The following is a 72,089-nucleotide window of genomic DNA, read 5'->3' as shown; positions in this document are numbered from 1 at the left end:
ACAAGTGTAGAAGAATTCCTTTGTCTCACCTAAACAGCAAGGCTAAATCTCAAGCACTTACCATGATTTCTCTGCATGTTTACTTGAGTAGATTTAAAGCTAAAAGCATTTTTCACTCAGATACCTAGTTAGAGCTTATTCCTGCTGTTACATATATCGGTCGGGCAGTGCCCCAACACCACAATTCTGTTTTTCCAGCAGTGTTGGTGAAGGGTGGCTTCCACACATATTCGGTTTTCTCTCATCCTCACTCTTCTGCTTAGACATCAATGCAGGTTGTGTATTGTGGAAGCCAAGGAAATTTTTTTTCATTTAGGATCAGCCTCGGAGAAAACTGAGACCTGCTTCTGCTTCTTTTCCCTGCTAGATTTCCTCTTGGTGCATTACCAATCCTCAAGAGTGAGTTCCTTTAACCAAGTATTTCAAAAAAATGAGCAGGTTTCCATAGGGCCATTACTTCTTTTATATTCTTGCTTTTTAACACCTCTCTTCCATCTCTTTATCTCCAGGTGTCTTATTTCTATGTCCTTTGGTTTGGGCTGATGGCTAATCAGCATTAGTGTAGAAATTGTTGCTTGATATTACTGATCTATATTCTTTCCATGGATATTTGATTTATCATTGGATTTTAGGGAAGATAGTTTCTTTAAAAAATCTCTGGTAAGTAACTTGTGGAGGACCCTGATTCTGTTGGTCTAGATCTATAATGCTTAATTTCTGAATAAGTGATACTTTCACAGAGCTCAAAATTCCAAAGGTTTGAGTGCCACCACTGTCCCGAAGACTTTCAAACTTTTCTTTGGGGGCACTCAGAACTGAGTGTGTGTGTGTGTGTGTGTGTGTGTGTCTTTCTGGACTTACTTTAGCCTGAAATGAGCAAAGGCAAGTACCCCCCATTTTACACAATCAATAGACGACTTTCACAATTTGATACCTTTTAAAAATATATGAACTGTAATGTTGTAGAATTTTACAAGAGGCAGTGACCTTCAGGACTGTCAGCAATGGAGGCAGAACAGTTGGAGGGACAGCAGGTGCTCGTGCTCAGTGGCTGAAGTCACACAACATCCACGGCCACCTCTGGTTAATCTTATAGAGTGGGTGCTGTCTGCAGGCTTTCAGGGCTGTGCCCCCTCCCCACCAAACATATATATTAGGAAAAGTGGTGAGCCTCAGTATGAGAAACAATAAAGAATTAGTAGGGGAAATTGAGTTTATTGTTTTTAAAAGAAAAATTAACATCCAGGTAGTTTAATTTCAGCTCCTAATAGACTGATGTGTTGACATTCACATGGATGCATAAACACCTGCAAGATCATGGGGCAGGACCGGAGACTCTGAAGCAGCAATCACCACACACAACTTCCACTGCTGTCCTTGACAGCCTTATAGAATTACTTGATTAAGAAAAGGCCATAGATGTTAAATATCATCATTTTGAGAAACCAGTTCTTTTGAAATCTTATATACTAATGTAACTGAATTGGATAAAGAAATGTTAAATGTGTAATAAAGTATCCAAAGAGGTAATGATTACTGAAAACACCACAAATTGAAGAGGACCACAGCATAATGTGCATATATATTTTAATGATCTGGAAGAATCAGCTCAGCAGTGTATTCGAGACATCTAGAGATGATGTCAAAAGTGGGTGTTCTTGGATAGCTTTTTGTGAATGTTAGAGTGAAGTCAGGGTCAGGTACACAAATTTAGTTTAAAAACAAAAGGTGAACCAGATTTCTTTTCAAAAATCTATTGTGTCTTGTTAGAAATCATCAAATCCAGTGTCAAGGGAAGGAAAAAAAAAAAACCTAGTGACCACGTGAGTGTTTCAGGAGCTGGTAGTAAAATGACAGTTGACAATTGTGTAAATTAGATATGATCTTGATGTCCAACTGACCCAAAGATTTTTAGTCCATGTGCCAATAATATATCAAGGAATAAATAGTGATATATGTTTTATCAGCTCTGTTATCCCCCCTTCAAGCCTGCATTTTGATTGGGAAACTAAGAACTTCTACTGCAGGGAGGGGGATTTTCAAAAATGGAGTGTCCCCCAACCGAGAAAATTAAGAAAATGTAGCCATACACTGTAGAGACACAGGGAGATCTGTTGAGCCAGATGACACTTGCTTTACTGTCAACTAGTGGAGGTGCAGCTTTTTGAAGACTTGGGTACCACGTTGCTGCCTTTCTCAAGGTATTGCCCACGGCTCTTGAGAAGCCTTGAAGTGAGGCCAAGGAATTAGCCTCCGAATGCCCTTTGCCATGGATGTTGTCTCTATTCGCCACTTTTAAGATTTAGCTTAGACAAGTTGCCGTGTCTTGCCAAGTGAGCTAAATACAGTAAGTACATCTTGAAGCACACGACTCTTTCCTCCTCACTGAAGCAGATGACCTCTGCATTGGAGCATCCTGAGATGTCATCAATTGTCATTTTTCATGTTCGGAATCAGTAAGGATGCTATGTCCACATGGATGAGGAGGGTAAGATTTCAGTCTCTAAAGTGGCAATGATGGGTTGACCTTTTCACTTAAAGGGTCTCACATCAACAAATGCGTGTCTGTTCTGGACCAAGAAGAAACAAGTGTTTGCAAAAGAATAGCTTGAAAGGTCAGTGGGACATGTCAGGCATCTCCTTCATGTCCTCAAGTTCGGGTATCCAACATGGTTTTCCTATCCTGAGTGATACCGACAATTTGCCGTGCTCTGTGCCACATGTATACCAAAGGCTTTCCTAAATAAAATATCTAGAAATGGTAACATTCTTGATATGTGTTAAACCGGGGGATGTGAAGGATTTAAAATTAGTCCCTAATGTGCATTGATTTTTTTAAAGACATCAATTTTATAGAAACTTTTGAAGAATTAAAGTGACAGAAAATTACAAAGCACCTTTTCCTTCTGGTAAGAAAGGGTTCTGTATTCCTTTATTGATGAATCTAACATAGAATCAGTACTAATATTGTTTGTATTGTACTTAGTGTTTACAGAGTGATTCACAGATATTCTCCTATTTCATCTGTGCAATGACCTCTGGAAGATAAGATTTCCTAGTTATGCTTTTTAATGTCTATTTTTAACTCTGTCTAAAAGCAGATTGATTGAGCCCCATTTGCTCAATTTAGAAGGCTGGACTGATATTGTGTCAGAACATTCCAGGAGGCAGAGGAAAGGAAGAGACTGGGGTTCTACACGATGGAAGCTGCTCCTGAAATGATTTGACCAGCAGTCTTATCCATTTTTCCCAAGGCTGGAAACAAAACATAACCCAAGACAAGGAAAACAGGGAGCCCATGTGACTCCATCCTTGGCACGTAGAGTCACTGCTGTCCTTCTGTGCCTTGGAGAGGAGGATGCTTTGGGTCTCTGTTCTACAAACTCTGTTTTGTTTATCTCCACAGTGTCTTGTTTTACTGGCATATGCTGTAACTTGATTTACATTTCATAGCATTAAAACAAAAATCAAGATCTCTTTATCATTTATTAACTATTTGGTAAAGAGTTTTTGGTGAATATTGAACTTTATTATTAGGTCTTACCATGGCAATGCACAACACCTAGTTCCCCAGATAACAGCAGTGGCTTAAACATGTTAAAATTGTATTTCCCTCTTACATAAAGAAGTCAAGCAATCGGTAGCCCAGGGCTGGTTTGCATGATGGCCCCTGGGTCAGAGAACAAGATGCCTGTTATCTTCAGCCCATCAACCTGATGGCCCAAAGTGGCTGCCTGAGGGTCAACCATCAGGTCCACATTCCAGGCAGCAGAGAGGAGGGAAGAAAGGTGCTTCAGTTCCCTTTTGGGATGGTTCTGTAAAGTCCCAGGTAGCTTTCCTGCTTTTATCTTGCTTTAGACAGAGGGCTGAGAGACAGCTTGCTATGAGGTAAGCTCAACTCAGGACCAGCCTTCTCCCTCGAGGGGAGGGGAGGGAGTGTGCGGGGAGGAACCGATCATCTTGCACATGGTGTAAGACACCACGATGAGCCGCCGGGGGCCTCTTCAGTCCGCCCATTGCTTTGGGCTGCACTGAGCGGTTGGTAACTGTTGAGATTTTCACGTAGAGGTGCGTGTATGCTTGAACAATTGCTCGGTTCATTTAAACTAGTGGCTACCAGAGCACGTTGGAGAACACATTTGTTCTCACCTTCTAGCCAGTGACCCTCCCGCCAGGTTGCTCTCCTGTTGTTCATTTCCACGTTATTTTCCAAGACTTCCAGAGGAAATGTAAGCAGCCTGATGCTCAAATGCTTTTCTGTGTGATTCCCCCCTTGTTCTTTGAAGGAACAACAAATTGCCTAGAGAAGAGTGGACAAAATTCCAACCCTCCATTTCTTTAAAGCTCTGAGATTTGGTGTTAGGAAATAGAAGAAAATTCCAGAAACACCATTAAGAAACATTATTTCTTTCAAATGTGATTTTTAACAGCAAAGGACAATAGAATTTATAGAACAACTTTTAAGACAATTGAATTGGCAGTAAGTTCACATAATGAAACTTCCAACAAGTCTTTATATTTCTCCTGGAAATTCCTTGGCTATTGGTGTAAATTATTAATAATTAATATCAGCTTTCTATTCTTTCTCTTCCTGTAGTTGTAGAGTTAACGTGAAAATAGCTTGTTGTGTCACTGAGAAAGCCTCCTGGTCAGCCTTCTAGTTAAACAGCTTGTGTGCGTTTCGGTGGCAGGTGTGCTAAATAGTAGTTTTCAGGCACTTGGGGGATGCCCATCACACCAGCACTGTGGGAGCCTATTTCTCACCCACGACCAGGTGAGACCCTCCTTTCCTCCACTGCCTCGCCCAGCCCCCAGCATTCTGGTTATTTCTCACCACCCAATTTCATCAGATTCAGCCCTGCACAAGCAGAGCAAGTCTTGGTTTCTCAAAGACCAGGATCTTAGTTCTAGGCTTTCTGTTAAAGGACAGTGTATAAAATCAGGCAAATTTATGTGTCTATTGAGGCCTCTGGATCTCTGCAATTAAAACAAGAAGTTGAGTTACAATACTATTCTTTTCCACTTCTGAATTTCTATAACTCCACACAATAGCTTTTTTATTAATTAGCTAAAAATTTTTCCAGAATATATTTTCCTAAGATTCACAAATATCTGTTACTTTATATTTAAAGATGCTATATTTAAAAAATGGAATAATTATTTACTTTTAAAAAGTAATTTAAGTCAAGAAATGTTTGATACTGAAAGTTTACTATGAGTCCAAGTATGTAAGCTTAATTTTTGTGGTACTGTCGTTAAAACACACAACGTGAGAGTTGTGGGTTAAGTTTTATCTGGGGCAAAATGAGGACCAGAGCCCAGGTGTCAGCATCTCAGAGAGCTCGGAGGAACTGCTCTGAATTTGAGGGGGAGTTCAGCATTATATGAGATTTCATTGAATGCTGACGTGCAGTCCAGTATACGTTAAGTCAGAGGCTGCTGCTATTCGAGGAACAGGTGTCTCTGTTAATGATTTTAGTGCTTTTCTAGATAGGAGGAGATGCAAGAATTTGGGCTCATAAAATTTCCTGAAAATGTCTAACTATCTGAAAGATTTTCTGCCCATTTTCCCAGAGCACAGAGCGCCCCATTCCTGATCTCCACCCTGAACTACTTTCAGAGGGTGTTCAAGGTCAGCAGCTGCAGCGGCTCATGACTTAATCAAATCAGAGGCAGATGACAAGTGCCAATTTTTAGTTGACAATATGTATATATTGTAGGAAAAATGTTACTTTCCAACCCTACCCCTGTTTTACTTTTAGTTAGAGGTCAACTGATAACTGTTAGATGACTTAAGTCAGATGAGGGGTGAAGGAGTCGTCTTGTGAGCCGGCCAGTGCTCTATGTCAGCCTCCTTGATCACATTCAATTTTCTTTCTGTTCAAACAGCATGCATCTGATTTGATGAAGTTTGGAGACTGTCCTGAGCACATGCGGTCTGGAAGTGGCCCTGTTCCTGTGGTCTTTGTTTATTCTGTGAATTATGGTGTGAATCTTTATGTGCCCAAGCTTCATCATAATTTCAAACTTTAAGGATTTAAATATGGGAGAAGGATGCCAAGTTCTGGGAATAGATTTTCAGGATAACAGCCAGGATTGGTAAAAAGTAGGGAGAATGGATACAGCCTTTAAAAAAGAAAAGTTATTTTACAATTTCTGGCAGATAAATTAAAGTCCTTGTTGGGATTCTATCAGGAATGTTTAATTGGGAGACCTACCTCCCATTTTCATGAAATAAAATAATTTTATTATTTGTTTAGTGCCTACTGTCTAACAAATAAGTATCCCCTTTGCATATATTTTTATCATTTAATCTCTACAAAGATTCCCTGGAGAACACACGTGTCACAGGTGAGGGAACCAAGATCATCCAGGGTAAGTGGCTGGAAGGCAGATGGGTTGGAGGGCTTACCCTCCTTCAGGCTGAGACAGAGACACCAAGGTTTATTGACAAGCGTGTAGCTGAAGTGGTTTATTTAATACTTTGCTTCCTTGATGAATTGGATCTCTTGAAATTGTTTATGTCTGTCTTATCTTCCCCTCTCTCATCTGCCTCAGGACTTCTCCTCGTAAGTAGTATGAATTCAGCCTGAGCTGATTCAGGAAAATCAGAAAATAAAAAATTAGCCCACACAAATGACTTCTTAGTCCTTGTAATTCAGTACTTCCTAAAATTCTCAGAAACGCAAGGAAGGTGTGTTACCTCGGGGACTGAGTGCATTTGAAGAGTGAGAAATGTTAAGTGTGATCTGGTAAAGGCGCAGGCTCTATAGACAAAGATCCGGATTTGGATCCTGGTTCCATCAAGTACTGGAAACATGACCACCTACAGCCTCAGTTTCTTCATGTGTTAAATGGGCTGATGGAGCTCACCTCCAAGTGGTCAGGTCAAAATGAGATGGTACGAGTGACTCTCAGGCAGAATGCTTGGCAAAGTGCTAGTTGCTCTTGCTGGTTTATAATGTCCTCTTAGGTAATTCCGTTGTCCATTGGCTTGAGAATACCTCCTCATTTGATTTAAGAAAAATAGCATGCCTTAAGAATTTTAAAAATAAGGAATGAAGATTTACTGAATAATGCTGGGTGTATTTTTATAGGTCATTTATTTAAAAAAAAAGTAGGAGTTCTCTAAAAAGAATTTATTCAGTGTGCCTAGAATATGATTCAGTTAAAAATGGTTTTCCTTTAAATACTTTTCAGAAATTTTCTGTGATATTTTTCTTGAAAAGTACTTGAAGATTTCTGAGGAGGTTTTACATTTAGAAAAGTTTATTCTTGTAACAATTGACACATTAAATAAATGATTCATATCCCTGGACAGCATAAAGCCCTGGCTTTTTTTTTTAATATATATAATTTTGGTGGTTAGTTCTATGACATTTTATTGGGTAGAACTATCTCCCATTTCCATTTTACAGGCAGAGAAGATGAGTCATACGATACTCACTATACAAGAGAAGCAGAGGCTGATTAATTTGGGCAGAAGTGTAAAAGGGTATGGAGAAAAAAATCGTTGACTCGCAAACTGGACGCATTCTGTGGTGCTGTGCAGCTGAAACGGATTTGATTTTGCTTCTGGGTTGTCCTAGGTTTTGGCACATGTGCCTGGAAATGTCTCTCGGGCAAAGATGCTTATTTAAGAAGGCTGTCATTGTAAATGTTCTTAAGGGTATTAAACAAATTCCACAGCAAATAAATGAACATGTTTGGAAGGTTTTCCACCCTAATGTAATTTCCAGAAAACAGACATGATTCACTTGCTAAACCAAACACACAGGTACAATAATGAGCCTGGCTCACATGACTGGACAGCACGGAGGGAGCCTCATCTATTGGCCTGGGTTATGCTGCAGTAACTGCACCTGAAATTTTAATTAGAATTTATTTACAGCGAGTGCTGCTTCCGCGTTTTTCTCCCCAAAGTAAGGAAGCGCCCTCAATGCCTGGCCATTAGTCTGCAGAGCCCCGCGGCTCACACACTCCCCTGCTCATCAGGAGGCTGATGGAGCCAGTTTGCTTAGACACACTTAGCTACACTCGCAGCGGGGATCATCAGTCTCTTCTGTGTGTTGATCTCCACGTGTAGGGGAGAAAATCGACTTTTGCTGCCGACAAACGCTAATTGACTACCAGTTGTTTCAGAGGGACTGTGATGTTGAAAACTGGTGTCCCATTCATTTTTATATGTTGGATGCTGACAAATTTCACGGCAACATCTTCACGGTAAGTACACCCACCAGGGAAGGTGTCGGAGTTTGAATCTGTGTGTTTTAGTATTCAGATCCTGGCACTGGTCAGTTTACAGTGTTCTCGCTGGGTTTGGGAGACTGTTTCTGGAGCGATTTCTTTGGCTTCCAATAAATTTGCAAAGCCGTCTCCTTCAGTCGATTTCTGATGAGTTGAGTTGGGAGGGGCATGTGAAATTGGGGCGGGCAGAGAGGTGCAATGAAAACTAGCCACCATCTGGTTACCTTTCATTTTTTGTGGGCCAAAAATGCTTGTCTTCTTTTCTTTTCTCCTCCATTCATCCCTTCAGGTCAGGGAGTCGTCTTCAAGAATTTCTTCCTAAAATGTAAAGTAATGATGAAGGCAGTGTGTTTCTGTGGTTGATTTCATTTGATTTGCTTTCATTGTTAAAGATTTTCTGGTGAGGTTCTTATGAGCTCTTAAAAGCTGGAAGAGCAGCAATACCAAGGAGAGAAAGTCAGAGAAATGAGTCAGCGGCCCCTGTGAGGTCTGGGGGATGAGGGCAGGAGGTGGGGCGGAGGCAGCACCGTGGCCTCACCTGCAGCCCTGAGGGCAACGTGCGCATGTAAAGCCAGCGTCTCTTGTCACCATGTGTTCTAACAGGACTCCCACTAAAGGAATGAGAGGAGATTTGGGGAGGCCTTAACTTTTACCCTCTTGCCAAACATCTTTAATGCTGACTGTATTTATTCAAGATGACACAGAGATCACCTGCAGAGTGTGAGGAAGCGGTGCTTGCTTCCTGTCTTGCCCGCCCCAGGCTCACTCATCAGACACCTGATTCTTGCAGGCACTGCAGTGCCCGTGGGGGGAGCTCTGCTCCTCGGGGAGCTGGGCACGGCAGTGCGCACATTGAAGCCGGCCGCACCATCGCTGATCCCACTCCAAATGGTGAGATGAGCCCTTTGTGTAAGTAGTAGTGGTGGGATCCAGAGTCTTCCTGTGTTTGAGTTTTGCAGTAAAGCCAACTTGGAGGAAAGAAAGAAAATGCCTACTGTTCCATGACTGTGTCCTAAGGGTTTAAAGCTCACTGTGGAGCACACGTGAGATCTCATTCAGTAAATACTCTGGGGTCTTGATTCTGACTTGTCTTGAATTTGGCATTCTCATGTTATTTCTCTTAAAATATGTCTAAGCAATCATTTTTGTTTGATGGTTATGTGTGCATAAGGGTCCTGAAGAAACTGTTGTGGATGGAAGTGTGGGTACTAGAAGGGCTGGTGGCCCTGGGGGCTGCCCGAGCTCCACACCATTTGTTACCAGCAGTCTTTCAGATTGCATCTTATTCCAGAGCTCATCGGGGCTCCCATCTCTCACTACGTGTCTTGAGAGAATATTTGTTCAGAGGGGAGGGGATGGGGTGCTTCCAAGTTTGGGTTCTGGGGTTCCCTGTCTAAAGGTGGCACTGGAACAAATCATTTATTCATGGAGTAATGAAGCCCCCCAGTCTCGTGGCTAATTGGGACTCCCTGTCCTTCTTCATTTTAGGAGCTGGAGGGCTTGTGTTAGGCCCCCAAACCTGTTTTTTGGTGAGCTTTCAGTCCTATAACTCCACCTGGGTTGTCCCGTTTCAGTCACATGACTTTGATTTTTGCAGGTAGGTGTGAATCCTGGATAGTGCCTGGGACTTCCTGGTTTCCCCTACAGTAGGGACACTGAAGAAAGTTCACCCCATATGGTGTGTTCGGGGGCCTCGAGGACAAGTAGGGACCCACAGACAGATGTCTGGATGGGTGGCGATCAGGCCCAAGTCTTGGAAGAACAGAGATTCCATTACTGTTTTAACAGTGAAATTGAAGGAGTAATTCTGGAAGGTCTGATGCAACTGAGATTAAAATTATTATATGGTTTTTATTATTAGCAGGAGTGGTTTTTAATCCTTAGACCCAGTCCCCCCTATTGACAATAAATATTTTGTAACCTTTCTTTTCTGGTGCCCGGAAGTGAACGTCATAGAAAATGTAACCTAACTATAAATATGATAAACAAATAGACAGGTAGATGGAAAGATGTTTTGCCTAAATTCTTATATTATGGGGTATTTTATATTCTATGCTAATTAGTGACCACTCAGGACAAAAGGCACATACAAAGGGAGTCACTTCTAATAAACTATTTTTCCAACCCTTACCTAACTGGGAAACAAGTGGCTTCAGAATGTTAGAGCACCTCCCAAGTCCCTGGGGAAATCTCCTTGTCAGAGTTACACTTGCTTATGGTGTCCTGTGCCAAGTGCAAGCAGATGCGGTTCGGAAGCTGCCCGGAGGCTGACTCCGGGGATTCCTTCTCCGTCGCAGCTGTGAGGGAGCCTTGTCTTTCCTGACCACAACCAAAGAGGCGATTTTGAATCTCTTAAAACTGCCATACCAGTGTATATCACAACCCTCACAAGATACGTTGAATAAAGTAGAAAACTTTAAGTGTCTCCTTTAGGATAGAAATAGGGTATAAAAGAAATAAATTAAAAAATTCTAGTGCCCGAATAAGTGCTACATTACACTGGCTGCATTATAAGGTTAGAAAACTTCATTACCGCTTTACATATCACATCTTGTATTTAGATTTTATTTATCTTTTTTTCCCTAAAGAAAAAACTATCATTTGATGAGTTCTTGTGTCAGAGGTGATGAGCAGAGAGCAAGTGTAAAACCGGGAATCGTGGTGCTGGTTAGTCTAAGACCATCTCCGTCACTGCGCAGATCATCTTTACTCATTTTACTGCACTTTTTGGAATCATCTTCTCACTTGGAAAAACTCCCGTGTCAGTTGGATTTGCTAGTAAAACAATTATTTTTCTTACCTAGAACATCAGTGATGTTTTCAAGATGATAAAAAAAATTTGCCCATGGCATTTAAACAGTTGCTTGTTCTCGTAACTCATGGCTCACGGTCTCGTATTTGTCACAATTGGAACTGTGTTTTCTTTGTGCAAATTCTCATTGCTTTGGTGACGCAGGGACACTTGTCCTTACTGGATGGAGTATGATAGTAGTTTTTTGCATTCTCTCCCTAAATCTGGAGTCCTGTGTTATGTTTCCTGTTAACTTAAAAAATAGGAATATTGTTATTTACCTAAATATCTAACCTCACACCAGTGGTGCATATCAAATTGGTCCAAATAAGAATTCCAATATTAAATGAAACAGTAATTTCACAACCCACTTTTCCAAAAATTTGGATTGATGGTTCAATTATACCAGGGACATTAGCTGTTTTAATTGAATCAATCATTGCTTTCTTCAATAAAATTTTCCATTCCATCTGCTCTTTTGGTTTATTGTTCTTCAGTGTTTCATTTGCTTTCTTTCCCAAAAATATATGATTTTGGCTTTTGTCATTGAAAACCCTTACTGGTTTTGCTACCTCATGCTGGAGAGGAAGGCTTGTGACTGTTTTATAGTCACTGGTTTCATGGTTGTATGAGTGCTTAATGCCACGTTGCAGGGGTGTGGAGACCTAATGAATTGTGTACATAAAAGGCTTAGTCTACACTGAGTGCAGGGTTAGTGTTCACAGCCCATGTCATCAGTATCATAATTAATCCATTACAATCATCCCCTATTAATCAGTGTTTTCCTTCTAACGTCTCCAGGAGAGGAAATGTAGTAGTCTAAATGCAAATCTTTGCCAAACTTTCAGTCAATTCAAAACCTTTAAAGCTTTGCTGTCAATAGGACTGTGTGCCTTCTATCCCTAATTCTGCTCCTCCTGACCCAGGACTCGGTCTCCACAGCTGATGATCCATGAGACACTGGATTCTTGGTCCCATGGCTCTGTGTGTTCTGGGACTTCTGGGGACTTCAGCACTGTTTTAGGGGCTTTGGGTCCCACCTCTTCATAGCATTGCTGAGATGAGATCTGTGGGTTCACCCTCATTCTTGACTGTATGGTGCATTTTTTCTAGAACCAACACACGCCACCGTGGCAGCACTACTTTGAACACGTGCTGGGGCAGCGTGTGCTTGTCAGTTCTTGGGTTTAAATTTTCTGTTCTAATTTCTATAATGGGGTATATTGACAGATACACTCCATGTAAACAGAAGCTCTGTGGGGTTTTCAGCAACTTCTAAGAACATAAATATTCCTGAAGCAGCTAATCTTCCTCCCAACAAGTGAGGAGCAAGCCGGCAAGTCCTGGGGGCCTGTGGCGGCCAAGCTGTGCAGCCCAGGCTGCTCACCGAGGAACAAGGAGAAAATCTTAAAAACCTACTTCCATGCTGTCTTTCACAGAATCTCAGAAATGAACGTTTTAATATCTAAAGAGGGGTGTTTTTTTAAAATAAATTTTTTATTTTTTTCCTTTTTCAGTTTTATCAGGTAGAATTTTTACAGTTCAACTTCACATACACATGTTGCATTTAAATACATGTATAGAGCATACTGCATTTTTTAGTTTACATATATGTACTAATTATTGTTTCATAAGAACAGATTAGAGCTTTAGATTTTTAAAATTAGTTACCAGAGGAATAAGGACATCTACAAAAGAATAAACAGAATATGGTAATCCAATCACAAAGGATGGTCAGATGTGCTTGCATATATTCAAGAAATCAAAACAATATTTAGTTCATTTGTGGTCTTATTATTATTGCTATTAATTTTAGATTCCCCATAAATGAAGTCATATGGCATTTTTCTTTCTCTTTCCACCCCACTTCACTTAGAATGACAGTCTTCAGGTCCATCCATGTTGCTGCAAATGGCATCTTTTATGGCTTAGTAGTATTCCATTGTATATATGTATCACCTCATCTTTATCCAGTCATGTGCTGATGGACATTTGTGTTGTTTACATGTTCCTTGTTCTATGTCCCTTCTGGCAACAATTACGGATTTTAAATATTTTCCACCTTAAATCCTTCCTGAAGGAGATGTGGTAACTGGAATCAAAAACAGTTACAGCACAGGGTTGTTTGTGATGGCCTTGGGGGCTTGGTAGAAAGGTTGGCAGAAAGGATTTCAGATTCTGATCAAATGAGTCCTCCTCTTGTAGCCCTGCTGACCGCCTCTCTCACGGCCTGCCCTACAAGTCTGACCAGTCCCTTCTGTGAATCCTACTGTATTGTGCACAAATTTTGTCCAATTGGTGTCATCCAGTAGGGACCTTAAGTGAGGCACCCAAGCTCCTGTGTTGGTTTCTTCCATCAGCCCTTACTTCCTTGGGAGCCAGGACTGCCTCATTGCCCCAAGGATCCCTAATGCCTAGTGAGATGCATGATAAAGCTGGTACTTAATGAGCACATCGGTCAAATGGAAAAACCTGATCAAAAAAAGGCCCTCATTTTTCAGACATGCCTACTTGAGCACATAGGGTAAAATGACATGTCTTCTTGGATTTGCTGTCAAATACTTCAACAAAGGACAAATAAAAGAACAAAGGTCTGAATAAAGGAAATATGGAAAAGTTTGTGAATTCCTTAATCTGGGTGATTGGCTTATTGTACTATACTTACTCATGTATACTTAAGTTAGTTTATAATTTTACTGTCATTAGCTGAATAGCAAGTATTAATGCGTATTAATTGAAATCCTTAGAACTGAACAAACTTACCCCACACAAAATCCTTAATATCCTAGTAGTTTGTCTTTCAGAAATCTTTTCCCACAAAGACAGGAAAAAAGGGAAAGGCAGATCCGTGCAGTATTTCCACGTTGTCAAAAGACCAAATGCCGATACAAAAGAAGAGATTGTAAAAAAGATAAAGAGGCTGAAATCAATGTCCGGAAAACCTAGCTAACAATCCTAAATGGCCCAACTTAACTAACCTCAGCACTGCCGCATCAAGAATGGGGCAAATAGCACCTAGTGGATTTTTTTTTTATAAATAAATAATAATCCAGTTCCTACCACAGGCAATTATGATAAGACTGAGTATAATTTCTAACACCAACTAGTGTACAAATCATAATTTCTACTTGATTCAAACTGCTTCTTCTATAAAATTTGAATCTTTTTATTCTTAAGACAGATTTGTGGCCTATGACCTAGTGATAAAATGTTCAACTGGGTTGTATTAAAAAAGGTTCACCATAGTGAGAGTTTATTACATCAACTCTTCCTTTTTGGGAAACCCATGTGCCTTGTCACTCTCTTTCATAAGATTTCCTGTGGAAAATTCAATCCTTCATTCAGGAAAAGGCTGAGCAATATATCTCGTGGGAAAACCTTCATAAACTGCAACACAAGAAAATGAAAATGACAGTGAGCAGCCCGTGAAGCCGGCAGACACACAGCGCACGGCTGTGTTCCCGCCTCGAATTTCTTTAACCAGCAGGGAAAATGTGCATTTCAAGAAATAGACATAAACAATTTTCAGGACTTGAGCACACAATTTCCCTTTCAGGGTTTAGTGGGCTTCCATTTAATTCTATGAGAAATGTTTAAAACAACAGAACAACAGCTGAGATAGGGTTTAAAGTAACTTTTATGTCTTAGTGAAAATAAAGCCAACTGATAGTTATCATTTTTACTTTATTTGATCTCACTCTCTTACTTTACCTCCCCAACCTCCTCCACAAAATGATGGTGAACATCCCCTCCTGTGTCAGAAGGCTAAGTAGAAAGTACCAATCAAATGGAGGTGGGCTTTGTTGTTTTATTTTTCAAAACAAACAAGTTTAATTCATGTGATTTAATAATTTACATCAGAAACAAAGTCTACTCAATAAATGGTAGCCAACACATGTCATCATAGCTGCTCATCAGGTTTGGCCCCACGTTACACACTTTTACATGGACATGTGCCATGTGCTGTCATGGGAAATGGTGAGTGGGGACAGGGCCTCTGCTCTCACAGGGCACACAGCCTGGTGGGGGAGGTGGTGTTCAATCATTGCCCTTTTTTTTAATATACTTACAAATTATGGGAAATGCTATTTAAAAAGAACAAAATGAGTCAATGAAAGTGAAAAATACAAGGACAGTATTTAGGCTGAGGGAAGACAGGGAACCTCTTTGAAGAGCTGACACTCCACTGAGACCCAAAGGACAACTCCGGTGCTGCAGGTGAAGGGCAGGGACACATTGATAAAGGGCTGATATCCAGAATATACCAAAATCTCTTTAAACTCAACAAGAAGGATGAACAACCTGATTAAAAAATGAGCAAAATTCCTGACACAGATCTCATCAAAGAAAAAATCTAGATGCCAAAGAAGTCTATGGAAAGATGCTCCACAGCATCTGCCATCAAGGGGATGCCGACTGAAACAGCGAGGTACCACTGCACACGTGTCAGAACTGCCAAAACTCAGAACACTGACAGCACCGAATGCTGGTGAGGATGTGGACCATAAGGAATTCTCATGCATTGCTGGTGGGAATGTAAAATGGCCCAGATACTTTGGAAGACGGTCTGGCAATTTTTTACAAAACTAAACGTACTCCTAACACATGATCCGGCAACTGTGCTCCTTGGTGTTTACTCGACGAAATGGAAACTTATGTCCACACACAAAACTGCATACAGATGTTAATAGCAGCTTTATTCATAATCACCAGAACTCAGAAGCAACTAAGCTGTTCTTCAGTAGGTGAATGGATTAACTGTGGTCCAGCCAGAAAATGGACTATTATTTGGTGCTAAAATGAAATGAGTTATCAAGGCATGGAAAGACATGGAGGAACCTTAAATGCATATTACTAAGGGAAAGAAGCCAATCTGGGAAGGTTCCGCAACTGTCTGATTCCAACTGTATGGTGTTCTGGGAAAGGGAAAACCACAGAGACTAAAAGATCAGTGGCTGTCAGAGGCTAGAGGGGAAGGAGCAATGAATGAGGTGCAGCACGGAGCATTTTAAGGTCACTAAGACAGACTACTCTGTATGATGCTGTGACGGTGGATACATGTCATTGCACATCTGTCCAAACCCACAGAGTGCACACCACCAAGTGTAAATCCTAGTGTTAAGTCTGGGCTCTGGGTGATGATGACGTGTCAGTGCAGGTTCACCCATTGTTGCAAATGCATGCTCTGGTGCAGGCGTCAATAGTGAGGAGGCTGTGGGGACAAACTGCAGTTCATACACTGAATCCAGCCCCAGACACCGCTGTTAATAAAGCTCTGTGGGTGTGTGGAATGTCCGGATGCTCTGGCGTCTGAACAGCAGAGCTGAGCAGCTGCACCAGAGATCAGGAGGTTTGCAGACCCTGAAATATTTACTCCCAAGCCCTTGACAGAAAAAGTCTGCTGAGCCCTATTCTAAACGAATCAGAATTCACCCTGATGAGACAGGACAGCAGGGCCCAAACCAGGCATGGTTAATGGGACTGAAGCAATGTTTTAGTTCCAACACCTTTGCTGAAGTCCTGAAGATCCAGCGACAGACTGTAGCCAGGAAGCGTCTGCAGAAGGAGTCGGTAGCAGGCCTTCCCGCCAGGCTCCGTAATGCCGGGGGCCGCGCGCTGCACGGGGGCCACCCGCTTGAAGAAGGCGGACTTGCGGTGGAAGCCGATCAACTCATAGAGCTCGGAGAGGATGCTGCACTGCTGAATTCTCTCCTAGGAATGCTGAAGCACAGGGAGAAAAGCAACAAGCATCTGAACGAAACATGTAATGGAAAAAAGACCCGTAAAAAATTTTCCCTTAAAACAGAGACTGAACGACACAGGAAGGAAGAGGAAGGCTGACTTCATGCACTGATGGGACCGGATGCAGAAATGCAGGGAAGCAGCGCTGTGCGGATGCTCCAGACCCCCTCTGGGCCCCACCTTTCCGCGTTCCGCCTCTCCTTTTACTACAAAGGTCCGTATTCCCTGAAACAGAGGAATCTGCTACCTAAACATGGGACACAGAGAAGGGAAAGAGGAAAAGGACGGGAAAGTAAAGGAACAACAGTTCATCTACACCCTAGGGTTTGGGCGGGACTTTCACCAAACACACAACCTCTCAAAGCACAGAGCACACAGTGAGAGGCTGACAGAGTGACTGCGACTTCTGCTCCTTAAACACCAGCTACCTGCCAGCACACGCTGTGCCCGTTACTGAATCATTACAATAATTTCAGAAACTATTACTACCCCAGCTCACAGGCAAGGAAATCTGAATCTCGGGGAGGATTTATTATCATCCTGGACAAATTCCCATGGCCCAGAAGTGTCAGAGCCTCCGGCAGACCCTGGACTAAAATGCTCCTCATCACCACGGGCCCTGAGCCTCAGGCTGAGGCCACGTTAGGTCTGCACCGGCCCAGATCACGAGTCTGTGGGACAGGGAGTGGTCCCATTTGAAGTGCCAGGCCAAGGCCCTCAGGAACATATGTAATGAAACCAAATACCCAAACTCATTTCCAACGCACTTCCCTGTCCGGTAGGACTGCTCAGCACATCTGGCTTATCACCTGTGCACAGGCTGTGCAAGGGGCCCAGACAGTGACGTGACGTCCCCATGGAAGTGGCTCAGAGACCGCTTCATCACAGGACAGACTCTCCCGGCTTCCAAAGTTAACTCTCCATTCCATTTCCAACTGGAAAGTAAGTTTAGACTTGTTTTCCTCTCCAGAAACAAAGACAGTGGTAACATCAGCGGGAAACTCAAGACTGAGGAAGAGTCTCCTGGACATTTGGAAGGATAGGCTGGGGAGGGAACAGAGATAGGGATCAGAAAGACCCGTGTTCCAGTCCAAAGTCTGCACATCACTCGCTTTGACAGTTTCCTTATTAATACAGGTGATAAAATCTAATTATGATTGTTTTGAAAACCAAAAGAAATAACGTATGCCACTAGCATAGGTGTAAAATCCTCCATGAGTGTTCTAGAAATGGACGTGACCATGGTTAGATACTGTCTGCCAAGTCTTGTGTGCTAAGCTCACATCAGCCAGCCAGAGATGTGCCAGAGAATGCCTCAACAGCCAGCAGCCTTCTCCAACTTGGAAACTCACAGTTTCCGAAGAACAGGCAGTGGTGGATGCTTTGGGACACTGTGGAGGTAGCACTCCAGTGATGACTTTAAAAAGCTGGGGAGAATTTAGGGGACCATACAGTTCAAATACAGTAAACTCATTCCATGTCTACAAATATTCATCTGTAGCCATGATGATTCAGAGAGGAAATACATATTCAAACGTACATCATTTTCCCACATAAGTGCATCAAAACAATTTGGAAAGAATGTAACTTTCTTCTCTAGATCACACAGTGGGGATTACAAGGTTTGTATTGACAGCACTACGTGTAAATCATCTGCAAACGTAACTGGGTCCATTATCAGTCATCATCATTTGAAGGGAAGGATGGAAAAGAACAAAGCCAAGCTAATACTCTCCGGTAATTTGTTGGGTTACGATGTCACAGAGGAGACGGACAGCTCAACAAGGAACCACTCTGCCGTGATCACGGAGCCGGGGAACGGGATGGGCGGCAAGATGTATGGCGCAGCCGTAGCTGTGCCCGCCCTTCTAGGCAGGTACCCAGTCACTTTGACAAGGTGTCAAAAGTGTATGCCCACGTCCTCATCACCTGTCATGCATTAAAGAGAAATGGAAACCTATTAACGGCCAATAACCTCGGTGGGTACACCGTCCAAAGAGCAACGTCACAGTTTGACAACTGGCCATCCCGGTTCCCTGGGCTTCATTCTTGGAGAACCTTAAAAACCACTCCTCTGTCCTCAAGAAGTGCTGCCTACTTGTCCTATATTTGGCTCAGGGATACAGCACGTTCACGTGGACTTTAATGTCTGCACAGATTTGACTGTCTTTCTCCAGGTTCACTTGTCCATTCTGAAGAGGCCTGAGTTAAGTCCAAACTCCATAAGATCAATTCCCTCCAGTGACAACTCAACGAGCCTGCAATTACAAACCAACTGAACAGGACTGTCCTCAGCTAAAAATGTCACCCGCCCTTCACTGCTTTCTTAATCTCCTGTCCTGGCTAATTGCAACAGTCTAACACCACCCTCCACCAAGTTCCCCAACTATGTCAAATAGAAAGTAAGGTCCATAAAAGAGGTGACAACTCCATAGTCACCTCTGAATTCCTAGCATATATTAATGTCAATAAATAGAACTATGATTATGGCTTCTTTCCTTTAAAACCTTTCTGGTTATTTAAATGAGACCATGGAAGGGAGGTGTTTGGGTCCAGTATCTTGATCCAGAAGACTCTGGAGACCTTTTTCGGAATGGCTGCCCACTGATTCATTCAAAACACAACTTCTCTTTCCTGGAGGAGCTGTGATTTTCTGCCAGGAGTTTGTTGTCAGTCTCATGCCAGAACAGATTTAAACTAAATAATTACATTGGATATGTTATTTTTCCCCGCTTCCAAAAAAATTGACTTTCCTTACTTCCTTGCCTTGAGGAATGCTTTTTTACTTTTCTTTCTTATTCACCCTTTTATAAAGCAGGATTCTCAGGATGTGCTTGGCCTTACATAAGAACAGCCATCCAACTCCCAGTGTGAGAGGCCTGGGGCTCACCTTCTGCCCTCCTGTCAAGGCAACTGAAACTCAGTTCAGGAGCCAACTGGCCCCCAGGGCTTCTAAGGCTCGTGTATCTCCCAGAATCCCTGCTTTCTGGTTGACTTGGCTTCTGAGGATTTCCCCTCACTTTCTTGACAATTAGCTGTGCAGCTTGAAAGATGAGGAAGGAAGGTCTTATTTCTTAATCAGCATTTTAAGGAACTTATGTAATGAAGGTTTTCAAGAGTTTCTAGAACCCTCCATTGCCGAGACAGAAAACACACTAGATATATTCTAAATCTAGCTATCATGTGCATTTTTATTTGCTTTTGTTTTCTTAACTGCTAACAGACATTTTTGAATTAAAAAATAAAATAAGGCCCCAAATAGGATAGAACATTGAAGAGGAAACAAAATTAAATGGGAAAGACAGAAAAATGATAAGTACTCTACAAAGTTAATAGAAAAAATACACTATGGATCAGATCAGCAGTTCTCAGTAACAGCTAATTGAAACCTGACCATGAGGTAAAATGTCTCTCCTGTCAGGAGACAGCCAACAGAAAACAGAATTAAATCAACAAACTAAAATTCTAAGTCTGGCGAAGTAGAGAAGTCTACCAGCTAAATGTGTTTTCTTCTGGAAAAGAGGGAGACTCACAAGATCTTTTCTGTGGAGCCTGAGCCCAGGTGAGGATGGTGAATTGAGCTCTGTAAGTACCCAATTAGCAAAGTGAGTGATGAATAAAGAGACGTGAGCTTTGATGACAGAGATGATACTACTATTCACTTGTCCTGTAAGTATGTCTTCACGTTCAATGATCAATACCTTGGCGTCCTCAGGGATTGAGATTATAGGAAAATGCACAGCCCGGGCCTAGACCTCCTCTGTGATTGTGGCACTGCACTTAGATGTTTCAAGGGCACCACCAACTCCACCCTCTGCCTCTCCCAGCTCAGTCCCATCACTCACAGATGTGACTGGACCCCTCCTTCAGGGCCCAATTTCCTCAGTCAACGAGTCACACCACCCACACCTCACCTACAAAGTTCTTACTGGCACTCCCTCAGCACTGACTGTGTGCTGGGGACCACGCTGCACATTGTGCACACGTTATCTCACTGGATCTCCACAGAAGTCCTGGGAAGTCGGTATATCACTGCTTCAAGTAATAAGATAAATTGTTTCACTTCCTTGAGTGCGTCATCCAAAGTGACACGGCTACTGAGCCACAAACCTGGGACTGAAAACCATTTGAAAATTGAACACTGCTACACCTCATAGCCACCCTACTCTGACTTATCACATCACCTCCTGCCAAGCCTTCTAAATGTTTCTAAGCATTCTACAAGACAAAAGTGATCTACGAGAGCACCCATCTCCCCTACTTAAATTCTGACAATGACGTTCCACTTCCCTTAGGAGAAAGCCCCACCGGGCCTGAGCACAGCCCAACGGCCCGGCATCCGCGTTCCCTGCGCGGCCGCGCCGCCTCACCCACCATGCAGTGCTACACGTGCCGTGTCCAGGACAGGGATGCTGACTCCGTACAACCCGGGGCTCGTCTTACTCAAACAATGATCAACCTCTTCAGTGCTGACTCTCAGAAAAATGTTTTCTCTGGATGAATCAGTATCTTTTTCCTTACAACTTCCCATCATTGATAATGAGCTCCCCCCAAAAGAGAGAAAACCTAATACTCAGACTCCTTATCTGTAAAGTGTGAATAACAAGGAAATATGAGAGGTTTTAAGCGGAATAATATTCATGTGAGGCTGAGGGACAATTCCCAACATACAGTAAGCACTCAATATGTGCTTACTTAATATTAATAAAATAAATTCCATTCCAGCAACCTTAAATCAATGCTTTATGGCTTTGTCCAAAAGACTACCGACAAACTATTGGACGAACCCCTTTGAGCAGATCCACCCAAGCGTACTGGGATAGGTAAGACTTGACTCCAGTTACAGCTGCAGCCAACCAGCACTACGGGGTGGGGGCAGTTTGCTCAAACTCTTACATGTTGTTTGAGCATTTAGTTGTAGTTATTGAATAAAGACAGGTATTATATAGTCAAAGCTCCTGAAACATAAATCTTCAAAGATTGATGCAAATTAGTTTCAAGTACAACACTCTCACTAGAAATTATTTGAAAATTATAGTCTTAGCTCCTCCACACATTGAAAGGGCACTTTCTTAATGTATCTGACTATATACACTGAAAGGATTGTTTAAAAGAAATTAAGATGAAGCCATAATGAATAAACTTTCAGTATAATCTGCACAAAGCCCCACCCAAGGATCTCACTTCTCACTTCCACATAAGTGTTCAGGTAGCTTAACCTGGGTCTTGGTTTCTTATGACACGGGGGTGGGAAGAATTGTGGATAGATTTATGTAGCAAATATAAATCTAGGGTATTTGCTGTGTAGGAATTCTAGAAATAAATAAATTGATATATAGTCCCACCCTTAGGAAGCTCAGCCTTTCCAACTACAACAGCATTAAAAATAAAATGAGAGATACATTTAAGAAAATTTTACAAGATTTGCACATTGAACATTTTGAAGTATCACCAAAAAAAAATTAAAACATCTACATATATGGAAGGCATCCCATGTTCATGGAATGGTAGACAATATTGTTAAAAATGTTAAGACTCCCGAAAGTGATCTACAAATTTAATGGAATCCCTATCAAAATTCCAGCTGACTTCTTTGCAAAAATTGAAGAACTGATGCCAAAATTCATATGGAAGTGCAAGGGACCCAGGTCAGCCAAAACAATCTTGAAAAAGAAGAGCAAAGTTGGAGGACTCACTCAATGGTTACTACAAATATATAGTACTCAAGTCATTATGGTACTGGCATAAGTTTGGATGCATAAATCTATGAGAAACAATAAAAAATCCAGGGGGGAATCTTACATTTACAGTCATTTTTCCAGAAATGTGCCAACAAAACTCCATTGAAAGAATAGTCTATTCAACAAATGGTGCAGAGACACCTGGGTATCTGAAGGCAAAAGAATGAATCTGGAATCTGGACCCCTGTATTTTATATAACAAATAAAATATTAATTCAAAATGGATCACAGACGGAAACGTAAAAACTAAATGTATAAACATTCTAAAAGAAGACATAGTTTAAATCTTTGTGGTTCAAGGATATGCTATGGCTTCCTAGATACAATACCAAGAACACAAGTGAAAAAAAAGAAAGATAAAATTGACTTCATCAAAATTAAAACCATTTGTTACAAAGGACATCATCAAGAAAGTGAAATGAAGGGGAAGGGTGTAGCTCAAGTGATAGAGTGCATGCTTAGCAAGAAAAATAAAATGAATAAATCTAATTACCTCCCCTAGAAAGAAATTGTTTTAATGTTTAAAAAAACTAAAGTGAAACGACAATCTGCAGAATAGGAGAAAAATTTTGCAAAGCATATATCTAATAAGAGACTAGTATCCAGGATATAAAACAAATGCTTACAACTGACCAATACAAAGAAATTCGACCCAATTTTTAAATATGCCAAGTATTTAAATAGATACACAATTGGCCAATAAGCATATGAAAAGATGCTCAGCATCACTAGCGAAATCAACATCAAAATGATATCTGATTTTACACTCACTAGAATGGCTATAATCAAAACATGGACAATAACAAGTGTCGGTCAGGAGGCAGAGAAATGGGAACCCTCAATACGCAGCCATTGGAAAGGGGCAATGGTGCAGCTTCTTTGGAAAAGCCTGGTGTTTCCTCAAAAGGTTAGAATTATATGGCAGAGCAATTCCACTCCTACATATAGAGTCATCCCTCAGTATCCTCGGGGGGTTTGTTTCAGGAACCCCCTACCCTGGATACCATAATCCAAGGATGTTCGAGTCCCTTTACAATCAGCCATCTGGATCCATGAAGTGGAAACTACAGAAATGGCGGGCCAACTGTACAGCCAACAGAATGAAAATATATTCTCACAAAAACTTGCACATCAATATTCATGGCAGTATCATTCAGAGTAGCCAAAGGTTACAAACAATATCCATCCATCAATGAATGGATAAACAAAATTACCAAGAATAATCCCACAAACTTTTGGTCATTAAATCTTTGACAAAGGAGGTGAGAACATACAATGGAGTAGACAGCCTCTTCAGAAAATGGTGTAGGGAAAAGTGGACAGCTGAATGTAAATGAATGAAGTTAGGCCACTCCCTCACAGCATACACAAAAATAAATTAAAATGGCTTAAAGACTTAAACATGTAGACAAGACACTATAAACCTCTTAGAAGAAAACATAGGCAAAACATCTGACATACATCTCAACAATGTTTTCCTAGAGCAGTCTACTCAAGCAATAGAAATTCAAGCAAAATAATACAAGTAGGATCTAATTAAACTTACAAGCTTTTGCACAGAAAAGGAAACAAAAAGCAAAACTAAAAGACAATCTATGGAATGAGAGAAAATAGTTGCAATAAATGAAACTGACAAGGGCTTAATTCCCAGAATATGTAAACAGCTTTTACACTTAATAAGAAAGAAAAACAAACAATTCAATTCAAAAATGGGCAGAAGTCCTAAAGAAACTTTTCTCCAATGAAGACATACAAATGGCCAATAGGCACATGAAAAAAATGCTCAATATCATTATCAGAGAAATGCAAATCAAAACTGCAATCAAGACTCAACTCTCACCAGTCCGAATAGCCATCATTCAGAAGTTCACAGACAGTAAATGCTGGAGAGGCTACGGAGAATTGGGAACCCTCCTGCACTGTGGTGGGAATGCAGTTTGGTGGAGCCATTGTGGAAAACTGTATAGAGGATTCCTCAAAAGACAAAAAATTGACCTCCCATATGACCCAGCAATCCCACTCCTGGACATATATCCAGAAGGAACCCTAACTCAAAAAGACACTTTTACCCCAATGTTCACAGCAGCACTATTTACAATAGCAAGACATGTCCACTGAAAGATGACTGGATAAAGAGACTGTAGTATATTTCTCCAATAGACTACTATTCAGCCATAAAATAATAATAAAGTAATGCCATTTGCAGCAACATGAATGGACCTGGAGAATGTCATTCAAAGGAAAGTAAGCCAGAAAGAGAAAGAAAAATACCATATGAGATCGCTCACATGTGGAATCTTAAAAAAAAAAAAATCAAAAATCAAAGACACAAAAAGATAAACTTATCTACAAAACAGAAACAGACACAGAGACATAGAAACTAAACTATGGTTACCAGAGGGGAGAGGGTGTGGGAAGGAATATATTGATAGTTCAAGATTTGCAGATACTGAGTATGTATAGAATAAACCGCAAGTTTATACTGTATAGCACAGGAGAATATATTTAATATCTTATAGTAACTTATGTTTAAAAGAATATGAAAATGAATACAGGTATGTTCCTATTTAACTGAATTGTTGTGCTGTACACAAGAAACTGACACAACATTATAAACTGACTAGACTTCAATGAAAGTATTTTTAAATAGACCAAAAACGAAAAAAAAGAAAAAGGATATTATGAAACCAAAAGAATAAAGTACTGACTCAGGCTACATTATGGATGAACCTTGAAACTTTATGCTAAAATAAGCCAGACACAAAAGGACAAATAGTGCCCTTTAAGGTGAACTGTATCTAAGCGTTTACTGTACTACTTCTGTAAATTTTCCGGAGGTTTGAAGTCTATCAATATCAAAATAAAATGTATTATTCATTAAAATCATAAAACGCTTCCTCACAGGAGGGCTTTAATTATTAAATGCAGAAATGCATGTAAAGCTCCTGGAAAAACACTATGCACGTCCACACACAGACACTGCTGTCACTGCCGCTCAGAGGGTGGTGCCAGCCCTGATGAGGGCTGCCTCCACTCGCTGCCCTGCAGACAGGAGTGAGGGCCTGGGCTCTGACAGGCAGGGTGAGCGTGACCCTGGGTCAGACACAGCCATGCCCCAGACTCTGCGTTACCCAACTTTCTTATACAAACTGCAACATGTAATGTAAGGCTACAGGGATGTATCTTACAACACAGGGAATACAGCCAATGTTTACAGTAACTATAAATGGAGCATCTATTGTACACCTGAAACATATCATATTTCAAATCATCTATATCTTTGTAAAAAATTAAAAAATAATTTAAAAATGTTATCACTTTAATATTCAATTCGGTATTTAAGTAACTACTAAACAGCTTAGAATGTATAAAAGCATTTAAGTGTGCTGTTTGTTTACATATTTATTTACTTTCAGCCTCCTGCTAAAAGAGAAATTAAACAATTTTTTTAAACACACCTTAACAACCATAACAACAAAAAGGCAAAACTGAAAGTGAAGAGAAATTGGAGATTCAATACTTAAATGAAACCTGGGGGAGGTAAAGTCATAAAAATGGATTCCCTGGAGTCAGGGCAAGTGTTAAAGGCCGACTAGAAATTCAGCTGTAAGATTCTTGGCAGCTAAAGCAAAAAGAAAAGATCATGGGGGGGTGGTAGAGGGTGTGCTTAGCGTGCACGGGGTCCCGGGTTCAAGCCCCAGGGCCTCCACTAACAGATAAATACACCTAATTACCTACCCCCCCAAAAGAGTCCCAAAGAAAAGAAAAAGAGAAATTTCTTTCCAAAAAAACCTGATATTAAATTTGGATTAAATACTTAAAAAAAAAAAAAAAAAAGAAATATAGAAAAGATGAATGACACTGTGAAGGAAAAGCCCAGCTGGGCTAACGAGCTAAGTCACAAATCTAAGTGTGATAAGTGTAGGTTTACTGATCTAAGTATTGCTGGGCTAACTCGTAAATCTGAAGTTTAGTGTCAATTGAATGGGCTAATAAGCTAACTCGTAAATCCAAGGTCAACAATTGTCAGTAAAGTGATCTGTTCCAAATTCATAAGCTTCAGTGTACTGATTCCTTGCTTTTTGTTGTTTGAGCCTTATTGGCTAATAGCCCCTTACTTGTAATTAACCCTATAGAACCTCATGTGCAGGTCTTGGAGGTGCTCAGAGCTTCGGAACAGAAGCCCCTCTGAGCCCGCCGGCGTAATAAATCTCAGTGCATGTTTCTTGGCTGGCCTGTTGTTTCTGTAACAACACAAGCGATAATGTCCTTGAGATAAATCTGTGATGGCTGCTGGCAGGTCCCCATGTCTCACGTGGCAAAATCTGAAACATCTTTCTCACCACTCAGAGTCATCATAAGCCCACTCCACACTTCCTGCTGTTAAATGCAGGAGCACAGGCAGGGCCCGGCCTTTGCTGTCTCTGTGTCATCACAGTGAGACAGGATGGAAGGGGCAGAGCACAGCCATTCAAGGAAGGCCACAGCAATTAACAACAAAATGGTGAAGGATTCAACCCCCAGTAGGCCTTGAGGCTCAGGATGAAGAGATTTAACTTCTAGCAGAGCTTGAGCTTCATTATACACCCATTGTAATAGTAACATGGTGAAAAACATGCCCCAAGGCACCATGGCAGTCCCAAGGCTAGCCACAAAAGGTCAAAGGGTGGGAAATGGCCAACTCCCTGGGAATCCCAGCCCCTTGCCCTTAGGCTGGTCCTTCTATATATTAGCAAATGAAACCACCAAGCCCAAGAAAACGAGCAACACAGCGCCACCTCGCGGTCACCCCTCTCTCTCCCTCTTCGGAGAAAGCCCACACTCTGTGGAGTGTGTACCTACTTTTAATCTGAGCACCCAAACCCCACACCTCGTGGCCTTTCTCTTGCCTTTCAATGTGTCTCTGTGAATAAATCTACCTTTCCTCAACACTGGCTTGCTCTTGAATACTTTACTGCACAAAGCCAAGGAACAAAATCTGGTGGGACACATCCCAGGGGCTCAACCAAATCCTGGGACACAGCCCTTCTCATGCCTCACATTTTATTCCTTATATCAACAGGACTGGGTTGTGAAGGGAGCTCTGAGGCCCCAGCTAAGGGACAGAAGCTGCCCCCAGGGCTCGAATTGGCGGGAAGCCTCTTCCCCAGCAGGGGCCTTGAGGTCTGCACGGTTCTGTGTTTCTCTGTTGTGCTGACTCCACAGCCACAAAACGTTCTCCCTAGGCCTGTCCCCACAAAACCCTTCTCTCCAAAATACAAGCACATCATGTCACAGTCCTCTTGTTCAACCAGGAAATGCTTAACCCACTTTTTCCCTCCACAGTAAAGTACCTAACTGTCCTCCCTCCCATCCCAACACTTCTTTCTTTGTGAGAACTCTGCACTCCCCACACACCATCCTGAACGCCTGTGCCTTGCTGGCTGGGACCGAGATGTTTCAGTCTCACACAGCCTGCATCCTTTCACTTTCCCCTTGTTACCATAAAAAAGCCTTTCCTGAGTCACCCACAAATCTGATTCTGAACTTCATAAAGTGCTGAGGTTGCAGTCACTGTGTGCATACCTCCCAGGTTTTGACTAAGTTTCCTTCACGAGATCTTCATTAAGGAGCTGCATCAAGAAGTTGAAAGAGAATATTCTTACATCTGAGCGGAGGAGCCTGCAAAAATTTTAAATGGCTTTGAAGAGAGAGTTAACCAGGGACAGAGAGGTCGCAGGTCCTAGTCAACAGTGTCATGAGGCAAAATGTTCTTCAAAGGCTCAGAGTGGCTTCTGAATGCGGAGACGGCAGGGAGGAGGTGACACGCAGTGAGTGGGGTGAGTGACACAGGGTACGCTCCCCCAGCTGGGGAAGAATTGGATTTTGTTCTAGTTTTCCAAACAAATTCTTACTGCCTTTTTCTCCTATTGTCACATACCATTTCCTACGAATTAAGAATATCAATGTCAGTCATTTGGGACACTTGGGAGAAGCAACACGATGCCATTCACAGGGCTGGGACATGACAGCCACACCAGTCTAGGTTTAAAGACCAGTGGGGGTATTTCCATGGTGATCACGGGCATGCAGCAAACTGCTCAGCTTCAATGACCTCATCTCAAAGGTGGGGCAATAAAACTACCAAGAAAAGTGCGTGATGATTATGGAAGACATCTGTTTACAAGGTAAGTGCCCGTGACAGCTGCAGCTTAATGGGGAATGAGTATGATTAACAAGGCCCTGTCTACCTGGCCACACGCTCCCTGCCTTCCTGCCTTGGTGCAGCAGCAGAGTTTGTTTAGCTGAGATGAACGCCCCCAGAGCAGCCCCGATGGGAAAGCTCGCAGCTCTGCATTGCGAGGCGTGTTCCTTTCCTTCTCAGCGCTGGTCACAGTTTGCTGTCATCTGTTTTTATGATTATCCCTTTTGTAACTTCCTCTCCTCCGGAGTTTTTGCTCAAGCAGTGCAGAGCCAGGTGTGTCTTGCGGCCTGCCCGATATTCTGGGCTGGGAAACAGCCGACCCCACATCTGGTTCTGGTGCTGAATGGAGAGGGCAGAAGGCCCTGGGGCCCATGCTGAACAGAGGCCCCTGCACCCAAAATTATGGTCTGACTTTGGGCAAATTACACAGTCTTCTTTACCCTGAGATTCCTCATCTGTCCATGAAAATAACTTCCCATGGCACACAGAGTTACCAATATTAAAGGGAATCACCATATTCACAACCTATTCAAGGGGCTACCAGTGCATCCTCAACAGACACATGCTGCCTTTACGGCTCTGACACATGCCAAGCGGGACGTCCACACACAGTGAACACTGCTAAGTGCCAGTGTGTTAAGTGCTTCATGTGTGCTACAATACTCTTTAGAACTTACAACAATCCCAGGAAGAAACGAATATTATCATGCCCATTTCACAGATTCACCAACAGGTTAAGAGAGGTTGCATTCTAGTCCAAGGCCGTATGGTGAGGAAATGCCGATTTAAACCGGAATCTGGGCCCAGGCCTAGGCTCCGTCTCTCTCCCATCCACCTGACCATTTGCCTATGAATTCCACCTGTCCAATACACAAGTTTGCAGCCGGCCAGCTCTTAAATGCAATGTGTGCCACCATTTGTCAATGTTGGTTAATTACCATAAACTGTTCTCAGAAACCACTACAGAAAAGAAAGGTGGACTTAAGGAATTCTGCATTGCCTTCTCCTGTATTGTGCAGAAACCCTTCCCTACACCACCAAATCCAAATGTATGCTTCCTCCATGTTTATGTTTGCACACGGCTTATTAAAGAAGAATCTACCTGCAGTAATTCCATCTCGGTTGCTTTCCAAGTTTGCAGATTATCCATAATCAGTCCGTGAATGAAAATACTACAATGTGAATGAAAATACTGCAACCATGTCAGTAAACAAAGAGTGCTGAATCCAAGTCATTAGCGGCTGCCGCCAACTCCCAGCGAGGACAGGCCTGCAGCCCAGCAGCTGCAGCAACTCACAATGGTGCCCTCTGAGCAGACTCAGAATAAGAAAGGACAGGATACTGGCCCTAGGTAGCTAGGTGCTTGTTTAAAGAATGAATTCAGGGAGTCCAAAATATTTGCTTCCTCCCATACATAGAAAAGCACTAAATTCTTGAACTTGAGATACCTGGCTTTCTTTAGATAACAAGCAATCTTTTACTGTTCCAACAACCTGGTCTTTGTTGTAAAGCTCCTATATATCCTAGCTCCTCCTCAACCTCTTGGGAGCAGTCCCTCAGAGAGGTCTGAGAGGCTGTCATCACGGCTCGAGTCGTCCTGCCAAGTAAAACATAACTCTTAACCTTTAGGCTGCACATGTATTTCAGTCAACAGTTTTGGACACCATGAAGGGACCCAGAGCAGACTTTCTCCACCTGAACTGTCCGAGTATCTGGAGCCTTGGTTCCATAAGTGGCCCTTTGTGCCCATCTGCCTCCTCGGGGAGTCCAGATGAATTTGGGTGAGTCTCTCTTGTTTCTCGGAAATCACATATTGTTTGATGATCCTGAGTTTTATTTGGCGGTGTTTCCAGGTAACTGGCCCTCCAGTTGAAAGATACTGTGGTGAATTACCCACCCAGTGGAGACATACTGGGTGGGGCCTGGTTGAAAGATAACGGGAAATACCCACCTTGCGGAGACGTCCGATGTGGGGCTGGTGGAAACATACCAGGAAAATACTCACCCAGTGGAGACGTCCCGAGTGTGTCCAAGTTGAAGGACACTGGGTTCAGGGCTGAGTGGTTAGGTAAGAGGTTGGTCTAATGTTTTCCTCAATTTGGTTACCTCCTTTGAATTTTTCAGGATAAAAGTAAAACTCTTATGAGTAATCTTTCAACTCCAAAAATGGGACCCTCCTCCTGGCTGGTAACAGCTTTCTCTGGTGACAGAGAATCTTGCAGGAGTGGTAGAGGCAAAGACTTCATGCCATAGAGTTGTCCCTGAGGGAAATCTTACTAGCAAATTTATTGTGAGAACCCGACCTTACAATGTGGAATAGAACTTTCAAAAAAAATAAAAAACAGAAAAGAAAAGAAAAAATGACAGATTGCCAGCCTCCAACTATTACCACAGCCAGGTTTATGTACGTACAAAACTTACAGCTTTAATTGGGAATTAGAAAAAAAAAAAACCTCACTATGAAAGTAACTAACCAGGCCTGATAAAAACATTTTTTGGAATTCTGAACTTATACAAACAAAATTCCCGTTAGGGGGAACTTGGATTTCTCTTCCTGTGTCCTTGAAATGTAAACGTTTTATCTTTCTCTGGGTGTTTTAAGTGTGTGTATGTATGTATATATAAGTTTACTTTTTTTTTAAAAGGAAACCTTGGACTCTGCCATACAAAAGGTTCAAGTATTGTGTACATATGGTGGCCACGCAAATAAATTGGGATTCTAAGCAATTCTTTGTACCAATTGTCAGATATTTTGCCATCTTAAACTTTGTTTCATCAGCCTGGACCACAAAGGCCTTTAGCTTTTGAAGAGTAAACCTTTGAATTTTATTTAGGCAACACCCCCACTCTCATGTGGAAGAGCCTCTTCATCTTAGTGGTTTAAAATCACTATATATATATTATATATATATTATATAATAATAATATATATATTATTATATATATATATATAAAATGATGGCCATATGATGGATCCTTTAATTTGGAAAAACTTTTAAATTGGTGAGAGTTGAAAGAGATCTCATTATAAACAGCTGTTTTATTGGTATCTATTAAAATCAATTTTAAAGGTAGAAAAATATATCTAATGTTTAAGCTAAGAACTTAGTGAAAAAAATAAAACTGGTTTGAAAAGCTACATTTTTGTTTTTCCTTTCCGATAAATGGTTCTAGGGATGCTAATAAAAACTTAGAATAATTAATGTTAATTAGGTTGAATAACTGGAAAAAGGATTGTTAAAATGTCGAAAAAAAAAGATAAGGGGCTTAACCCAAGTGGATAAATATTTTTATATGGTTATTTTGAATGAGATAAATAAAATGGACATTTTTGGATTTAGGTACAAGGTTTTGATACTACACTACATAAAGTAAAAATAAAGGGCCGAAGAGATCACCTACTGCCCCCCAACATTAAAGTTCAAACAAGTCTGTTTTATTTGCCGCAGTTTAAAATATATGTATATATAGACTGAAATACTTGATCAATGATTGGGACAACAGACCAATTAATCAAATTAAAAATTGAGAAGGGTCTAAGCTCTTTGGCTGAAACTTGGGCATCCTAGAGACTTTTCTATAAAATTAGATACAATGCACACACAAAAAATAATGGCTTCTGGCACTCCTTCTATAAATAAGAATTATTGATTTAAACATAAATATAAAAATTAAAGGTATAAGATTTAATAAAATTGAGATAAAAGTTTGTAAAATTGGTATATTTAAATGGTCTTTATATAAAAGTTTTGCTTAATTATGTTGTGGGATAGATCTGTTTCAATGGAAAAACGCTTCCCCTTCTTGGTTTTATAAGTCTGGGCACAAATCTGTCCCTCAGAAAATATTAATTGAACAAAGTAAAAGAAACCAACAGAGTTACATGAGCCGTCCAGTATAACGTAAAACTAAAAACTAATATTCAGTGGCTAATAAAAAATTATAATAAGAGGTTTACCCTGGGTTTAACTTATAACTCAAGGAAAAGAGACCTTACTAAATGCCTTATGCAAGCTTTGGAAAACATGATAAATTAAACCTTAAGGTTTTAAAAGATGGAATTCTTTGTTTACAGCTCTTCTCACTGATAAAAAAAAATGCCAATTAAGGAGAGAAAATTGGGTCTGGGTGACAGAGCAGTTCTCTGGGGAATTGGAAGATTGTGTCTTTGTCTTGCAGATCAGAAATGGAAATACAGCAAACAGTGACCTAGGACTGAGCCTAATTAGCTCAACGAAATAAAACTTAAGGCCAAGAAATTTTTGGCATTTTAGAACTCAGAACTCTGACGTGTCCTTCAGACTTTGTCAAGAAATCTTAAATGTCTGTTTCATAAATAGCAAGCCTTAGTGATTTGAGCAAGCAAATTCACTTTACTCCAACTATTATTATACCTATCTTATAAGTAAGTTTTAAAGTGAAGCTATGAGATCTCTAGCTTTTGTCTGTTTATAAGACTGTGTACACATTATTGTTGTGAGATATTTCTACAGCTAAAAAAAAAATCAAAGTCAAAGAGATCTGCTTAATTGACGTAAAACATAAGAGCTTGAAAATTAAGTATTTTTAAAATAAAAACTGAACAAATTGACTTTCAGCGTCACGTGAACTGGAAAATATTCAATATTAAGATAATATTTGATATTGTTTAATTTAAGAATGTTCTAATTAATATAGACATCTTTAAAGTCATCAATATTAAGTATAATGCTTTTACTGTACCTAGGTTTAATGAAAGTCAAATAAGATCCTGTTATATCTGTTGCAGAATTGTCAAGAAAAAAAACAGTAATGTGGTGTGGTAAAATTTTAAGTAAATTAAATGCAAATGAGATGAGAGCTTTGGGTAAATTTTTAAAATATATTTTTTAAATGTATGCTTAAGATAATCTCTAAATGTTTGGTATCTTTAAATTCTAGAGTTGTGCTAAATTAAGTCAAATGATAGGATTTTATTAAATAGCTATGCCATTTTCAGATAAAATAAGATTGATATATGAATTACTTAACATGTAACTTCCTCTTACAGAGAAAATAAACGTGTTTAGAAATACTAATAAATGGATGATGCCACACTGAAATAGTCTCTATTATTAAGGGAATGATCTCAGTATCCTAGGAAAGTAAGTAAAATGTGTAAAGGAAATTATAAGAATGGAATTATATTTTGTTAATGAAAAATAGTGAATTTCTCCTGAAGCTGGTTACTTCTGAATGGAAGAGAAAATAAGGGACACACTAATATGAGTATAGAAAGCTATGGAAGGCTTGTGGAAGAGGAAACCTGAGGAAAGAGTTTCATACGTGGTCGGAATTGGCTAAGTTTAGAATCAACTTGGGCAAAGTAAATGAATCTTAGAAGTAAGCAGGTACAAGACTAGATTTGGTTTTCTCGCTGTTAAGAGGAAAAAATTTTCTTAAAATGTTAATCCACCTTCAGTAACAGATTGTAAAACTTCTTATACCACTTAACTGATCTGTTCTGCCATTACCTTTGACGCATTTTCTTGTTAATGAATTAGTACTACGTTACAGTGATCTATATGTTTATCTGACCAAGTGTTCTGAAATCTTTAACAAGCTTCCCAAATATCAATTTCTAATTAAAGTTCTTTTAATCTCCAGTTAAGTTTGGGATGCTACAGAGGGCCCCTGAAACATCCCAAAGAGAGATTTTAACCTAGTAAATTTCATTTGGCATGTTAAATAACACGGTATTGTCAAATGAATAATAAATCTTCTAAGGTTATATTGTATGAGAAAATATTATTAATATAGATATTGTAGAAATTACATGGACTCCCTAAAATTCTGGTATATCTGAAATGTTACCAGTGATAATTCTGGGTATAGTGACCAGGTTTCTTTATCGATTATAGTGTAACGGTGTTTAACCATGATTTTAAATCTTTTGTCATTTATAGACAGTTAATGGTTGTCTTCTGATGGTTTTGCAAAATGCTTGCTCTTCAAGGAGATTTACTGATTTCTAATAAATTTCAAACAATAGCAGTGAACTAAACTGGGTAAGAAATTTTAAATTTCCAATGAAAACTGTGATTAAAAGAATTAGTTACATGGGACTGAGTAAACTGGTGAATATGGTTATAATTTTTGATTTTGTTTAAAATACTACTGGCTTTTAACCTGTTTCCCAGACATAAAGAATCTCTTCTCTTTAAGCTAGCTATGATTCAAAGCAATTTGATAAATTATACCTATGTAATCAGACTTGGAACAGTTATATTTTCTCTCTATCTGATCCCTCAATAGACTAAAAACTCTTAGGTCCCCAGTGGCTCTATCAGACAAATGAGGAAGATCATCTCCTAACAGATATAAGAATCTCAAGGTATTTTAAGGATTGTAAAGAGAAAAGAATTTACCTAAATCTGTATGGCAGAAATCCATGACAAGCCCTTGACGGGGCTTTCCTGGCCTTAGCAAACCTTATTAACATTCTACACTGAGAATCCTAATTAAAAGTTCCAACACAGCCAATTTAAAAAAGCCTATATGATCAAATAATCAGACAACTTGTAAAGCAATTAATCTTGACATGGCTTTATTTGAGAAAAATGAGGGTAACTCTAGAGAGAAAAAAGATTATATTTTAGTGGATATTAAATTCTAGCTTTGTTAATTGACTTCCGTATTTACTAACACACTTCCCAATCATTCCTTGCTGTTATGTCACATTGCTGTACAGTTTAACTGAATTATTAATAGGATACTCTAGCTTTGTTTCTGAAGCTCACTAATCTATCCTTGGGTAAAGTTCCAATGCCCCATGACCTGCAGCCAGGGGATTATACAAACTGGAACAGGCATGACTTAAAGAACTGTCTCCAACCTGAATGGAAGGACCCTTTATCAGGTACTCTTAAATAGACCATACAAACCAAAGTTGAAGGAAACGGACTTTCGGGTTCATTTCCTATCAGAAATAGCCCCTGCAATGCACTGGCCTATAGAGCACTGCTCACCTTAAAACAATGCCCAAATGGAGAAAAAGCTACCAGGCCAGGATGAGAAGAAGACGATATCTGAGGTAGACAGCTGACCCAAGACACCGTACCAGGCCTGCATAAAAATTACTGTGATAATTTCTCCTACCTTTGATTATGAACTACTCCAATTGTTAAGTTTATAGTAAATTACCTATGTCTAGTTCTTCTGTGTTACCTTTGTGAGTTTCCCTACTCCAAGGCTCTAACTAGATAGCCCTCAGAAACGTTATTCTAAAAAGAAATTATAGTTCTGTTTAGGCCTCTGTTGATCTTACAAGGTGGGAGACCTCACCTGACCAATTAATACCTGCTCTGAGACTGACCATAAATATGAACTTTCTCATAAGATCACTCAAACTCAATCAGAAACACAAGCAAAATTTTAACCCCAAAATACAACTTCCCGACTATTAAATTCTTAATCGTGACTTTATTAACGTTACTAGCTGTATTACTTATATCCTATCTATTTTATAAAATTGTCTGTTACATTTCCCAAAGTGTAACTAGGCCTACAAAATTGATGATGACTAAACATCTTGAAGAAATAGATAAAATTTATAACCCTGAATAAAGTAATTGTAATAGTGTGATTCTAGGTATGGGAATGAACAATGAAGGGAAAACACTTCCTGGATCATAACAAACAAGTAAGACAGGTGATCCAGAGAATTTTTAGTATCAACAGGGCCTGATAAAAAACTAACACCTTGAATGGCAACTCAGAAGATTCTTCACCTGAACTAGGATTGAGCCATCCTAGCACAATGGGACAAAATTGGTCATGAAATGTCTCTCAAAACATTGGCAGAATTTAGGACCAAGGGGGAGCACTGTGAATGAAAATACTGCAACCATGTCAGTAAACAAAGAATGCTGAAACCAAGTCATCAGCGGCTGCTGCCACCCCCAACGAGTGCATGCCTGCAGCCCAGCCTCTCAGGCACTCACAGTGGTGCCCTCTGAGAGGACTCAGAGTAAGAAAGGACAGGATACTGGCCCTAGATAGCTAGGTACTTGCCAAAGGGATGAATTCAATGACACAAATGTTTGCTTCCTCCCATACATAGAAAAGCACTAAATACTTGATCTTGAGATATCTGGTTTTCTTTAGATAACAAGCAATATTTTATTGTTCCAACTACCTGGTCTTTCTTGTAAAACTTCTATATATCCTAGCTCCTCCCCTACCTCTTGGGAGCAGTCCATCAGAGTGATCTGAGAGGTTGCCATAACGGCTCGAGTCCTCCAGCCAAATAAAACATAACTCTTATCATTTAGGCTGAACGTTTATTTCAATGAAGTCCCAGAATAGACACAACTCATCAATTCTGTAATGGAACACACTGGATCAGGAAACAAAAGCTTGTTTTAGTCTGGAAAAACTACGGTTTCCTCTTTCTTCCTGTCATTATACAATCCCACCAGAACTCATTAATTTGCTGTCTGCTCATCTGGCAACCAAACTCAGAGGAGTCAACTCAGCAGAGTGCTCTACTCGGGAGAACACCCCGCAGCAGCACTGCAGGCTACCTGACTTCCCGCACGCTCTGCTGAACCTTGGTGTCCTCCGTGACAACCAGGAAAACAGAGCTGTTCCCAACAGCTGCGAAGTCCCACACGTTAAATAAATCATTTTATTTTATACGATAATTTACGTATATACCCATCTCTGAAAACAGATTTGCTAGAAGCCCAAATCTTCAGCATCAATCTGCAAAGGCAAATCCGGTCCGCAAGGGAAAACAAGACTTAAGACGAAGCTAAGGCGTCCAAAGTACTCTCCACGACCTAAGGCCTCCAAAGTCCCCTGCAGGACCTTCAACCAAACTGCCTGCAGGCCTGCAGCTGCAGGCGGCAACATGTCTGCTTTTAAAGCAACCCCTTCCTGCCCTCGGGCACTACAATGTCCCTCTACGCCCTCCCTTCTCAGGGTAAGAGCAGCCGCTGCAGAACCTCACAGGGCAGCACTGACAGGACTGGACACAGAGGATCAGAGCTAAACTAAGCCTTCTGATTACACGAGCTTGTCACTCTGTCACTTTACAGACGAAGATATATATATAGAGAGGTGAGGTGATCTTGCTCAAAGTCACACAGCTAATAAGTGGCAAAGTCTATAACTCTGCTCCTCCCTCCGGCGTGACGCCCCAGCTGGGACGCCCACAGGGTTCTCTCGTGCCTGCCTGACCAGTCCTTTACTGGCACTCATAAAACACCACAGGGTCTGACCCTTGCCTACTTTTTCAGCATCTTTTCCCTGCAGTCTCGCAGGAACAAGGCGGTTCGGGCCATTGTATGACTTCTGGCTCCCAGAAGCCTCCGTGCTCAGGCTGGTCTTGCCTGTGCATCCAGCACCCTGCTCAGAGGCTCTTCCTCCCCTGCAGGAACACGTTCCCACTCTCCGCATGACACCCCCTCAGGGAAGCCCTCTTCTCACCCTCAGCTCAGCAGGTGTCCCAGGCCACATCCCGAGCTGCCCCATTAGGACTGCGGGTGCCTAGGTTTGCTAGTCAGACCAGCAGCCTCAGAGCCAGGGATTATGCCCGGGTCACCCTGCAAACCTACTGCCCGCCTCACAGCCCCCAGCCAGCAGGTCACCTGGAAGTCGCAGCAAGTGCCCCACCCAATCCCGAAGTCTCTTCATTTGCCAGCACCGCTGATGACTGGTCTCCAAACTTTGGTCAGTTTTGCACAAAACAGCAGCTTCCACTGTGAAGCAGGGGGTTTTCTCTTCTGCTCCCCATCCTTACTGGAAACGTCTAGGGAAATGAAAAGGCCTTTTCTCAACCCTTTTCTGATGACACCCACCCACCCACAATACTCACATGCTCAAGAGCTTTGGGTCTACCTGATTTTGTTTCCCTTACGCTAAGGGGCTCAAAACACTGCGGGATTCTTTCTCTTTTGTGGGTATTTTTACTCAGTTTATCGGCTTTAATCTGTTTTTGTCTCTCTCTTCAATATCCCTAGAAGTTGCCACTTCTTATTCCCTTCAGCAGCCTCCCTCCCAACATCTAGTCTAGGAAATCAGCTGTGATGAGGGGCCCGGGGGAAGTCACAGATGATGCAACTAAGGCACAGAGAGGTGACTTAATTTGCCCGAGAAGATCAGCTTCAAGCCCCAACACTGTGTGTCACGTCCCTCTGTTTAACTCTTATGCTAAGCAAGCGATCTATTTGTAGATTATGGTTATAAACAGATGAGGTATGAAAATACATACAAGGACACACATCAACTCTAAGATGTTCATTATCTCCACTATTTTGTTTCTATTTATTTTATTTCTCTTAAAAAAAAATTAAGAACCTCTGCAGTCAATATAGCAAAATGTTACTGGGCTTTAAATACAGAATATAGAGGTTTTAATGTGTCATTACTCATCCTTATTTGTATGTTCACAAGACAAACTGATTTGAAAGTCTCTCTCCCCTCCCCCTACTCACTACTGGCTCTCACCTGAGCTCCCAAACCACACATCTAACAGCCTTTCACTTTACCCACAGCTGTACTCATCAGTTATCCCCCAGAACTCCCTCTACAGCTTTCCCTCCTCAGAGCACAGCAGGACCATCACTTACCTCATTAATCCACCCAGAAACCTGTTCCTTCCTCCATCCTACCTTCACAGACAGCATTCATCCTTTCCTTTTTACCATCTAAACATGCCTTCAATCTGTTCGCTTTTACCCACTGACCATCCCACCGGTCAAGTGGAAGCCACCAACACTGCCCACCTGGACTCACGAGTCTCCCAAGTGGCCCCAAAGCCACTCTCCCCTACTTGAGACAAATGGGATTGTGTCACTCCCACGCTTTTAGGACTGATTTCAAACCCACTGTTCTTAGAAGAAAGTCAAGTTCTTCACCTGATGAAGGTCTTGCCCATCAAATTGTCAGCTCAGGGAGGGGAGGACACGCCCTCTCCCCTAGGACCCGCCCTCTGGCAGAGCATCAGCTTGGGAGGACCTGCTGAGCTACACCAGCCTGTATTCTAACCCTGGTCTTGAGTTCTTAGCAAACTGCTTCACTTATCCATACAAATCCAAGGTAGATTAGAAAGATATTAGATGTTGTGCTAGACTATTGATTTGGGGATTTTGCACTAGCAACCTGCAAGTACATGTTCTAATGATTCTGTCTTCTTAAAACCACACCCAGATTTAAGTAGTATTTGTGGAATGTCTTCGGAGTAAATGGGACTGTAGTTTTACAGACTTTATGATTTATACCATGAACAACCCGGACAGGGTCACAATTGGAACCGCCTGAGAAGTGACAGAAGACAGGTGAGAGGCACAAAGCAACAGGTCACAAAGATGGTAAGAGCAAAGTTGTTTCTCCAACCCCCCAAAAAATTTTTGAAAGAACCGAAAACTCTGAATTTTGTAAGTAAAATACTATCATATAAAGAAATAAAATAATCCTCTTCATCAGGGTTTCAAGATCTGACTCCAGAATTTTTAGCATGCCATATTGAATCCAAGCACAGAAAAATAAGATGGACTAGTGGTGAGTAAGTTCCAGGAAAACTGCAGTAATTCCTCCACTTGTAAAAGGACATAAACTCACCTGTAGAAGATGAATGTAAACCGCATTCTGGAGAAATTCGGTAGCTCCCAGGCTCCGCTTCTGGATGGCAAGGACATGGACAGCTTCGAAGCATGCTTCTAACTCAGTCACCAGCATTCTTACACTGCAGGGGGAAACGGAGGCCCTCAGTCAAGAGCAGAGGTGTTCCTGTCGTGTCTCGCAGGCCGTACCTCGGGGACTCAGTTCCCTGTAGCAGCCCGGCCCCAGGCGAGGACCCGCAGCATAGCCCACCCAAGCAGGAGGTACACTGTGCTTGAGAAAGCCCATCTCCGATGGGGGCAAGAGTGGCTGGTGGTTTTGAGTGAACATATAAATGCCCATAGAAATATGCCTGCATTCATTCAAGTGATACAAGCAACAGTAGCAGGCTATTTAACAAAATTTCAATTGTCAGTGGAAATTTTACCATTCCTTTCCACTTGTCCCCTGCACTCTGAGACAGGCTTAGGCTCTCTCACACCTGCAGCTCTGATGCAATAGTTGTGAAGTCGTTTTACTTTGCTGCAAGTGTCCTCGCTCCCCGTGTAGCTGTGACTGTCATCTCTTAACACAGTCAGATGTCTTCCTGAATCTCTCCCTGCGTTCCTTGCTCCTGCTCCTCAGATCCTAAGATAAAGGGCAAGTGAAGACACATGACCAGAAAAGGCACCGTGTACTTGAACGAAGTCTTCAGTGATCCCCTAGGTGAGTGCTGCCCACCCCTTACCTTCGATTCTCAAGATTCTGCCCAGGGTGACATCCAGACAGGAAAGCGTCCTAGGCCAATTTAAAGCTGTGTGACTTGGGCCCTGGGACAGGTGCAGGAGCTGGTTCCAGAGCCGTGCCCCTCCCCACCTCTGCTCCCCTCTCTCCCAAGGACCCACTGCCAAGCCCCCAGGTTACCTGATATTCTGTCCTTCTCTTGTAATCTAATCCAAGCCCTTTTCCTCTTCCTTTATTCCCTAATTATCACCAGCTGAAGTGGTTTTTCAGTCACATTATCTGAAAAAATTTCCGGCAGCTGAAAAAGGTCTCCAGAGGTCAATGCCCATATGCTGGTTCCTGAAGAGAGCCCCTGGTTATGGGGTCCCTCACCAACACCCACGGGGCATCAGACATGTTGCAGAGTCGACCACCCCCAACAAGAGTTTGCTGTGACCCCAATGCCCACACAGCATCCCTGCTCTCATGAATGTATTTGGCCCACTTATCCGTTACTAAGAAGCAAAAGTAAAAAAATTGCTCATGTTTCTTACTAAAATTATTTATTTGGTGGAAAAAGAAATTGTAATAGAAAAGAATAAATTTGACTGCATGTTAGATCTGTTCATTTGGCTTTAAACCTTTGCTGTTTTCTAGGCTCAGACTTGGTAGCTCTGTACCTTTTGTAAAAGAAAGTTGCCTTTAGCCTTAAATATCCAGGAGAGCCTATTCTCCGGGCTCTGATCTTTCACGATGTTAACTCTTCTGCACTTATGTTGAGATGGCAAGTTGCAAAATAGAAAATCAACTTTGGTTTTTTTTGGAGGTTTAAGAGGGGCACCATGATTTGACCCACGTGGACAGCTGCAAGAACAAAGAATTCCAAGGAGAAACAATTCGTACCGCAAGAAGTTTGCAACAACCAACCACATCCCCGCCCCTTTTTAGTATAAAAGCGGACTGATTTCTGACTTGGGGGAGACGGTTCTCCAGCATGTCATTCAGCCATCTTCTGGGTCTGCCAACTTTTCAAATAAAGTCACTATTCCTTGCTCCAACACCTCGATCTTCCGATTTATTGGCCTGTCATAGAGCAAGCAGTACGAGTTTCGACTTGGTAACAAGATGACTGCATTGGAGGTAGTATGTCTCCACTCTTTCCTCGTTTCCAATATGTAACATGCACATCATTTATGATCTAGTTCAAATAATTCATCAAAGACAACCACAAAAAGAAACTACACTCACCTAGCTATCAACACTGAAGTCACAACCTATCAATTTTATATGCTGTTTAACAACACAACTAAAAAACCTAACATAGGGAATTGATTCCACAGAAATAAAATTATTTCTACTCCTTCAAAACCTTTTTTTCTATCCTATTTTATTTTGTTTTGCATATTGAAAAGAAAATAAAAGACAAATCATTTTATTTCACGTATTTTGTTATAGCTACATAATTTAAATACTACAAAGATATTTAAATTGCAATAAAAAATTGTTCATATATTGTACAAAGATATATACACAATCAATGTGGATAAGGAAAGGAATGGACATTTACTAAAAATCCACAGCACATCCAGTTTTTTACAAGCATATCCTGGAATATAAGCTCTATGATCCAGGGGTCCCCCACCTGCATTCTCACTGCTGAGTCCCTTAGTAATCTTCTACCAAGGCACCAGCATAGAACCACGCGATCAGTATTTTAGGTATAAATGAGGAAATTAGCTCATTCAATTCTAAAACAAAAACCCTAAAATAAATACTGAACTTATTTACAGATAAAGAAAATTGGACACAAACAAGTACAGTTTCTTCCCCAAGTTCACAAAGCTAATAACTGGTAAAGGCAAGATTTGAACTCATCTGTCTGATTCTAAAAACTAAGGTGGAAATCCCTTTCGACTGGGGAGGGTCCAGCAGCACAGCCTATCACCCTATCTTTGTTCAGATCTAGCCTTAGACAGCCTGAGACAGCACCCCATTCCTATGGAACTTGAGGGCAAATGATAACAATAAGGATTTTATATCCAGTAGTTTCTTAGGTATCATTTATATAAACTGTCAGCAGGACAGCAGAAAAACTCTGGGAAATATGAGTGGGTGCAGGGCTTTTTGCTGATTAGAAACTCAGTCTTTCAGGACAGATTGACCTTCCCATGAGAGGCCACACGGACCTAAACTAAAGACAGCTGAGCAATGAAAATTAGCAAGACCCTGGAACTCAAGCAAGAAGGATCCCTGCCATCTCCCTCCCTGTTGCCTCTTCATCCACGTGGACACGAAGACAGAAGACCCGGGTTCTTGTCCAAGTTACACCATCATGGATTCTCACCCATAAAATGTTACGACTCTATGCTGTCCTAAGTCCTTTCCAACTCAAATATTTTGACACCAATATCTCAGCAGAATGTTTATGTCTCCACATCCTCTCTTCTATAAGGAGAATAGTTCTATGGCCACAAAGCAGAAATCCAATTAAAAACACCATGCACTAAGCAAGGTGAAAATCTGCGTAAGAGACTTTGCTCTCACGCTCAGTGAATGAAAACTCAGAAAAATTGGTCCTTCTCCCTCAGCAAGTGGGAGGTAGGCTGATTGTGTGTGTGGGTGGGTGTGCATGTGTGTGTGTAAATCAAATACAATGACGTCTGGGGTCTGTATATATTTTTTTTAAGTTACTGTCATTTCATGAGGATGAGACACCCTTTAAAGTAATTTGAATCTAGTGTTCTGAGAGAGTCTCAGGATCTTTTGGTGGAGGAGGGGAAAGGAAAGGAGGAAAGAAGTAAATGAAGCAAAGGAGTAAGAATACTGCAAGTGAAAGGCAAGACATTAATTTTGTTCCTACTTGCATCACAAACAAATTACGGACTGGCTTTGCCCTGATGTCCTGTCGAGCACTGAGTTGCAGATGAAGAGGTGACAGCCCATTTCTCACTGAGCTTGTGACTGTACGTGGCATCTTATAGAAACAAATCATTTATCCTGATCAAACACTCTAGCAGCAGGCCGTAATTCTCCTATTTTGAGAGATAAGAAAATAGGAGTTCAAAGAGGGTAGATAACTTGACAAAAGTCAGAGGACCAGTAAACAAGAGAGGATGAATTCAAACTCAGATCTGAATGCAGAGTCTGATCTTCCAACTCCCAGGACTGGAAAATCCTTAAAAAACAGACTCCCTAGCTCCCCTGCAGTGTTCCTGGCACCAAGCATTTCCTATGGCGATGGACTCCAGTTCTCACAGACACAGCGCTCTGTGCAGCCAATGACCTTGATCAGACCTTGATCATCTACCTGCCACGCCCACCAGGCTTCACCATACAGGTAGGAAAGCTGGCTTTCAAGTGCATACAAAGCCACCCTTGGTCTAACCTGGGCTCTTCTGGGGCTTCTCCAGCCTAAAGGCAGCCATGAAAGTGCTCACAGTTTGTACATGAGCCACACTACCTCTCTCCATCAGTCTCCACACCTATACTTCTTAGCTATGACCATTTTGATAATATTGGAAACAAATATTTAAAAACACAAAAGAAAGGATCCTGGAACAATTACTTAATACTTACAATTTTAAATGATTTGTTACAAAGTGAGTATTTACAAACCGAATCTGCCTTCCTAGGTGTCAGTTTAAACAGTTAAAAAATATAATAGCAAAAAATTCTCACTTACAAAATTAAGAAAAACATCAACAATAATCTGGAATAAACTCAAAATTAATGCCCATGTTGTACATGGAGAAAACTACAGGACTGTACTGAGGGGTAAATAAGAGGTGTGAATGTAGAGACATCAACATATTGCATGGAGGAAAACAGTTTTGTAAATATGGAAGTTCTCCTAAAAATAATTCAAAACTTAATAAAAATCCCATGAATACTCTTATCTGACTTTTTTTTAACATGAACAATATATTTTAGAATTCTTCAGGAATAATAAAGTCATAATAATAGCCAAGAAAGTTTGGGATGGAAGAAAAGAACAAAAAAATATCGCACTGTCAGATAATAATTAATTTTTACTATATGTAAGATATGGCGCTGGAGTAAGGAAGTATGATTGACAGAAATATAGCATGAGCTCAAAAAGAGACTCTAGTGTACATAAGTATTTTGTGCATGTGGGATTTCAAATCAAAGAGCAAATTGTGAATTCAATAATTGTCCTGGGACAATCAGAGAATCACCTGGAAAGAACAAATTCTATTCCTGTCATAATGACCACAAAAAAAATTACAGATAGTGGTTTAAATATTAAAATACTAATAACAGCAAATACAACTCTTTGCTCACATTAATTCAACTTCTCCTCACTATAACAAGTACTATTATCATCTCCATCTTAGACATTAAATAAACCTACATAAGAGATTTATACCATTATAAGAAAGTATTTCTAAGAATAATAACAAAGATAAAAGCCAAAAGGAAGACATTTACTATCTTAAGAATATTTTGAGCCACAACAAATATAAACCTACTGAACAAAATGAAACGAAAGAAATGACAAGGAAAAACTCTGTGATAGATGTTGATGAAGACAAGGGATTAATGTTCATAACATACAAAGAGCTGTCACAAATCAAAAAGAAGCTTCCTCACTTAAATTTGTGCAAAGGACAAAATGGATCATTCACTTTTCAAAAGTCAGATGGCTAATGAGTGAAAAATGCTCAATACCTCACTGGTCATCAAATGCAAACTAAAACAATGAAAAAGCACTTTTGCTCATCTTATTGGTAAATATTTTTAAAAGATATTGTAGCTAGTGTCCATCTGTGGGAGAAAAAACTGTGAGCGACCTTTTTGGAGGATGACATGTCAATGGATATGTAAACTCTGAAAACGTGTGTACACACTGATTCAACCCCACTTCTAGGAATCGTTTCGTTTAGAAAAAAAATCAGTTCAAATAGATGTAGTGGTTACACTGGTTGGAAGAAAAGCTGAAGTGAAATCATATCCAGCAATAGAGAATTGGTTACATAAGTAATTCTACATTTTTCATTCCACACTGGAGAAGGAATTTCTAGTCACTTGAAAGTAGCCTGTGATGAACATAAATGTCACATCCAGGGACTAAATTTCCAGAAGACTTAACTAAAGGCATGCTCATACAAGATCACAGGAATGTCTGTTAAAGAAAGATGCCAGTCAAACATCTTTTCTGACAGTGGAAAATGGAGAAAACTTAAGTGTCCACCATCAAGACAATGATGCGGTAAATCACGGCGAGTTGTGGGCACTGAGGGGGCCGGCGTTTCCCCGTGGCCCAGGGCCTTGTCCACAGCACTCTCCCACCAAAGGTGTCCTTGCACAAGAGACCAAATCTACTGCACATCAGGAGACCCCTCTACTCTATCTGAAAGGACCGGGTGAGTCTGGAGTGGAAGGACGTCTATGATATACCCCTGAGTGAATAAAGCGAGCTGCAGAAAATAGTATGGCCTTATTTTTCAAAAAAGCATATATACACACATATACATAGATTTCTCATATGTATGTATGTATCTATGTATGGGTATATATATATGTCATAGGCATAAAGGTCATGAAATATATACACCATATTGGCAACAGCTTTTACACTCAGGAAATAAGGGGAAGGGATTTAGGGGCCTTTCGGTACCACCACAGTTCTCTTTTCAGTATTTCAGTTAAGTACACTTGGAATTTAAAAGTTTATTTAAGTCCGAAGTAAAATGGACAATGCCTCCACAAGACATAATGCTATACTGGTCATTAAAAATCATGCCAGGGGAGATAGAATATTGCAGAAAAACATGTAATAATCCGAATGGAAAATGGAGGTCTCCACACAGTAAACAGGCACAGAGTGCTCACTGGTTTTTATGACAGAGCTGATACACACTGATGAAAAGAACAGAAAGTAGATGTTAAAGTGTTCATTATTATTTCTGAGTAGTGGGACCTGGATAGCCTCTTTTGTCCCTTTTTTCAGACTTATTATATTAAATATACATTATTTTTCATCTGTAAAAAGCATTTTTAGATGTATAGTAACACACATTGGAGAATAATACACGAGTACTTACAGAAACAAATAACTAGGAGACACCGCAGCAGCGCCACACAATGTAGAACGGGCGATCCTGATTAACACCGCGCAGTTACATAAGGACCCACAAAATGAGAGCACCTGCTGTAACAGGGCGCGGCCCCCTTCTATTTGTCACTTGTGTCTTCAGGGCTGAGGTAGTTCTGAGCATGGCCAGTGTCAGTGTTGGTGTCTGGATGGATGCCACTGGATGTGAGGGCACCTGCAAGCCGAGAGGAATAACAGAAATCATCCTCTGCCTTTTCTGCCTTGTTTCTGTGTTACTTTAAGACAGAGGCATAAATAAGATAAACTGTTTATCTTCCCTACTGAAATTTCTGTAATGAAACCGTTTTCAAAGTGTTCACAACTTATATTCTGCCTATAACAGACTTTTCATCAAAGCTTCATATTTATTAAATGTTAATTAACTCAGTTAATTAACTCCCTGTTGAAACCTTCTACTATAGAACATGAAATGCACTATGTGAAAGGACCACGCCTGCAGTGACTGGCTTGGCTGTCTTGACGGCAGTGCAGTCCGCCCCCAACATCCCGTGGCTCTGAGCTCCTGATGCTGCTAAGAGAGCACGCTGCCGCCTCAGATGGAGAGAAAGTGTGAAAGCATTTCCTGAAATCTACAGCACTGACAAAACATAACTGACAAATCCCAGGCTCCTTTGAAGCTGTCATTTTTGGTTTCTGGCCAACCCCCGTCAATGAGCAGAACCACCCCATTCCCGAGCAATGGCACTCACTTGGTAAGAAGTTCTGGAGAAATTTCCAGGTATAGAATGTAACCAACTATACGTAGAACTCTGACAAAAGAAACAATGCAATACCCTGATTTTGGAAGACACTCAAAATATTCTCCTAAGCCTTTGTAGCTGGAAAGGCTGGGCTTCTCCTGAGCCACTTATTTATTTCACAGCCAGTGAGCATCTCCCACAAACCCTGTTACCCTGTGTCTGCTGGGAGCATCAGGTACAATCATGCTGTCGATCTTATAAGTCACAGGGCAGAAGCGTGTGTCTCATGGCTGCAACCATCACACAGGCTCGCCTCCTAGCCTCACTGACTGAACTTGGCCCAATTTTCTAACCTGTTTATTTGGTATCTGTTCTTCTGTAAGCTGCCTGAAATGCTTTTTGGAACAAGTCAGAAGAATGAGTGGGTAGATAAATGGACAGATGAACAGGTGAGAGATGGGCAGACAGAGAGAGAGACTGCAAGAAAAGGGGAACAAAGAAAATTTCCTATGCAAAACCCTCTTCTAGTCAGGGAAGAAAACCACCACGGAGAAGAGTGAAGAGGCAGGTAGCTTAGGACTGTTTCCTGGATTCCATGAAAAGTCACACCAAGAGATGAGAGGGTAGAACTATAAATAATAAAAGAAATAAAGCACACATGCTTGAAAAATATATCTACAATATGTACTTTCTAAAGAATAGATTCAAATCAGCAGGGCCCAATACCACAATCCTTGGGTATTTACAGAAATGAGAATCCCATCTCCAAACCACAAGGCATCCCTTTGGAGCACTGAGAGTCTACACGGGGCGGTCATAAAGCCATCACCGCAAAATCTATGCTATCCTGCACTTACGAGGAACGAGCAGTTGTGCACGCGTGACAGTTACACCCCACAGCACCTCTACGGGGGAGGGAAGCCTAGCGAGCCCCATCTCTGCAGGACAGAAAACCAGTCCTGGAGAGCCTAAGCCGACCTACCAGTTCTCCATCTCACAGGACTGGTCACTCCAGAGCAGGACTCGATCTCAGACCCATGTTTGTAACCACAGTACTACCGTGCTTTATGTGCTTTTTGTGTGTATAATACATTTGTTTCTGGCATGAAAGGATATTTAATAAATTTTCGGTTGTCTTGTCTATCTCATTAGCTCACAATCAATCTTTATACTGTTGAATTGTACTCTTTTCCTCTGGAGAACGGAACGGAAAGAGCGGGGGTCAGAATGAGGTGGAGCTCCATTCTTTATCTGGTATCTCATCTCATCCAAGTCCCCAACCAGTGAGAAAGAGACAATGTTCTCTTCATCTTTTAAAGAAAGGGGTCCACTGATGATGACTTACTCAACCCAAAAACCAAGGCTGGGGGAAGGGCACATGTAGCAACCAGAGCAGTATCAGATTTAGGAAAGTGAAAAGAGCTCACGGGAGGGCTCAGGGGGTCAGCCTGATTTAATTTCAATCGATAAAAAATACCACACTGTAAAAATACTAGCATGCAATGGATTTGCTCTTTCTTGACATCTAGCAAGTTTCCACAGCCCACGTGTAACATTATCGTGAACCAGTGAAAGGAAGAGTCTACAGACAGGGAAAATCAATGTCACAGGCAGGTTGAAAACCAGGCTGGAGTTTAGGAAGAGAAAGGGCATAGTTAAGAATTGGGGAAAGGCTGGAGGAAAAAATCATCACAAGGACTCTCAAGCATCATCCTTCAATCATATATTCATTCATTCAAGAGAGAGTTACTGAGGTCCTATTTTGTGCAAGATTGTACACAAGGCAAAGCAAGAGCGCAGCGACCATGTTGGCAGCAAGGGGCGGGCCTAAAATACACTTCTGATCCCAGTAACTTGCACACTTGTCCTCAGTATAAAGGCAAAGAAAAAAAGTAAAATAATATTCTGTAAACTCAAAGCATTGCTGAAAAAATATTAAAGAAGGCCTAAATACCTGGACAGACACGCCACGTACATTCCTGTATCAGAAGACAGTGCTCTTGGAATGGCAGTGCTCCCCAGAGTGATCCGTATATTGTACGTGGTCTCGATCACAATCCCAGTGGGCTCCTCTGCAAAAACTGATTAGCTGCTGTTATAATTCATATGGGAATTCGAGGGTCTCAGTAACCAAAACGATCTTGAAAAAGAAGAACAACATGAGAGGACTTGTAATTCTCAATTTGAAACTTTACAACTGTATCTCTAGGTGAGATTAGAGGCCATTTTTAAGTTATTACTGTGTTTATCCTTATTTTCTAAATTCTCTAGAATGAATATAATTGTTATAATAAGGAAAATAAAAAGTAAGGTATCTTTTAAAACATGCACACCGATTCATTCATTGGAAAAAATGTATTTTAACTATAAAGTGGTAAACAAATATCTAGTGAAAAAGGACTACTTAAAAACAAGAGTGCATTTACATTTTTAAGAAATTGAAAACTGAAAAGCACAAACACATCAAGTTTCTAGGGAGACAAATACAACATATTAACACTTATTTTCAAAAATTCTAATTGAACAATGAAAATTCAAGAAAGGGAAAATCGCGATTGACAGCCAAATGCAAACACATGGAGAGCAAAGGCCTAGAAATCACAGTTCCTTTAACTCTGCTACTACCTCAGTAGGGGAGGAAATTCCTCACTTAGGAGACAGTGGAATCCCATGCATAAGACAGGATACACAGTACAAACTGCACTAGAATCTGGGGTGATTTTCTTAGAAGAATTCTAAAGTTAGAACATTGCTGAAAAACTATAAATACACTGACAGACAGATTAAAACACACAGTCATATATATTATATAGAAACATATGAAGTCTGCTCCCATGTTACATAGAAATACAAACATATTTGTTCATTTATGGGCACTGATTACTTTTTCCCAGGTAGAATATTTCAACTAAAACAAATAATCAATAATACACCCCTCTTGTCAAAACTAGTTGATAAGTTACTCTGCTATGTAATCATAATGTACCTAAGATAGATCTAAAATAAGTGAAAAAGATCTTTGTATGGTTTCTTGAACTCTTCTCAACATTCCAAACTTAATTTTAAAATAGATCTGAGCAGTATTTCTATATTAACTTTTCCCTCGTGAAATGACCAATAGAGTCTGTTGTCAAAATTCTGTCCTTACAATGATTCACGAGCACCGTATCCTCACAAAACTGCTGGACAGCAAGTCACTATCCAGACACTGTGACCAAACAAATGAAACACAAGGAAGACAGTGACCCTATTCTGGAGGGCTTACCGACTGTGTCAACACCGGGGTTTTTATTTGATTGGTTTGATTGGGTAGCAAAATAAAATCAATCAATTATTTTCTTCTCTGAGCATTCTGTAAGTCATGACTCTTTTCAGTGTCATGAGCAGGAAAGACTTAAGCATGACTTGATTAGGTCAAATAGCAACAATGATCACCGGAGATTGAGTAATAAAGAAGTTAACTGATAGCAATGCTTCTGCCTACATGAGACCTAAAATAAACCTACACTGATATCCGAAAGGAAAATGAGGAGATGAGGTTCCCAATGAGAAAACAAACAAACAAGAAACCAAAAAAGGAAAGACTTTTTCATTAACGATTCCAGGCAGTAGTGGAGCATGGTGGTGAGGAGCATAGATGCTGGGGACAATCATGAGGCTCTGAACTCCCACAGCACTGGGTAGCTTTGACACTCATAAGTCAGTGAAATTTTCTGCATCTCAGCCTCCTATCCATAGACTGGGGACAACAACAGCACCCGTCTTCTAGGACGGTCCTAAGAATTAAGATATTTTATATGTAAATTTTAAATCAAATACCTCAGATTTTAAATATTGCCCCAAAAGAACAAGGAAAAAAGAAAACAGAGATATATTTGAGTTCATCAAATTTAAAACTTCTCTTCAAAGGACACCATCCAGAAAGTGAAAAAGCAACACTCAGGAGAAAATATTTTCAAATAATTTATCTGATTAGGAATTTGTATCTCCAAATAAAACAGAGCTCCTCCAATTCAACAAAAAAGACAACTAAATTAAAAAATGAATAAAGGATCCGAAACGGTATTTTTCAAGGAAAATATACAAATGGCCAATAAGCACAATGAAACGATGTTCAAAATCATTAGCTGTAAGGGAAATCATGTCAAAACCACTAGGAGAAACCGCTTCACACTCACTACAAGGTTATATTTAAAAAAAGAATAACAAGAACTAATGAGGACACACAGGAATCAGAGATAGCAGCCCTTGCTGGTGAGATGTAACACAGTGTGGCTACTTTGGAAAACAGCCTGGCAGGACCTCAGAGAGTTGAACAGTTGGTTTCTGAATGACCCAGCAATTCTGCTCTGTGGGCACACACGTAAGAGAACTGAAAACAAATGTCCACATAAAAACTCCTACAGGAATGATCAAGGTGCCATTATTCATCACAGCCAAAAAGAAGAAACAACCAAAATGCCTATCACCTGATGAATGGGTAAACAGAGGGGCCCAGCCATACAGTGGAATATTATTCAGCAATAGCAAAGCATGGAGTACTGACCCAGGCAACAACGTGGACAAACATTGAAAACGTTACTCAGTGTGAAAGAAGTCAGTCACAATAGACGGTTCCATTTACATGAATTGACTCGATTTAAATGAAATGTCCAGCACAGGCAAATCCACAGAGAGAGAAGAGTGGCTCCCTGGGGGTGGGGGTGGATGGGGAAGATGGGAATGAGTGCTTATACATACAGGGTTTCCTGTTAGGAGGATGAAAATATTCTAAGATTGACTGGGATGCACATTTCTTGGCATAGAGTAAAAACCGGTGTAAATTTTAATGGGTGAATTGTATTAAAACTGTTAAGAACAAAAGCACCTCGGGCCAGTACCTTCCCATAGTAGATGCAAATTGCTAACTTTTATTACAGGAAGAAGAAACTGCCCTCAGCATGAAAGCAGGAGATCAGCAAATGTGAGTTAACCGAAATTGGACAAGAGCAGTTCACTTGAAACAGTTGCTGAGTGTATACGAAATATTCAGAATGAAGAAAATCAGTTTGACATCAAGATGAAGCATTCTGCTTCAAATGCAGATCAAGGATTCGGCAAGCCCACCTGCTAGAAATAACCAGAGAAGAAACCTGGTTCTTAAAACAAGCACCACATCCAACAAGGTAATGGTGGTGAGGAGAGCAGTCAGCCAAAAAACTGGAACAGTTTGCTACAAATAATTTCTCCACTGAAATTTCAAAAATAAAATGAAAGTGATGCAATGCTGCACTGCCCTCACGTGAATGGGCATCCTCCGGTGCTCGACAGTTCTGTAACCCCGAATGAGAGACTCAGGAGAATCAGCATGGCTCCTGGGAGTCCCCAGGTGACTGCCCACCAGCACGCTGACCACCATCACATCTGCCAGGGTTGAATTGCAGAGAAGAGACCAACTTCTAAAAGGCACAGGAAATGTTGGCAAGGGAAAAAATGGCTGCAGTCAGTCCTGGGACAGAGGCCCTGACAGCAGAGGCCAGAAGGCTGCAGGTGAAATGGAGTGTCCCTGGGGAAGGAAGGAACCAAAAGGGAGCAGATCTCATTTCTCTTCTCTCTCTCCCTTGGGTAGGAGAGATAAAGCCTGCATCATTCTCACCTGGAACTGTGGGTTATGGCTGGCAGTAGTCGTACCGACATGGGATGATTATTCAAGACTCTGTGGGAAAAGTCCAGAAGAAGAGAAGATGTAGGGAGCCAACTCCACGAGCCTCTCAAATGCTCCTATATTTACTGTGTATAACGAGTGGAAAAAGTCATTAACAGTTGTGTGATAGTAAGTAGGAACTTGAGGAAAAACAGGAGGAGACAGAGATTGTAGAATCCACAATGAGTACAAAGGCTTAGTGTATCTTTAGGGAAGTCATGGGGTGAGGGGAATAAGATACATTCTTTAGATATGTGAATTACAAAGCAGACCACGAGACCAGCCAGGTCCTTGTTTTGGGGATAATAGACTATTTAAAAGCACACAAGCCCAGCTTTTATAGCTGAGGGCCTGGGTCCTTGCTTTGAAATGAGCAGAGTGCTATCTAAAGCATCAACTATGCAAGCAAAGCATTGTCTCTGCTTTTTAAGGCAAGGAGACAAGAGTGAGGCTGCACATGCTCCTGCTTGCAAAGCAGTTACTAAGCACACATTTTTCTTCTGAACATTGACAGGCGGCTGGGATCTGTTACAATTTGTTAACCTAATCTTGGGCTCCCATATGTAACCATTATGGAACCATTATGGAGGACAACCTAGGATAACAAATCCTAGCTCTGGGTCTTTTCTTGTCAGCTTCAGACACTCTAGCAGGATCTAGACACATCCCTGAATAACGATCCCACAGAACCACCCAGACTCTTAACTCCTGGCGCTTGAAACTTAATTTTAGCGCTACACAACTTAACAAAGAAAAGTTTCAGAAATAGAAGATATTACATTCTTTTATATCTCATCCTATGAACTAATATTTCTGATTGCTCTAAGCTGCTTCTATTTGGCAAAGTACCTAATTCTGCAGGTGAATTCAGTACTTTACATTGGGCATAACTTGCCAGTTTGGGCTCGCTGAATTCTATTGGTCAAATACTGATAAACTTAATTGATTTCATTGTTCATCAGTTTCAGCTGGGAGGAGAGGGAGTGTCACTCTGTTCCTCAGCCCACCCTCAACTCTTTTCTCATCAGCAACTCAGGCCTCCTGAAATTAAAAGAAAGAATTTGTTTCCCTTCTACGTTTTCAACAAACCCAACAGGAAACATCAGCCTGGAGAAAAAATTCAACAAAAATGTTAAAACAAAAATCTATAAAACCTGAAGCAACTCCATCTCCGAATCATGATACACAATGGCATGAAAGTAAGTGTGTCAAGCACAAAACATGCGTGAGCCTGACCACCTGATTTCTATTCTTCAAAGGAAGGAAGGTTTTCATATTTTTTATTATCACTCTTTCTCATTGCTTCTGATTAAGCCAAAAATTAGTTTATGAAATAATTAAGCACTGCAATAACAGATTTTTGTTTTATCAATTATAGAAGGCATTCAGAGGGGATAGGAAAACCCACCTTTGTAAAAAATGTAAAATTTATTCCCCTGTTAAGAACACGTATACAAAATGCAACAGAGAATTCAAATTCTTGCGGAGAGGAGCAAAAGCCACAGAATCAAAGCAAAGTCATTACTATCAGTCAATTCAAAATTCACTAGACAAGCATGCTCAAAGCATTCAAAGAATTTTAAAGGCACACTGCAAACCATTCACTTAATGATCTGCAGGCTAGAGGAAGAATTTCCCTCTTTAACAGACAACAGTAATTAAAAGGGTGCCCCTCCAAACAAAGACGAAAGATCAATCAGGTTTTTAAGAGTTCTGATAAATCAGCATGTTCTAAAGAACAAAATTCAGAAATTTTAAACATTCATTCAAACCACAATGAAACAAGCACTTAAAAAAAAAGAAAAAAACCCCATAGAAACTAAGCACATTGATCATGCACTTGAATCAATGAGAAGGTCTTTTACCCTTCGAACAAAGAACAGGCTATAGTCTTTTACTTGAAAATTAACACTACTTTAAAGATAACTCCTAAAACGGATTTCATCATTCATGTTGCCTTGAAAACTCTGAGGCAGTTGTATCTTATCAGAAAAGCAATTCTGAGTCATAGTATGTTACAATTCGGCCCCAGTTTGTTTTAGAATAAAAGAAAAAAGAAAGCTAGTGTTCCTCAAATCCTGCACAAAGTGTGAAGGGCCACCCTGCCTCTTTCCCCTCCTGTTTTCAAACCTGATGCTCCCCAACCCTTCTGAAACAAGTGTGAGAACCTCATATTCCCACCAATATATCAAATGACTAAAGAATATTAATTTACTTGTGTAAATATATGCCTACATCTTGAACTGGAGGAGGAAGGTATCAGAGGGCTACATGGAACTTATTTCTACCTTCCTGAAATCACACACAAACACGTTCACACAGACACAAACACATACACACTGAATTACTGAGCACTTCACAAACTTAGGAATTCCAACTTCTAGAAGATAACTTTGCAGTTAGTTTAAAATACAAAACTGTCAAGTTTGAAAGACTTGATCATCTGCTAAATCATCCAAATATCAATGAGACCCAATTTGCCTTCTCTGTAGAATGTAATTTCCCATGATGTCAAAGCAGATCCTAAGAAGTGCTGTATCCAAGACTCGTGTTTATCACTAGTTATGATCGTTTTTAAACAAGTAAACAGATTGAGAAAGGTAAGTCCCAACATTTATTCTTATTGAAATAGCATATGTATTCAATTGTCTATACAGAAAATAGGTCCCATGATGGTGTTTAAGAGCTATTTTGTGTATTGTAATATTTACTTTTAAGTGCAGACAAGGAGGGTGGGTATTACTCAGTTGTAGAGCACCTGCTTAGCATGCACAATGTGCTGGCTTCAATCCCCAGTAATTCCCCCCCCAAAAAAAGTGCTTATTTAAAAATAAGAAAAAAGTTATAAAAAAATGCAGACTAAAAACCACTGCAATTTAGAAGCCAGAACTATAATAAAAAACATGTGATTCTATCAAATACTGACTATATGTCAAACACAGGGACAACCACAAATCACCCCTGACAACCATCACGTGTGGTTCTCAGCAACCCTTCTAAGTAGACATGGATGAGAAGCCCAGCACTGGGGATGAGGAGACGGAGCTCGGAGGAGCCGGGGACGCTGACCGTCCTGCTCCCCGTGACAACACGTCAGCCCAGGACAAGTGCTGACAGAGCTGCAGCGAGGGGACATGCAGCTGCGTGGAAACTTCAGGAGCTGGGAGACCTAGAAAACACGAAAAATTGTTCAGTGAAAAACCAGCTCAAATATATTACACTGTGCCACATTCTTTAAAAAGGGAACATGACTGAGACCTTTTTGATGCCTCCGTGTCCTTTATGCCATCATCAGTTATTTGCCCTCTCAGCGTTACCAGTGATGGCCTGGACCCCTTATGAAGTGCACTCAGATGGCAGAGCTTTTAAAGCTGTTTTATTAAGTTTGTAAGACTCTGTCTATGCCTCACACAGGCGATCATCCATCACTTCTCACCGGTGTGGACGTACCACCTGAAATCACTCCTTTCTGCTTTTTAAAATCCCTTCATCTAATCCAGACTTTTCAACAGCAAAGAATCAGCTCAACCACAGACAGTGAACAGCTTTTCACCAAATGGACTCGAACAGCCCATTGGACTACCTGGAAGCCCTTTTCTTTTATTAAACCCACTTCTGGGTACTTCATCATTTTCTGATTGGTGGAATTGGCCGCTGACTGGCCTACTCACAGAGCTCCCAGCGTCACATCCAGGGATGGGATAGGACCCTGCTCTTGGGAGAAATCAGTGAGGAAGGCGGACATACTCCAGTCAGGACTGCACATGTAGAAGTGCCACAACATGCTCAGAAATTATACCGTCAGCACCCCTGGGCTCCCATGGACTGGTTTCACATTAACCAAACACACGAGACACTGATGCAAGAAAACCAGAAACTTAACTTATTAATGTAACAGAATATGTGAAACTATGAACCAGACTGAAATATCAGAGTTCAACCATGAGTACAGTTTCTCCTCCACGGCCTAACCACGGGCAGGCAGTAACATGGCAAACATGGACAGAAGCAGAGCAGTAAGGATTACTAGATTAACTCAATGGACTAAATTTCTGTTATACCAACAGATCTACTGCCTGGAAAACAACGCTAATCACGGTGCACTCTTCATGGACAGTGGCCGAGACACGACTGTGAGCAACTGTGTGAATCTCCTTTCTCTGTCCTTTCTGGGCTTACTGATGCACAGATGTACAGAGATCCAGGGATGCAGATACCTCTAAACACCAAAAGCCCATCCCTGGGAGCCTCAAAACCAGACAGCCAGAGTTTAAATACCAGCTCTGCCACTTACTAGCTCTGTGACCTTGGCCAACTTACCCTCTGTGTGCCTCAGTTTCCACACTGTAAACCTGGGATAAAAATCAAACATTCCTTACTCGATTGTTGAGAAGATTGAAGGATTCATTTCTGTAAAACTCTCAGAAAAGAATGTAGCACATTATTGGTGCTCAACAAATGTCAACTTAATATTAAAGTGATTTACAAGTCTCCTTTCTAATCATCTTCTGTGTTTCCTGGCTAGACTAAGTCCCAAAGAAAATCCTTATTTCTCCTTTTATAAACTCTTGGGGTGCACCCTTCTGTTCCATACCACCACTTGTTTAAACTGAGGGAGGGGACGCCTCCTCCCCACTCCTCTTGGCCACGGAGAGTGCTTCTCCACACCACAGACCCATGGCTCACAGCTAGCCCTCGTCACACTAACAGTGTGAGGTGTGAGTCCGGAGAGACAAGCAGGGTATGTGAAACCGTTCCTTTCCTTCCAGTGCTGGCCACACTTGGGAAGCACACGGGATGCTCAGCTCCATGGCAGGACAGCCCTGTGCATGATGGGGCAGGTCCTATCAAGGGAAGGCTCACTGTGGCCCAGAGTTACATGGGACAGGGTGAGTCTCTACTTCTGGGACACAGTATAATGACACGCATTTTCCCACAGCCCTGAAGTTCATGGAGTACGTGGCTTCATCAGTAAAAAAGAAGACATATATCGCCTGCTTACTCTTTTCTGTCATCTCTCAGTTGGCTGCTGGAGACAACTTGTGTATAAGTATTGGATCCCCTTAAGCCCCAACATATTTGAAGTAACAAAAAATTCTGTGGCTTAACGTTGGTTCAGGGCGACTGTGTAACAGTTCTGACTTTGCTGATGCTAAATTATGGGTATAGGAACTATGGAACCTCCTCAAATATCTTTCATCATAAAACCAGCTTTCCTTATTTTCCTGTTTCTTAGTAATTGCCAAAGACTATCAAATGATGGCTTCTCACAAAACAGTAGCTAAAGTTTACGAGCCCTCTTGACATACCCACTGTGGTAAACAGTTTACATAATTACTAATTCTCACAATTCTACAAAGCAGATATGAGCATCCCCATCTCACAGACGAGGGAAATCTCAGAACGAACTGACTTAGGCTCACTTGGCTCAGTGGCAGCGCGTGCACGCAAAGCCAAGTCAAAAAACTACACCCCTTCATATATGTACCAAATCTCCTACCACCAATTAACACACAGCGGCGGGGTCAATACTCAGGGAACCCAGTACACTTTTCAGCTTTAAGGTGCTCCAGAGGCCACTTCTAGCTGTTTTATAAATTCCCGGCTCACTGGTTTCTAGCACTGGAAGAAAAGTCCGAATTTGCCATTGTTTGCACAGCAAGTCTGAGATGTTCACAGCGAGATGACAGAATAAAACTAAGATATAAGGAGAATAATTTTTCCAGGTAGACAGACATAATGGAGACTGTGCTACTCTGAAGCATTAAGCAAAGAAATCAAAATAAAATAACGTTGTTTAAGCTTTCTTTAACAAACAGGAAAATTAAGAAGGTAAGAAGGTGCAACAGAGCCACCTATGGCTAAAAAGACCTTCCAGGTTACCGGGAAACATGCAACACAAAATTGCCTGTAGGATCAGAAACGAGAATCAGATAACTAAAAGCTTCTGTAGCACATACTGCACTTTGTTTTGGGGTAAGGGAAGGGTATTCAGTATTTAATCTGATATTGCTAATACTCCTGAATATAAACAAAAGACATAGGCTTATGGAAACTCATCTTAGAGGAGGAAAGAAACCAGTCCAGCCTCTTCAGTTTACAGAAGGGGAGACTGAGACCTGGGATCTGTCCTCCTGGCAATCGGCAGCAAAGCTCTCCTAGGCCTCATGTCTTGCACTGTAGCAAAAACCAACAGATCTTTACTAGGCCTATAATCATAAAATAACGTCTGTATTTTTCCAACAGTAGGTAATCTAAGTATCTTGCAAAATACTTCTCCAAGAGCCAGGAAATCGTAAAAGTTTGTTGAAATACAAAAACATTTATTTACATATTAAAACAGCATGAGATTTATTCTATTAAAAAAGTTACATGTCAAATCAATGTTTTGATATTTTAAACCTGTTAAAAGTGCAGGAAAAAAAATCAAAATTTTCTTTAATCACAAAAGACAGATGATTATTCCCTGAAAATGATAAATGTGGATTTTTCTAAACTTAATGGATCTGGTCAGAATCCACGAATTTAAATATCTGAGTGGATGTTACACGGCAACATGAATTCTGAGTTGTAACAATACACATTCTGTGTAAATAATCTTCAAGGTCGTCTGCTTAAGGCAATTTAACTAGTCCCTGTCTCAATAGAATGATAAAGATTTCATTAAAACTTCATAGTGCACTAAAAAAAATAAATGAATCCTTGTTACTTTAAGCCATATTCATATATATCATATATATACATATTGAATATGCATCAGAAATAAGCCACCCCCTTTAGTATTCAGAGTTGATCCTTCTAAAATACCTGTCATTGTGACAGCACATTTTTATTAAGCACCCCTTGGGTGCTTTGTGTACAAGGCGTCTTACTCTCACAGTTAGACAAGGAAAACGATATTACTCAAATTTCACAAATGAGGAAATGTACTTAAGCCATAAAAACAACTTACCTATTCATCATCAGGAAAGAAAAGAGTAATGATTTTACTTACAATATTCACTGACAATCTTTTCTTCCATACTAAGACTACATAAAACCAATTCAGTCTTTCTAAGTATTTCTGTCAATAAGAGCCACTAGAGAAAAGCAAGTAACATCACTAGCAATGATTGGACTTTCAAAGCCCACTTCTCTTTTGCACTATAATTATTTTTAATGTTTTGTTTTTAGTGCTCACAGAGCACTAAAATAAAAAAAAAAATTAACTTTTAAGTCATTACCTGAGAATAAAACTTTTGTAAAAATGTACAATTTTAATTTATGCCACTCTGTCTCACATTCTCACTGGTGTCTCTCCTTTGAAGTCCTCATCAGGCTGAGATCACTAAAATTGGCCATTTATGGAGTCACAGGAGTTCGGGAAAACACTCAACGGGAGGCTCATTACAGGAGCAATTAAAAATGCATCCTGTGCAGCCAGGGTTCCAGCACTGAGCTAGCCACTGCCAGCTGTGTGTAATTTGGGACAAGCTGCTCCATCTCTCAATCCCTCAGCTGCAAAAAATGAGACACTGATACCTACCCTCAAACACCTGCTATGAAGTAAAACATGAGGAAAGCATTTTAGCCTTAGGCAGGTGTCCACTCAGAGCGAGTTTGGTCATTATGATGATAAGGATGGCTGTTAATAAATTAAGCTAGACCAGAAAGTAGAAATCACCATAAAGGAGAAACATTTAAATCAATGAGCATTTTCTTTTGGATGGATTGCAGAATATTTTATTGATTTTTTTAATAAACCAAGATTTGTCCATTAATAATAGATTTACAGGTTCATGGACAAGTCTCCAGAAAAAGAATTAGAGGCCTCTAACTTCTGAATACTAAGAAAGTAAAGTTTAGAAAGAATTATGGGGGAGATTATACCTCATTTGGGAGAGTATGTGCTTAGCATGTATGCGGCCCTAAGTTCAGTCCCCAGTAACTCCATTTAAAAACTTTTTTTTTAAGAAATGGAGAATTAAAGCAAAAAGATGGAGGAATACAGAATTTTTTTAGAGACTCAACTCAGACTTCTGATGGGAATAAAACATCCATTTCTCAGAGGAAATCTTGAAAACTATGTAAACTGGATCTGAGATGTCTAGTCTTTTAACATTATTCAAGAATTCATATTACCAAGTCTTAAAACTACCTGATAACCCACAGTGGTGATAGTGATCATAACAGCTGCCAACACGGATCAAGCTCCAGCTAGGAATGCTCTGTTTTGACATCTCTGCTCCTGAGGCCTCACCAGGCTGAGAGCACTAACTTCGGACATTCATGAGCATCTCGTGTAAGTCCTCAATTTTTGCTTATCACTCCCCCCTCACCAGGCCCTCTGAGGGAAGCACTGTTATCATCTTCCCCACCCGCAGTTAAGGCCACTAAGACACAGAGACTAAACCCGATCCAGGTCAGACTGGCATTAAAGGACGTGTGTATTTCTGCTGTTTTACTTTTTACAAAGGAATCTGAGATATCAATTCAAGGGAGACTGTTAAATAATAAAAGTCTGTCTGGTCTCCACTTCAAAGAGCAGATAATATAAATTCCTGATGTAGGATGAGGCTGCCGCCACTAACTGACTCAGCTTGAAATTAATATCCAAGATGAAGCAGCGAATACAAGTAAATATTCACGATTGTCAACTCCGCTCTCGGGTCTGGGCCCTTCACTGCCTGAACGGCGGTGAAATCCCCACCCAGGTCAGGGAGGGAAGCGCGGCTCTTCCAGGTCACACCCAGGCTTCAAGGGCTGTTTCCCCTCACAGACTGTCGTCAACGATTAAAAAGCTCTCAAGATTTTTACACCATGCAAAACTGAAAGATATTTCTGCAGATGGAGCACTTTCTCAGGCTTAAACCTTTTTTGCCTACACTCAGCAAGGGGGAGAAAAGAAACATGACTCTGCAAAGTGTCTGAGCCTCACCACTCACAGGAGTAGAACTGCCTCAGCACAAGATGACAGTTCACATTGCAGGGTGAGAACAAAATAAAGCCGCCCCAACCACAGGCACTCCCAGAGACAGCGCTCAGCAGTCTTCTGCACACTCACGGTTGTGCAGCCCTCACCACCATCTATTTCCAGAACCCTCCATTATCCCAGAAGAAACCCCCTGTCACTATCAGTCATTCCCTAATCCCCCTCCACCCAGCCCCTTGCAACCATCACCTGCTCTCTGCCTCTGCATTTGCTTATTCTGCGCATTTCAGATCACTGAAGTCAACAATATGTGGCCGTTTATGTCTGGTTCCTTTCACTTAACGTGCTATTATCAAGGCTTTTCCATGTTGAAGAGGTATCAGCATCTCTCTCTTTTTTTTTTTTTTTGAAAACGTTAAAGTTTATTAGAAGGTGGTAAGTACTATCAAAAAGAGTAGAGTGGAGCATAAGGGGTGGGGATTCAAAGGGAAAAGGGTGGGTTGAGCAGTCAGGGTGGATTGCCCAGAACAGGTGGCCTTTTTCATCTTCCCCTTTATTTTTTTTTTTCCTTTTTATTCACCCTTACGTATGAATAATGTTCCACTACATGGAGATACTACATTCAGTTCATCCATTCAGCAGCTATATATGGACGACATCCAGAAGAATGAGTGTAAGATGTGACTAGCAGGGGTGACATTTAAGCAAAGGGCAAGATGTGCTTTAAAAAAAAAAGCCAACAAACAGAGGCACAAGGAAAGTCAGTCCGTTTCTGAGCAAAGTGCATGCTTGCTTCGGCAGGACTACCGTGCAGGGCTGGGGAGGATATTGGCAGGAATCACGGGGAGGGAGTCACCTAAGAAGACTCCCCACCGATATCAGCTCAGCCAATTCTCCACCCTCATGTTTCTAGGTTTCTCTTATTTCATGTAATAGCAATTTAACTACACATCAGATCATGTTCATCAGACCACCTTACCTCGAAGCCACAGAAAATCATTCACTGACCGGAGCAGCTCCAGGACAAAACTGTGATGGACCAGGGAGTCCTACAGCATCCCAGCCTACAGGCACAAACCCCACATGTGCCTTGGTGATGTCCAGAAAATAAAATGCATGGAAATATCTCACTGCTGGTTCACAACATCTGCCCCCAAATTGCCCCAAAATCATGCTGGCAAAGCACTACTCAACTTTCTCACTACAAAAAAAAAAAAAAAAAAAAAAAAAAAAAAGCTAAGAAGGCAAATTTAGGCTCTGCCATTGAAAACCAGCAACCATCAATGCCAGTATCTGAGCTGGAATGCTCCTGACTTCAAAAACCACTGCGCACTTATTTTTCAAACGGGAAAGCATATATGTATTCCACGTAGATGTTATTACAGTAGGATTTTTATTTTCGAAATTTCCAGTTCAACATTAGCACAAGAAAGATTATGTTTCAGCTTTTAAAAAACTCAATTATCTTCCACTTTCTTAATTTTGAACCTATTATTATTTTAAAAATGGGGCTATGCTTCATATTATAAACCAAGTGTTTGGCTTCTGCAAACAAAACTTTTATGACCTCACTATTTCAGAGCAAACTTTAATGATGTTTTGAGAGGTGGGGCCTGGGGCGCTAACAGCCCTTTAAATACTGACAAGGATGTGCTATTAAGTAATGCAAAGGCTCTAAGTCCACATTAACTAGGAAACCAAAGAAACTACACCAAAGCCTTACTTTATCATTTTTAAATATTCCTATTGTTTGAATATTAAATTTCTTAAAAGATATGATTTTTTTGAGAAAGACAACAGCTGTATTAAATTTCCTCTCACCAAGAAAGCAATCTTTATCAAGAGTAAAAACCCCTATGGAAATTCAAAAGACAGGACGTTTCTAGCTAAGTGAACATGCAGATCTGAACACAAACATAAATCCTATCAGATCTCACTCGGACGAGCTCAACAAAGTCCTGGGCTACCCTGGAACTTAGCTCTTCTCTTCCAAATGTTGGCTGAGCTAAGATCATCACACAAGGCAGGGAAGAAGAGAAGAGGAAAGTCCACCTGGCGGCCTCCATCTGTTTTCTTCAAGCCAAAAGGCGCCGCAAGGGCGGCCCAGCTAACAAGCCCTCCCCATAAGGAAATCCGGCATCCACACGGCCCCTGCCGTCCCCAAGCAGCCCCAACGACCCTCTCCCACTTGTGGCCTCCCAGCCTGTGAATGGTCTTCTAATGTCACTCTCCAGTTGGTGGCAACCCCCCCCTTCCCCGCTATACACACACACACACACACACAGACACACACACACACACACACACACACACGCGGAGCCAAGGCAGCCTTTCCAAAGCATAAATTTGATTACATCACCCCACTTCAAACCCTTCAGCGGCTCCCTGGTAGAGTTCTAGCCCCACCCCCGAACCTGCTCGCCCATCCTCACCTCAGTACCCAGGTCCCCAGTGACCTCAGGGGCCCCCTGATCTGCTCCTACATCCCACTTGCCTCCAGGCTCATTTTGACTGTTTCTCAAGGAAGCCTTCCCTCCCTCCAAACTCCGCAATTTGTTCCTCTGTTCCTAGAACATTCTAGGCTAAGTCAACCTCTGACACTGCTAAGCTCCCAAGGAATATTTTGCTTACTAATGTGGGTCCAACCTCTCTCCCCTAGACACTCAGAAGTGTGCATGTTATGAATAAATTAATGATGGGGTGGGTCTCAAAGGGACAGCCAGACCTGCTCTCGTCCTCCCCGACCTTTCTTACTGTAGAATATCAGAAGCAAATCCAGAAGTACCTTTCCTGAGGGTCACTTCCTGCTGACACCATTCACTGCCTCCTCTGTCAGTTCTAGTAAAACCCAAGCTCTTCGAAAGCCCTCCACCCCAGGCCCTCACCAGTGTCCTCCCCAGCAGGGGCACCCACAACCCTGGACCACACATGGCACTCTCCCCGAGTCCCCACCGCACAAGCCTCCAGGCCTCTACCCGGGCTGCTCTGCCACATGAGCCACAGTCTTCATGCTTTCTACTGGCTGACTCTTACTCTGTCTTCACAACTGAATGTAGAGCCCATTTCTACCAGGAAGCCCTCTCTGATAATATCCTTTAGGTCTTGGCAGGGCTCCCTCTATAGCAGCACTGCATGGGGACCAACTGGGTGTTTGCTTGCTCCTTTGGGACCACGACCTATTGGGAGCCACTTGGGAAGGAGTGAGATATTACAAGAGGGGTGGGAGAAGCAAAAAGCAAAAATAACTCCTGAAGTCCCAAATTCAAGGATTCTTTCTCAGAAAAAGAATAAAATATTTCACATGTGTGCAATTTGGCTACTATTTTTGTGGCTTGCGGAAAGCAAGGACTTGTTGTTCTAGTCCAAAACTCAGGTTACATGCAAAGAAATGTATATATTCATATCCAAAGGAAACTAGAGCTGCTCAACAACAGTTTGCAGTCAGAATTGAAAGGAATTTTGATAAAGGCAATCTCTCTCTCTCTTCTTTCTTTTCTGGCATCATATAATTTTAGAAGTTTTTGCGTGACTAAGAGATGGCTACAGCCCGTGATTCTGCACTGGAGAGTTTGGGCTGAGGAAGCCCAGATTACATTCACTGTGTAAATGCAATCACACCAACAAACTGACAAGCGCCACTGTGGAGGAGCTGATGTTCCAAAGCAGGCAAACTTATGCAGTAAGAAAACTCTAAATAAAAAGTAAGAAATTCAATGTTCTGTACTCAATTTCATTAGCTATATGGGCCATTACCTGATAGTATATCTTGTCTAATGAAACCCAAATATAAATTGTGAACGTTGATTTTCTTCATCTGACTGTTTTATGCTAAATTTGGATATCAAACCCACAATCCATACGGACAGCTCAGGCCTATGCTGCAGCACAGCTACATCCCGTAGAAGAGAGTCTATCAAGGGAGAATTGGAAAGTTTCCCTTCAGAAACTACTAAGTCTGGTTTTGCACCTGTACATCATTTGCAACCACTTCATCGTCAAAGGAGTAAGACCTTACCTCTGTGGGGCGTAAAGCACTGCGGTGCTTCAGAACAATCAAAGAACACAGAGCTTTGTGAATCAGTCCTGAGGCATTTAAATCGTACTTTTTCTGAAAGGCCCCAAAACTGACCCACTTCACCATTTCACGTACAACAGTGAGGTACCGGAATTAGTAGAGAAAACACGCCCTTTAAGTCTGACAAGACCCTGCTTGAATCCTGTTACAGCATTTACTACCCTCTAAATGGACCAATAACTTAACCCCTCTGAGAAGGCTTGCCAATCCGCAAAAGGGGGCTGCCACCGCCCACCTGGGAAGCATGGATGTGAATGCAACACGCAAGTAGGGCGGCCGACTGGTACCTGACACGGGGCCTGGCTAGTTTCCCTCCGCTGCCCTTGTCCCCCTTTAAACTTGTGCTGTTTACCCGGTACCAAATGCCCGGAATAGACTGCCCGAATATTCTGTGTATCCCTGGATACATGCTTTACCCTTAGGAGGCCAGAAAAACAACTGCCTCCTCCCCAGTCACTATCAATGTTCTTAAGAGTCTGGATTTTTTTAACCTCTATTTTGCAGGGAGACTATTCCAGAAATTTTCAAGCACCATTCTCCAGGTTGGCTCCTCTCCCAGCGCCCATCCCTTCTCACCTCAGATCCTCTGTCTGCCTTCTGTTCATTGGAAAGCGAGTCAGGAAGAGCGGGGACTCCCTAGGCCTTCTTCCCTCCCTGATATGTTAGTGTGACTACCGTCAACCCACGCCCCAATCCAACTCCAGCTTCTGAGGAGTCTAACCTCCCGGACCCTGCAGACTCTGCAACTTCCCAAGACACACACGTGGCCACGACCCTCCCTTCAGATTTCTTCCTGGCTGGCCCTGCCCAACCCCTGGCCCCTTAAGGATAAATGACATTGCCCTGAAAATCCCAAACGCCGCTGACTGACACACCAAAGCTGCATGGTCTGGGCTTTCCTCCAACCCAGGCACAGCCCTGCCCCCCCTCAGCCTCAGTCTGCAGCTCTCAAGATGATCTAATTCACATGCGCGGATGTGAACACCAGCTAAGAATGACGACTCCCAACGTGTATCTCTAGTCCGGCTCCTTCAACTCAGCCCCAGGCTCATTGACCCGAGTGCCTCTATGAAGTCCAAACTTGGACGAAAAATGGCATCTTAAAAATGCCTCATGTCCAAGATTTACTCTGGAATTCAATTTATGGAAGGTACCTCCCATGCTCCCCATTTTAGTAACAGACCCAGCACTCACCTAGGTGTTTGAGGTCACATTAAATTTCCCCTGTTCCCTCCCTCCAGCCCTGGCCTGGAATATTAGTCCTGTCATTTCCGTCGCTAAGCCCATCTCAAGTCTGGTTCTGCAGGGACGACGGCCGGATCCCCACAAGCTCACAGCAAGGTGCACTGAGTCACAGTCCTCCGAAGGGTGCTCCCTGGAGGGGGAGGCATCTCCTGCCGCCGGTCACCTCAGAAGGCACTGGATTCTCACAAAGGAGGCCCTGGAGAAGGGACTCAAAGTTCTCCCATGATCTGAGCTTTGAAGGTCCCGAGGTCTGTTGGAGCTCCTATTAGCAGACACACTTGCCACTGAGCAGATGAGGATGGAGAAGCCCAAGCAAGGCTGTCTTCACTCCAACCCCTGGGCGCTCGTGAGCCACGGGAAAGGCCTGTGTCCAGGGCACAGCCCACCAATCACAGATCCCAGCCTGCATTTGCCAACCTGGACAGCCTAGACTCCTTCTACTTGCGAGACTTACTTCTGTTCTGTTCCCCCCCGAGAATGAGATGGACTCTTTCAGAATGTCTGGCCTGTATCAAGCGAGACCAAGTCAGTGAAGGATGAAGTGTCCACATTTGGACTAGAGCATGAAAGGAGAAACAAGGCCTCATGTTCAGCATGATGGTGGTGGCCAAACCCTTCCCCTGGGTGAGATGAACAAGGGTAGGGGTGAGAATCCAAGGTCTTAGATTGGCCAAAGCATCTTCCTTCATGGCTGACTTGGGGTTGGAGACTCACTACCGCAAACTAACGACACGGCCGTCAGTGGGGGACGTCAGCTGCAACAAACATGGAGTCAGCTCTTTAATGCCAACATGGGTTAAAAGTAAAGGCAGGTGCAGGGAGGCCTGCACGGCTGCTAAGGCAAACCACAGATCCGGCTCTGAATGCCCACTGGCTGGACAGAGAGGAAGCTACGGTCCCTTTAATAGTCCCTGTGTCCACCAGATCCATGTGAGCCAGCTACTTAGGAGAAGGCCATGTTGTCCTGGTACTCAGAAAAACCAGCCTCGTAAAGGGAACAAAAGAGTGGCATGGATTTTAGACCCACTTCTGCCCCTTTATGAAGGAAAAATAAAGTAAATGGCACGGGGAAGTTGAATGCAAAAAAAAAAAAAAATAACCAAACGGTGACTGATTCCTCCAACAATGTCCCCTGCAGCTGCTCACCCCCGAGCCTGCCGCTTCCTCACCAGTGACCGCCGGTCAGGAAGCGCCGTCACGCACGTCACACAGAGACAGCCAGGAACCGCGTGCTGAGCACGTTTGTGTAAAAGCAGGAATCGAGCAAGATGCTGCAGACTTTGACTTGACAAGATTAAATACTCCATGAAAAGAATCCCTCAACCGCCGCCTAAATCAATTCGCATCTCACTTCTTCAAAACAATCAAACTAATTGAATAAGGGTGCATTTGTCACCAAATATAAGGAGGACCAAACAGGTTCCTCAAAGCAAAGATTTTAACAGGTATCAAACACCAGTGGGTGATGTGCTAACAAAGCAATATTCCAAAAAATTAGAAAATAACAAGATGACTAGGATAATGCATGGATCAAGGCAGCTGAAATATTTCTGCTCCTGAAAGCAATGGAGACAGCACGGAGGGCAATCTAGCTATTTCCAATGCAGGATATGCACAGCCACCTTTTCAGACGCAACTGCACGGTACAAGAGAAAAAGGAATAAAGAAAAAGGAAAAGAGGAACAAGCGAAAATTAGAAACACACAAGAACAAAAATGACTTTGACAGCAAGTACAAGAATTTACGTGAGTGTGAGGCCAGGAACGTGGGGATGGTGAGACCCACCCTCACCTCCTGCTCCAGGGAAGGCAGGGGCCTGAGGGGAGCGACGCTGCTTGGGGATCCCAACGTCGTCAGTGCCCCTAACCAAAACTCCACATACATGCATCTAGGCAGCTTTTAAGCCACAAAATGTGGTCGCATTACAGGATGGACAGTTTTACTCACTCCCAACGAGAGTAGCAGGAGAGAATTAGTCTCTGCTCCTGCACCAAAGCATTGTTTTAAAAATTAATGACTGTGGAATAGTAAAAGCAACAATGGAGTAAAAGTGACTGGAGGAGAACGTGCTTGACCCGAGCTCACTGGTCGCGTTATCTCACTGACGTTCAGATGCTGGCTAAGCCCTTATGGTACCAAAACAGACAGATCCACCAGGAGGGAGTTTAATTGGCTGCTGTATTTTGATGCCGAGAGCCATGCATGGTACACGAGGTTCTGGGTAAACAATGGTGACAGTGTCAACACTATGGGCTAAGCACACATCCAGCTACTCCGCCAAATCCCAAGGGCAGACTTCAAAAGGCAAAAACAAGCTGGCATTCTCTGGTGGGTCTGGAGACTCAGAACCAAACAGTTGCTGAGCAAAAATGTCACCAGTGCCTCCTATGACAAAGAGGAGGCACTGGCCATGGGGCTTGGGCAGGACTCCAGGCTTCCACTGCTCACCCACCAGTCTGTCCATGGGGAGAACATGGTCCCTGCTTACGTTGCACTGATGCAGCTACCTTGACTAACGCCTGGGGGCTCAGCAGGAGGTGACATTTGAGGTGAACGGAGCCAGCCTCGGTGTAGCCCTATGCTGGCAGCTGTGCCCATAGCAGTGCCCAAGCACCTAAACCTGCCACCTCATCCCCAAGGAGCAGAAGGGGGTGCGGGCGTGTAGATCACAGGGCCCTGCGAGGACAAATACAGATGATGGCTACTACATGTCTCACCCGTTACTAAAGTCATAGAGGTATGTCCGGGAGGAACAGAAAATTCATCCAGAGCCCGCCAGGCACCACACGCAAGTGGGACACGGGCCCCATGTGCCTCTCACTCACAGGGCTGGTCTGGACTTTCTTTTTATCAATTCTCTGGCATTTTCTCCTCCAACTTACCAACAACCAGAAAGTAGGATTTGATCTTAGGAAAGTTCAAGAATCACAGAGCACTGCCTCCACAGCGGGCCCGGCAGCACGTGCCAGGTCCTCCGACCGTCACCTGTGGTACCGCCATGAGTGCCCTCCAGACTCAAGGCCCGAAGCCGTTGGCCGTGGGGGCACAGCTTCCCTCAATCTCCCCAGCAAAGGGGGACGACTTCTGGGCAAAGGCATCTCACCTCTTCTGACCGAGGGAAAGCATGATAGATACACGGGGAAACAGAGCAGAAGGTGGGGTGTAGTAAGCCCAGGAGAGCTCGTCTGCACTTCCAAGGCAAAAGTGGGGCCGTTGACTTAATCACAGGGACAAAGTGAGGATGAATTTTTCCCTGCTTTGTCTCATACTCCGTGATACACCTTTCCCTGCAAAAGGAGTTCATCCGGAATTCCCTGGAGGTGTTTCTGATGTCCTAACTTGGCATGCTGGCTGTCGGGGAGGAAGAGAGGGCCTGAACCCAGCAGGTGCTGGGCCTGGGAGGCAGGAGACACCGGCTCCAGACCCAGCACAACCAGTGACTCGTTCGGCCTCTCGGGATTCAGCATCTCATCTATAAGCAAAGGGATGAGAATGTCCCAGGACAGGCTGCCTAACAAAATTGAAATGAGAGCCATGTAAAGAAAGCTTCAGTTGCTACTTTTAAAACGGTAAACAAAGAACCAATCAAACAAACAAAAAACAGATACTAGAAACTGATTTTAAGAACAGATCTTACTTAATCTGCTGTATGTAAAATACTATCATTTTGACATGTAATCAATATATGAAAGTAACAAGATAGTTTACATACTTTTTACTAGACAAGTCTCAGCGTCTGATGTGCATTTGACCTACAGCACATCTCAGCTCAGACCAGCCTCTTCCCCAGCGCTCATAGCATCAGTGGCTGTGGCTACTTTATTGGACAGCAACTCCAGGGGTCCCACCAGGGGTCCTGGCTGAAAAGCTGGAGGAAGTCTCCACACTGACCCTAAAAGGATCTCTCTGAAACAAAGGCAGATTCACTTTTAAATGTCTGTAAACCGTCGGGCTGCACCTCCCTCCGCCCTTGGCTACAAGACAGCCCTCTTCCTTGCTGATCCCTTCCTGGATGTAGGGAAGGAACCCGGCACACAGCCAGGGTGGCCGGGCCTCCAGGTAGACTTACCTGCTGTCTGTGTCCAGTCCCATGAAGTCCTACTTCTCAAACAAGGTGCAGAGGAGGGGGATCTTTCCCCAGACTTGTTGGGGTCCCATCCAGCCACTTGGAATTGAGCAAGATGAAGAGTGACTCAGTGAAGTCCTCGACCCTCTTCTCCACCACCCTGCAGTCCTCGTAGTTTGAAGGCCACGTCGGTGCGCGGCTGCTCGGCTACCTCCCCATGCAGCACAAAGACAAAGAGCTGAGAGTCATTAAGCGTGGTGCCATACAGCTCCTCTGCACATGGAGCTTCTCGAAGGACTTGGC

At 41.9% G+C, this 72,089-nt stretch overlaps 1 long non-coding RNA gene across 2 annotated transcripts; it reads right to left on the bottom strand.

Annotated features, from left to right (window-relative positions):
* Window positions 1–15,714: 15,714 nt before the first annotated feature.
* LOC141579579 (uncharacterized) lies at window positions 15,715–55,069 on the bottom strand. Of its 2 annotated transcripts, XR_012511201.1 has the most exons (6): window positions 53,442–55,069; window positions 49,761–49,946; window positions 47,056–47,280; window positions 40,716–41,854; window positions 40,289–40,412; window positions 15,715–16,759 (listed from the first exon to the last, which is right to left on the bottom strand). It is a non-coding gene; the product is annotated as an uncharacterized LOC141579579 (long non-coding RNA). The 2 variants fall into 2 exon arrangements; XR_012511200.1 differs by lacking the exon at window positions 53,442–55,069 and having other exon boundaries at window positions 49,761–50,129.
* Window positions 55,070–72,089: the final 17,020 nt, after the last annotated feature.

The sequence above is a fragment of the Camelus bactrianus genome, chromosome 2 (assembly GCF_048773025.1).
Source record: "Camelus bactrianus isolate YW-2024 breed Bactrian camel chromosome 2, ASM4877302v1, whole genome shotgun sequence".
Lineage (NCBI taxonomy): Eukaryota > Metazoa > Chordata > Mammalia > Artiodactyla > Camelidae > Camelus > Camelus bactrianus.
This window is presented reverse-complemented; position numbering and strand designations above follow the sequence as displayed.